Raw genomic sequence first — 72,089 nt, forward strand, 5'->3', positions numbered from 1 at the left:
CAATCCATAATTCCTTATAGCTCAATACCGCCACAAGAACCAATTTTGCATCACAAATTAATGAAAATACCTAACCCTAAGCCCTTTTATACAAGTAATTTTATGCCGCTTTATGGTTACAACATGTCGGCCATATGTTGGCCATATGTCAGCCACAACGTCAGCCATGGCCCAAAAAAACATTTAGAGTTTATGAATTATTTACAGTACTTTCCTGATCAGTCACCACAATCTAACAATCTCCCACTTGCAGACTAATCAGGCTCCACACTAAATAACAATCTCCCACTTGGAGCCTAATCCTGTAGCAATACCACTATTACATGGGGCTCCCATTGGATCAAACCACCCTAGACTCTATTGTTCTTTTATTCATGTTTAGTCTAGAAGACCAACCAAAGCTACAGAGGAGTTTAGCTTCTCCCTTGTTACTACCTTTGTCAACATATATGTTGGATTGTCATTTTTATTTATCTTCTCTAGCTTTAACTGTCCATCCTCCAAAACTGATCGAATGAAATGGTACCGCAACTGGATGTGTTTGGTCTTTGAATGTAGAGCCGAATTATTTGCAAGATGAATGGCACTCTGACTATTTGTGAACAAATAATTATATGTTTGAGGATGTCCCAATTCTTCTAAGAAGAATTGAAGCCATATCATCTCCTTGACTACCTCTGTAGTAGCTACATACTCTGTCTCTATAATGGATAAAGCATTAATCTTCTATAACCTAGAAACCCAGCTCACAGCTACCCCACCAATAGTAAAGACATAACCTGTAGTACTCTGCCTAGTATCAATATCCCCTGCCAAATCTAAGTCAACATAGCCTTGTAAATTAGTAGTAGAACCCCCAAAGTGTAAACACTTATTGGATGTTCCTCTCAAACAATTGAGAATCTATTTGACTGCATTCCAATGCTCAATTTTTGGATGACTCATATACATGTTAATGACTCTCAATGCATGTGCAATATTTAGCCTAGTACATACCATGACATACATCAAGCATCCTATAGCTGAAGCATAGGGTACCTTGGACATCTTATCCTCCTCTTCTTATGTCTTGAGACACATCTCCTTTGTCAACTTCAAATGACCAGGTAAAGGTGTGCTGACAGCTTTAGCATTCTCCATAAAGAAACGTTGCAACACCTTCTCCATATAATTAGTCTAAGATAGCATCAATGTTCTATTATTCCTATCTCTAAAAATCTTCATACTAAAGATTTGTTTTTTTGCCTCCAAATTTTTCATAGCAAATGCATGTGCTAATTGGCATTTCAGCCCCATAATGTGATCCATGTTAGACCCATCTACAAGCATATCATCAACATATAAACATAAAATAATGTAGCTATCATCATCCAACCTCTTAAAATAAACAAAATGATCTGAATGAAACCTATTGTAACCATGATCATGCATAAAACTATCAAATTTCAGATACCATTACCAAGGTGCTTGCTTCAAGCCATATAAACTTTTCTTCAATTTGCAGACTAAGTTCTCCTTACCTTTGACCTCAAATCCCCATGGTTGAGCCATATATATCTCTTCATCCAAATCACCATGAAGGAAGGTTGCTTTAACATCAAGCTACTCTAAATGCAAATCTTCAGTAACCACAAGACTTAAAATAGTATGGATAGAAGTCATCTTAACAACAGGAGAAAACATCTCATCAAAATCAATGTCCTTTTTATGTGCAAATACTTTTATGACTAACTTGGCTTTAAATATTTTCTTACCTCCTTCCTCTTCTTTCAACCTATAAACCCACTTATTTTGTAAAGCTCTTTTACTAGTACGTAACATGCATAAATCTCATGTCTTATTCTTCAGCAAAGAGTCCATTTTGTCTTCCATTGCAAACTCCCACTGAATCTTAGAATCCACCTGCACAAATTCATCATAACTTTTAGGTTCACCAGCATCAGTAAGTAAAATAGAATACAAAGAGGGAGAAAATATTTGTGGGGGTATAATTTGACTTATTGACCATCCAACATTCATCAGTGTGTGTGGTATTTGTTATTGCAGTTGTTGCACATCATGAGGAATGGGTAGAACATTAGCCTTTGGAGTATCATCCAGCACTACATAATCATCTTCTTTCTTCTCATCTTGCTACAAGCGATCTTTGTACAACACTTTCTCATTGAATATGACATCCCTACTTCTTACAATTTTCTAATTTTCAAAATCCCAAAGCCGATAACCAAATTCGTTAATGCCATATCCAATAAATACACATTTCTTTGACTTAGCTTCCAGCTTGGTTCTATTTTCAAAATCTATGTGAGCAAATGCTTCATAGCCGAAGGTTTTGAGTAAAGAATAACTCACCTTCTTACCAGTCCATGCTTCCTCTAGAATACCACAACCCAAAGGAGTAGCGGGACCTCTATTAATCAAATATATAGTAGTATTGATAGCCTCCACCCACATGTGTAAGGGAAACCCAGCATGCAACCTCATGCTCCATGTACATTCCATTATAGTCCTGTTCATGTGTTTAGCCACTTCATTTTCCTATGGAGTCCTTGGAATAGTTTTCTATCTACAAATACCATTAGTGGAGCAATAATCTTCAAATTCATGATTGTAATATTCACTACCATTATCAGATCTGAGACATTTTAATTTCTTACCAGTCTCATTTTCAACCAAGCATTTCCATTTCTTAAAAGTTTGAAATACATCATATTTATGTCTGAGGAAATAAACCCATACCTTTCTTGTTGCATCATCAATAAATGTAACATAATAATGAGAGCCTCCAAGGTCAACCCAGCATACCACAACCCAAAGGAGTAGTGGGACCTCTATTAATCAAATATACAGTAGTATTGATAGCCTCCACCCACATGTGTAAGGGCAACCCAGCATGCAACCTCATGCTCCATGCACATTCCATTATAGTCATGTTCATGTGTTTAGCCACTCCATTTTCCCATGGAGTCCTTGGAATAGTTTTCTATCTACAAATACCATTAGTGGAGCAATAATCTTCAAATTTATGATTGTAATACTCACCACCATTATCAAATCTGAGACATTTTAATTTCTTACCAGTCTCATTTTCAACCAAGAATTTTCATTTCTTAAAAGTTTGAAATACATCATATTTCTATCTTAGGAAATAAACCCATACCTTTCTTGTTGCATCATCAATAAATGTAACATAATAATGAGAGCCTCCAAGGGAAGATACCTGAGTTGGTCCCCATACATTGGTATGCACAAGCTGTAATTTCTCCTCTCTTTTTTTCTTCCCAATCTTTACAAAACTCACTCTCTTTTGTTTTCCATACACAACTTTCACAGAAATCCATATTAACACATTTTAAACCTAGTAAAACTTTCTTTCAATGAAGTATTTTCATACCTTTCTCACTCATGTGCCCAAGTATGTTATGCCATAGCGTTGTATCAAAATTTATAGTAGCTATTTGTTCTCCCTACTCAACTGCAACAATTGTTCTTGAACATTCATTTTTCTCTGAAACAATTAAAGTAGAAGGAACAATATGACCTATACAAATATATATGGTGCCTACTTTCACACATTTTCTACTACAAGGGAACCTTTTGAAACATTCCAATTTTTATCATTAAAAGTACACAACCCTCATCACTGAGTTGCCTTGCTGAAATTAAATTCCTACTCAACCTTGGAACATGTCTTACCTCATGTAGTAGCCAATGATTCCCACTCTACAACTTAATCTTAACTTTTCCCTTTCTAATAATCTGATAGGGTTCATTATCCCCGAAATAAACAAGTCCCAAATCCCCTTGGACATAATCAATGAAATAACCTTTATGAGGTGTAGCATGAAATGAAGCACCAGAATCTAAAACCCATGAGTCATCAACACTTTCTAAAGACAAAAGCAAAGCATCCTCTTTGGATTTGTCACTTACCACATTTTCCTCCTTGTCTCCATCTGGTTTATCTCCTTTATTTTTCTTTCAATTCCAACAATCTTTCTTTTTGTGCCCTGGTTTCCCACAGTACCAGTAGTCGTTCGGTCCTCTCAATTGAGACCTCCTCCCCTTTGACTTTCCTCTTGATTTCTCATGATTTCCAGAGTTACTTCCTCTCTCACTCGTTATGCCCCTGCTTTGTGCATTCAAATCACTTCCTCATGTAGATCCACCTGAGGTTTTCCTACGAGTTTCCTCACTCAAAACAACACTGATCACATCTTCACATTTTAGGGTACTAGATCTAGGAATAGAATTACTCACAGCCATTGCCAAGCCATTCCAGCTTTGAGGCAAAGAACACAAAATCAAGAGAGCCCTAATTTCTTCATCAAAATTGATACCCACAGAAGATAACTAACTAGTAATAGTATTAAACTCATTTAAATGATCTACAACAGATCCACCTTATGCCATATTCATATTAAATAAACACTTCAAGAGAAATACCTTGTTTGAAGTGGAGGGCTTTTCATATAGTTTTGCTAGGGTTTGCATTAATTCTTCTATCATCTTCGCTTTTGTAATATTAAATGCCACAAATTGTGCTAGGCATAACCGAATGTTTTCAAGTGCCTTTCTGTCTAAAAGATCCCATTCATCATTTGACATAGATCCCTAATTCTTGTATTTGCCTTCCAATGACTTCCATAAATCCTTCTGATAAAGATAGTCTTCCATTTACATTTTTCATAACTAGAAGTTCTGACTATTAAACCTATCAACCCTCAGCTTACCCTCATCTGCCATTGCTCCCACTCAACCATGAGATTTTCCTACAGAGGATAACTGAAAAACAACCTCACTCTGATACCACTTGTTAGGATTAAACCACAGACAGCAAATAATAATTACATGCAAATATAACAAATAACAGAAAATAATAGATCACACAGAAAAGAACATAAGACACCAAGATTTAATGTGGTTCACCCAATCTCTAGGCTATGTACACCAAATAGCAAGTTTGATATTATTACAATCCAGTGATTACAACCTGATTACAATATGTAATCCATTATAGCTCAATACCACCACAAGAACCAATTTTGCATCACAACTTAATGAAAATACCTAACCCTAAGCCCTTTTATACAAGTAATTTTATGCCACTTTAGGGTTACAACATTTTGTCCATATGTCAGCCATATGTCAGCCACAATATCGGCCATGGCCCAAAAAATTTATGATGTATAGTACTTTCCTAATCAATCACCACGATCTAACAATCTCCCACTTGGGGACTGATCAAGCTCCACACTAAACAACACCTATATGATATTTAGTCCTTGGAATACACCAAAAAAATAGGCACCCTCTAGTGAGGTGACAAGGCTATGTGAGGTGAACGTATACACATAAGTTGTGAGACAAAGGTTTTGTTGCCTCTACCATTTTTGGTTATAGGGATAAGAGAGTGTCTTTTTCGAGTCTAAAACTTGTCCAAACTATCTAAACAAAAAGGTCAAGACTCCCCCATCTCTTCAAGTTTCTTTTTCCTCGGTTGGATTATTTATGAGTACTGTTTGCATCCCTTGTATGAAAATCAATTTTCTACTTGGAATCCAAAATGGTGTCCAAATCTAAAAATGATGTGCATGTATGACTTAAAAATAAAAACATTGTCAGTACTCTATCCGAAAAAAAATTAGAACTTATCAAAATTTCTTCAAATTTAGTAAAAACTTATCAGTATTTCATGTACCCACCTACACGTTTGCAAAATTTTGCGCAAGTCAAGACCTATGCATTTGTCAACTTGTGTTTCCTCATCTAGTACTCTATACTTCCTTGTATAGGAGGTTAATCTTTCTTGCACAAGAATCTACCAAAATACTACTAATTGGTATAAGAACTATCAAAAAATTGTTCAAACTAACAATCTATCATTTCCTCGTGCAATTCAATACAAAACTTCACATGAGAAAATGCTTGGAAAAAAAAAAAATTTGTTTCCTCGCACATGTCTCTATACTTCTTGGTGTGGTTCTTCTAGAATCTCTATGCAAGCTTTGGGGAATGAAATGTCAAAATTTGTTCAAAATTGGTCCATCAAAGGTCTTTCCTCACTTGGTTCATAATATTTACTTGCAACAAAGTTATTTCCTCGCACAAATTTATGAGGAATTATCTAAAAATAGTGAAATATTTTGAGCTCCCTCATTAAAACTTGATCCAAATCTAGCCTTGGACTGAAAATATTAAGTCACTCCTCTATCTACAATAGTCTAAAACTCATACATCTTGCTTAGTTTATCACTTTTGATCTACACATGAACTAGTCTCATTACTTTTTTGTCCTATATGCTCTCTTGTGTTTGTTATATCTTGTGTCACAATAGTCAAAACTCTTGGCTATTCTAGCCATTTCTCTGAATACTCATATCTAGGTATAAAACATGCTTACTAAATCTTACTTACTTTGAGACAATGTTCTAAATGTTATCCTTGTTCAAACTTTTTCATAAGTCATTTTCTATGATTATTGCAACTAGGAGTAGAAATGTGTTTCCTCCCCACAGGCTGAGATAAGGTAGAGATAGAGGTAGAGATCGTGTTAGAGGTCATTCCTAGATTTACATATACTATGAGTATAGTGAAGGGTCCTCATGATCGCTTTCACCTAATAGTCCACCTAGTGCTCAAAGAGTCTTTTCCATAAACTTGCAACAAGTCTGGAATTTGTTATTCTAAGAACATCCAGACATTGACAAGACACCTACATCTCTAAACAAAACAACTAAAATTTTATTTGAAATACCTATACAACCTAAAAAATTTGAAAACTTCTACACCCCTAGAATGGAAAATCAAGATCAAGAAATAGGGGAAAATAGTTGGAGACAATATTGAGATGACTTCCAAATAAATGAAAGGATGAAGGATCCTTACACCTATACAAATGAGTATGGGTATATTGAAGAGACACCCCTAGAAGACATAGAGAAATTTCGTAATGATAAAACTTCCAAAAAAAATGGAAATCTTACTCTATGATGAGAAAGAGAAATATTTCCTCAAACTTGCTCAAGAAGAAGAAAAACTACCTCAACAATTCAATGTTAAAACAATTGACACACAAGAAGAGGAAAGTGAAACCTCCAAGTTACAAAAAATAACTTCAAATCATGCAAGAGAAATTGGCCCAAATTTTGAAAGACAAAGATAAATCAACTAAACAATACATGTTAGACAATATTGGGGAGTTTGGTGCTTTGTCTATGGAATTCATGCACAATCAAACATATCTTATGCATTTATTCCCACAAAGTCTAAGTGGTTAGGACATGGAATGGTTTTCAAGATTACCTATTGGAATTAAAATATTTGATGAGATTGATAATATATTTATTTAGCAGTGTTCACACAATATACAACATCCAGTCAACATACAAGATCTATGTAACCTTAAACAAAGAATTGGAGAACCTTTCCTAATGTTTGTCCAGAGATGGCGACAATTGTATACCAAATACTCACATAAAATCCCCAAAATTGAGAAACTTGATATCTTCATGGATAATATTTTACCTAATTTTAGGTACAAAATACAACTTCAAGGTCTACATACCTTCAAATACATGATTACACAAGATATCTAAATAGAAAAGTTCATGGTAAAGAAAGGCAAATTAACCCTTCAAAAAGACATCAAACAAGGGTCTACCTCTAGTAAAGATAAATCCAACTACGTTAATAAAAACTATGAGGTAGTACATGATGGAGTGGTGGATAATATCACTCCCAAACCTTCTAAGGTAGCTTTTAATCTCATTGAGAAAATCAATGCATCTAAAACCACTAAAAATCTACTTCAGATAACAAGACATTTGGAAACAAAGCAAAGAAATCATCATGAGTTACTCAACCCAAATGTGAATACACACCCTTGGGTGAACCTCTAGATGTTGTCTATAAAACTTTTCTTCAAAATTCAATTATTACTCCACTTGATAATTCTTTCCTTATGATCCACAACCACAACCTATATGGTGGAATGACAATGCATATTGTGAATATCATCAAAAAAATGGTCCCAAAACAAACAACTTAATTAATCTATGTCATAAGGTTTAAGACCTCATTGATGATGGTGAAATATTTGTGGGTAGACATAACAAGAATTCAATTCACGAAGCTTTTAAGGTACCATTTCCACATTATGACAAGGGAGAAAGCACTAAATAGAAAAAAAAAAAATTAATAACAAGGTCAACTATACATATACTAATGATGATAACATGATCAACATGGTTGAACTTTTGGAATTGAACATTGTGATGAACCTATAGACCTTGAACATTGTGATGTTATCACAATTAAAGGGGAAAATGACAATAGGAAACATAAATCCATTTGTCTTAAGAGGTGCTACATCTCTTGCATTTGATCATGAGCAATCATAATCTTGTGTCAATATTGTTACATGTTCTCGTTCCAAGATAGTACTCAAAGGCCCTATGCCTTCTACTCTCAAGGTATATCAACATAAAGACAATCCTATTGCTAGTCCGTCTGACAAATATACAAAAATTACAACATCCTCCACAACTGCAAACTATAGTATCCTTGAAAAATTGCAACAAATAAATGCTCAAATAACAATCTTTGAACTACTTAAAATCTTGCCTACTAATAGGAAGATTCTTGACAAAGCCCTAAATGAGGCAAGTGTACCTCAATATATTGATCTTGATCGGTTTCAATCTATGATAGTTCACCTAACCTCACTTCATTATTTGTCCTTTTTTGAAGAGGATGATAATTCATTGATTCATCCTCATAATCAACCATTTCATATTGAAGTCATGATACATCAAAAATGTGTTTTTTGTGTACTTATTGAAAATAGAGCTGGCCTTAATATCTTTTCTGGTACTTTTCTCAAATAACTAGGTTGTCTTGATGAGTCTACCAATCCTTGTCACAAAATAACTGTCAAAGCATATGATGAAGTAGAACATAAATCATTAGGTCTTATTGTGTTGCCTCTCTGATTTGGTCTTATAGCAAGAGATGTTACCTATCAGGTCCTTGATATTCCTTTAGCATAGAACATACTATTAGGAAGACCATGGATTCATAAAATGCAAGAAGTACCTTTGACATACCATCAATGCATCAAGTTTCCATTTCAAGGATCAAAAGTTACTATACCTACTAATACTAGTTACACATGTAACATGCTCAAGTCTACTAACTATTTTGTTCCTAATAATAAAGATTTTACAAAAAATCATGTCAACAAGCTCAAAGAAATGGAGAAGACTTTCAAGTTAATAGAATTTGGAATGGGTGAATATCACATTGAGCTAGCTTTGTCTTTGACATCTCTTCCTAAATCTCTTTGTCATTATGGGAGGCCATCTAAAGAAAAGAGACCTTTTGTGGTATCACCTAACACTAAATTCAATGGTTCCTTTGTAAAAGCCAATGTACCTCTAGAAGACAAAGATGAAAATAGAGTCATCACTGCATGATTATACAAAGAAGTCCTAGCTGATCTTATAGCCCAATCTCATGAGATAACTCCTAAAAAATATGGACTAGGTCTTGAATTGATAAAACACCTTGGCTATAAAGTAAATGGTCCTATCAAACATAATAAAAATAAATTGATTGATCCGAACAAGGCAACATCTAGAAGGCCTCATGATACAAAAATCTTAGGCTTCAATAAAGTCCCCTTTCATCTAGGAATTAATAAATTTGTGCCAGAATCTAATAGGTCATCTAAACATGAATCACAAACTGAGTCTGATAATCAAGTGGACAACTCTGATGATGAGGATACTTTTATTTATCCTATTTTGCTAGATCTTGCTATGTTCTTTGCAAAACCAGATGACTTTGTACCATGTGTTAGTACTACTATTACTGATAGTGATTCCTCTAAAAACACTATTGATACTCCCAAAATTCAATAGGAATAGGGTAAGTTTAGTCATACTATAGTTGTTGAATGACTTTTTAAAAATCAAGATAATATTGAAAGCAAAGAATGGGTCCCCATAACTGTTGGGGAACTATATAGTCTACCTTCATGTAGCACAAAATCTTGAGAATATGAATTTGATTCTCTATCAGAGGAAACTTTAGACAAGGGCGTAGATCAAGTTCATATATATGAAAATCAGCTCAAAATAGGATAGAAATCTAGGGTTTGGTCAAATGAGTCTCATCCTTCTAATGTCGATGGGTCTTCGATAAATGTTGTTGGAACTCAAAGGAATTCAAACATATCTTTGAGAAAAATCACTTTAGGTCTTGAATTACTTTTCCATACATTTGATGACTATACTATGAGTGTCATCAAACCCACCACTTCTCTTTCACTCAATTATCCTAGATTAATAGACTAGAACTCCAATACTACATCTAGTGAAGTCCCAATGTTCTAGAATGACTATGCTCTCAGTTTCTATCTACACATTGTTGAACTACTAATGTCTTCTACCAATGAACAAAGTGTTAAAATGATTGAATCGGACATTAGATATCTTATTCATACAATTAAGAAAAAAATAATGGATGTTTTGATGGTGAAAACCACATTGTGGTAGTATCAGAACCAAAAATATTAAAAACAAGACATATTCAAAGGTGAAAACCTCTCTAAGGCACCTGAGGATGAAATATTTTATGCACTTCAAAGTCACTTTCAGGAGATATCATCAGTGTTGATAGAACCAACACAACCAATCAATCTAGGAATTGAGGAACACCCTTATATAATAAGCCTTGCACAATCTTTATCTAAAGAGGAAAAGGAGAAATCTGTTACTTTTTTCCAAACGAAGAAAATCAATTTTGCATGGACTTACTTAGATATGCTAGGCTTAGATCATGATCTCATAATACATCATTTATCTATTGTTCCAGGGGTGAAACCTGTCAAACAAAACTAAGGAAAATGCATCCTTATATGGCACTACTAGTTAAAGTTGAACTATAAAAGTTGTTGAAAGTTGGTTTCATCTATGTTATTGATTATTTTGAATGGATCTCAAACATAGTCCCTATAGATGCTCAAAAATGGTTTGTGTCTACTTTTTAATCATGTTTTCGTACTAGCTCTTCCCATTTTCTCATTTCCCTAATTTTGATCCTTTGGCCAACTTGATTGTCATTTGATTAACTCCTCCATCAATCATAACCCTATTTTTGTATCATTTTTAGATCATCTTAGAATCTCATCCGCTCAACCCAAACCATTTCAACATCATCAAAACCATATCAAATCAACCCAAAATCACCCCAAATCTACCCAAAATCACTCAGAATCAATCCTAATCAACCTAGAACATGCCTACCATCCTAGATCTACCATCATCTATCCAATCCTAGGTATTATCACATCTCTTAGTACCTTGGAAATCTATCAATCTAACCTTAGTACTGTCATGGCACTTAGTGCTAGGTCAAATTATCATTCACATCATTCAATCTTCAACATTTTTGAGTCTCTCAATGTTAGATCGTGGCATTACCATATCATTTAATAACATTGACAATGTCTATCGATGTTATTATGATCAACCCTTTTAATCAATCTCGATCCTGTAGCATTTACAATATTACTTAAGTGTTACATGTCCTTAGTCCATGTCATGTGTCCTTGGCATGTTATCAATATTAATCAATCAATCAATTTTATCATAGCATTGATCTATCCACCATCATTCTAAGTCGATCTGCATAATTGTCACATTTCATCAAAGGATATTGTCGCATTTATCTAATCAAATTGGTCAATCACCTGTTAATTATCTGTTATAGGATTAAATAACCCATAATTTAATCATGTATCATTCTATTAATTATTCTTTCTAATTAACATAATTAATTAATTGATTCATCATTCACAAACTATGGAAATTCTCAATTTCCTAAGTCTCATTTTCCACCTCTAATTTCCAAAACACAAATCTCCATTTGTGTGGAATAATGAATTTTTAATTCAAATATTCCACATAATATTGACATAATCTTGACATCATTGTGATACATGGACATCTTACATCATGGATTTTATCCTTACACTTAGCTAAGAATTGTCATAATCCATATATTCTTATTCCCTTATGCATATCTATATTTAGGTGTCATTGTAATAGATTCTTGGCTTTAAGTGGCTTTAAGGTGTCACATGACGCATCATAGATCCTCCACCATTTTTAGCCATGTTGACTTCTATGCATCATACAATCCTACATTTGGCATCTTGTGTCATATTTGCATGGATTTCCAAAAGGAATCTCTTGCCAAGTTGCATATCCAAAGTGACAAGCCCAATGCTCTCCTCTTGCATGTTGCCTATAAATTGAGCATTTTTCCTCTCATTTCTAGTCCTAATGCCTAATTTCATAATCATCAAGCTTCAAATAACTTTTCTAGTATTCTCATAGCATTATCATATCATAGGAGTTTTCTTTTCAATTGTGTGCAGTATAAGCAATTGGAGATATATCATATGGAGAAGAAAGAAGGACATGGGAGCTACAAATGAAAGAGGGGGTTTTTACTTTATGTTGCTTTCTTTATTTATTTGGATTTCATGGTAGAGTAGATTTTTTTTAGTGTATGTTGATTGATTTTAGTGATTGCTCATAGTATGTTAGATATTAGCCCATTTTCTGGTCCTACAGTCCCACACTCAAAACATGGCAAGTCTATCAAAGTTTGTATTGATTTTCAAGATTTGAAAAAAGCATGTCCCAAGGATGACTTTCCACTACCTAACATTGATATGATTGTGGACATGGCAGTGGGATATGAAATGTAGTTACTCATGTATGTTTTTTCTAGTTATAATCAAATTAAAAGTGCACCAGAAGACCAAGAGAAAATTGCTTTGACTTGTACATGGGGTACTTTTTGCTAGAATATAATGCCATTCAATTTGAAGAATGTTGGTGCCACATGTCAATGAATAGTTACAACAATATTCCATAATTTCATGCATAAAATTATAGAGGACTATGTTAATGATACCTTGTTCAAAAATATATAGAAAAACACTCATCTTCAAGATTTAGAACCTATCCTAGATCGTATGGATAAATTTAGTCTCAGATTAAATCCCAAAAAAATGTGTTTTTGGTGTTACATTAGGAAAGAAACTTAGTTACATGGTATCTACAAAAGAAATTGAGGTGGACCCAAAAAAGGTTCAAGCTATAATGGAAATGTCTCCACCTCGTAACATTAGTCAAATGAGGGGCCTACAAGGAAGACTTCAATATATTCATAGATTCATCTCCCAATTAGAAGATAAGTCACAACCTTTTACTAAGACTTTGCAAAAAGGTGAAAAATATGACTAGAATAAGGATTGTGATCAGAGCTTAATGTAGATTGAACAATATCTTGCTAATTCACTAATCGTGATGCCTCCTATTTATGGGAAGCCTCTCATTTTGTATATCTCTATAATAGACTCATCTCTAGGCATCTTGCAAGTTGAAGAAGAAGACAATGACAAGAAATCAGCTATTTATTATCTCAGTCATACATTGATCTCCTATGAAATGAACTACAACATTATTGAGAAATCTTGCTTGGTAGTTATTTTTGCTTCTCAGAATTTGAGCTACTACATGCTCACTCATACTAAGCAACTGATTGCAAAAATTGATCCATTGAATTATTTTCTTAGCAAGGCTACTCTAACAGGAAGGCTAGCTAAATGGGTCATGGTCCGAAGTGAGTTCGAAAGTGACTATGTCAAAATAAAAACTATCAAAGGAAAGGTAATTATTGATCAACTAGTGCAAGCACCAATGCAAATTTTTCTATGACTATGTATTGAATTCCTTGATGAATCTATTTTATTGCTAACACATCAAACATGGGTGTTTTTCTTTGATGGTTCCTTCACACAATAGGGATCTGGTACTGGAATTTTATTTATAACACCACAAACATATTCTTTACCTAAAGAATCCAAGATTTCTTTTTCCTTGTACAAATAATATTGTAGAATATGAATCCTTAATCAATGGCATGAAAATTATAGTTGAATGGAGGGTAGATGAACTAAATATCTTTGGTGACTCATAGTTAGTAATCAGTCAAGTCAATGATGTTTATCATACAATGGATCAAAAGTTGACACCTTTAAAAACAATGGTTGATGATTTGATAAGGTACTTTACACATGTCACTTTTCAATAGATTCCTTACATAGATAACAAGGCGGCTGATGTAATGGTCACTCACTCTTCCATGCTACAAATGCCAAAAAATGACTTTTGACACGAGTTCCTAGTGGAGACTTTATCCTACCCTTCTTATGATTCACCCGATTCTCTAATGATTTGTTCTATTATAGGACATGATTCATTTCACTACCATCATATCTATTCTTACCTACATGACTAGATTGTTCTAGACAATCTAACCTAGAATGAAAAATGTCAACTAATCTGCAGCTCTTCATGGTGTTGGTGTTTGAAAACACTGGAGGGTTTTCAATTATCCCACGAAGAAAGTGACACATCTAGGGGCAGCTAACTCCCATTTTCAACATGCCATTTCTAACAATAGGCCAACTATAAGGCATGACCCTTCTTCTACTTTAGGCTCTGCTAAACCTAGGTGGGTAGACCTCAAATTCAAATGATACCGTACCAGTGCAAAAACATATCCCTGAATCTATTAAGCAGATAAAACCTTTATTTCTCCTAATAACTCATGAAATAACATCAATCTATAGTAGCTAAATGTAGATCTATGAATCTCAGAAGCTGAGTGAGGGTTAAACATTTAGGTTCTTCAACATGAAAGGTGATTAATAATGTTGATTTCAGCATACCCTCAGATATGCAGCAGTAAGAAATTAATGATCCTGTAGATGATCAGTGCCTAATCCATCAGGAAAATCCATGAATCAAATGCATACATATGGATATCTAATACTTATACATATATTCAGATATTTAATCTACCTATTTAATTTTTAAATAGACATCTGTGCTCAATCTAAACCTCATTCTTACCTGATATCCCCCTTAATAAACTTGCAACCCTGTTGATTTACTGAAGCATTTACACAACCCCTTGAGTTATAAGCAACAATAAAACATCATACAGCCTTAAGGGACTGCAACTATGACCTAGGCTCTTTGTTCAAAGATCGTAAAACATTGAAGCTTACTAAGAAAGGAGACAAGATTCAAGATGAAACTGATGAAATCCTATTGTTCTTTGTATTAATCTCTTTGAAACAATACAACCATATGCATGAAATGAAAACATAGAGAAACCTAGCATATTAGAACTTGTTGTATTAACCATCCTACTGTTGTTCATACAAGAGAAATTTGCTAAAGAATGTGGTCATAGTCATGGGAATTCATCAAGAACTAGATCCAAAACCTTGGTATCACAGTAATCTGCCAATTTTCTTCAAAGAACTGGAACCCTTACAATGAGAAGGAATGAGATTGATATAGGAAGAAGGAATTTTCAGATTTTCTCTGCATCCAACATTTGTCCACTTGAAATTCCCTCTCTTTGCCATCAAAAGACTCTCTCTTATCTCTCCTCCATGGTGAATATCTAATTTGGTTTCATCATTTCTATAACTAATTTATCCTTTTCTAAATGATGAAAACTTGTTGAGTCACCAAAATATCTAAAAACCCACTGAAAATAGTTGCGAAAAGGGAACCTGAGAGAAAACCTCATATAGCTCGAGTAGATGGATTCATGTGTAGAAACTAACTCAGAATCAAAAAATTCAGACTTTGCTGATTTCGACGATATATAATATCGCATACTTTGCCTACAAGAAACTCATTAAATCTTCATTTGAAAATGTCCCCCCAGGTAGGAAGTTCACTGAGTCTGCAACATCTTTGATTTTTAAATTTTTCAAAAATTTAAAACCTTCTAAAGTTAAAACTTTATATTTAAGCCCTTTTAAATTTAAAATGAATCTACACGTCCAATTTGAAAAAGAATAATAAAAAATTATTTTTATTTTTATTTTTCAAATTTCTCTTCACCCCTTTGAATTTGGGTCAAACTTGGTTTGACCAATGCCACGTGGCACTTCCTGATTGGCTACTCGATATGCACCATCTACCACATCACCATCTACTCTGGGACCACTTGCCACATGTCAACTTCCCACTTTCCTGCACTATTTAACTAGCTTACATCTTTGGAATGTGGGATTGCGTCGTTCGTCAGATCTGCCATGTGGCAGCATCTTGTGCATCACACCTGAACTCGCTCATGTGGTGCCACATCATCGAATGTAGGACCACTCGTCTCCATGTGTCAATTGCCCACTTTCCCGCATTTTTTTTATCTTTCACACAACTTGATAATGCAAGAATGCGCCTATTGTCTGATGTGCCATGTGGCACGATCTCTTTCAACCTCCATTTTGGGTGCCACATCATCATCCTTGCGCATCCATTCAAAATTATGCTCCCATCATGCTAACATCACATCTTTAGCTAAGCACAGGGTCACATAGCTTTTACAAAAGGCCTGTTTCATTAGACATTGTTTCATTTGTTTGAAGTTGTATTTAAATGTTTAAAATTGTTTACCCACGCAGCATGTGGGATAAAAGGTCCATTGGCTTTCCCCATCCTACGTGAGCGGCTCTCGTTCCCTTTTTAGCAAGGATCCTTCTTTTCATGTTGCAGCTTCTTATTGTGCTATGATCTTGCCATTAGAAATTCTCTTCAAATTCCCCATGATCAACTTCCATGCTTTGCATGGAGCTTTGTCTACTTTAAAACATCTTCCTTCCTTTTTTATTTGCAAAGTGGGAATCTTCTCACTTAAGCCACTGACTTCTTGTAACACGTGGGATGGACTTCTTTTTGTGCAGACTTTCTACTGGGCAGCTCCATTTGTCTGGATCTCCCTGCAAAAATGTGGGTGACCTCTACCTTTTCTCCCATCATGTGAGGCTCCAGCCCAAGTCGTGGCTTCCTCCTCTGCATCTTATTTGCTACTGCTGGGAGTGGATGGCATCTCATTAAAACATGGTCCATGACTTTAGAGTAAAATGCAATCCATGCTCTAATTTTTCGTGGATGCCCCCTGTCGTGCCTCTTCCTTGTTCTTTCAAAAATCATGGCCTCGTCCATCTTTCAAAACTATAATCTCCTCCCTTATGTTGTGCCCACATGGTTCTAATGCCATGGCTTATGTTCTATGTGGATGTCGCCTTTCAAGTTCAAATAGTGAGCTCTTCATCAGGTGATTTTAATGAAGCTTCCTACTACGGTCATTGCAAATGCATGGGCGGCCTGTTGCAATGATTAATCATGCTTCATAATTTTGTATACCTCATCTCCCTGTGGTGTAGACACATGTGGATCTACTCATTGGGCATTTTCCTTATTTATGTGTAGATGGGATTTTCCCTATTCTCCTTAATTTATTTTATAACACTGACTCTTTGTTTTTCATTCTTTCACCCTGTTAGATTTCATCTTATGATAAATTCCTAGTCAAAAGATATTTGTCATCAAAGTTGCCTTCTCAAAATTACCTACATGTAAACACATTAGAAAGTAGTAAACTGGGTTCAGATTTGGCTCGAAAAAATTGGGCAAATGAGCACATGGGGGAAACAAAAACTAGGACATTGGTTATCTATCATGAGGTGAATATAAATCCAATATTTGGGCTCATGAAAAATAATAGGATGCAAATGGTGATCAGTCAAAGTGAGCTACTTGGATTTTGCAGACTAGAAACACTAACAGAAAGTGGTTTTTTGCAAATGGAATTGACCTGGAAAAGTGCGCAGATGGATTCTTCATGACTTGAAAACTAACACACTTAAAGTATTTTCAAATTAAAACACATTAGTACCATCCATTAAATCTCACCTATCACGGATCTCAAGTTATGATGTCCCGAACAGGGGTACCAAACAATCTGCAAATGCTGACACCAGTAAAAAGATAGAAATTACATTTGGAATCGCGTTTGAAAACTGATCAAATAGATTCGTCAAGACTTAAAATTGAAACATAGGAAGTCTCTGACATCTATAATGCAACACAAAAGGAATTTCAACATTTTGGTCAACTGGTCAAAAGTTATTGCATGTCAAACAGGGTCTCCCAGAAAAATGTGCAAAGTGTAAATGCATGAAAACAATAACTGACCAACTTTGAGGGGTTTGAAACCTAATCAAACTGACTCAAAACAATTCAAAATATAAGACATAGGTTCTCAGGTATGGACACTAGATATTTCCAAAGTGGTAAGTCATGAAACATTTCTTGGTGCAAGATATTCAATAGCAAACATAGCCTCCTGTTGCTGTTTGACACTAAGGGTAAAATGCAGATTTGATAATTGCTCAAAACAGGACTTCACGGAATGACCCAAAATGATGATTTAACTTCATGGAATGCTTAGGCAGAGTGAATGAAAGGTGCTAGAAGCATTAAATAGCTCTTAGGCCTCAGACTGACAGTTGGGTACATATGCACTTAAAAGCATTTATAGGGCTCATTTTCTCAACAATGCTCAAAATTTGAGCTTACAATTTTGAGCGCCAACACATGGTATCTCATCATAGCTAAAAAATTATTTAGGAGAGGTCTTGATGGTGCACTCCTTAGGTATCTAGAACCCGATAAGTAGAACACATATTAATAGATGTACACGAAGGCATTTATGGATCCCACTCAAATGGCTTAACAATTGCCCGCAAACTTATTAGAGTTAGTTATTATTGGCCAGATATGGAGAAAGAGGCCATTAAATATGCCAAGTCCTGCATACAATGCCAACTCCATGGAAATTTGATTCATCCTCTAACCAATGATCTTATTCCTTTCATCATGCTTAGGCCATTTCAACAATGGGCCTTTGGTCTGGTGGGTCATATTCATCTATCTTCTTCAAATGGACATAAGTTCATTATTACAGCTATAAACTACTTCACAAAATGGATAGAAGCAGTCCCTCTTTCTAAGGCTAATAGAAAAATGATAGCTTTTTCATTCTCAACTACATCATCTGTAGGTATTGATGTAGGAGCATCCTGGGTTTCCTTGTAATCATGCACTTTTGTTCATTCTGCCAGTTGCTACCAAGTTTCTAGTTACTGCTAAGTACCAGTTTCCAATTACTATCAAGTGCTAGTTTCCAATTACTACCAAGTGCCAGTTTCTAGTTATTGTTGAGTGCCAGTTTCTAGTTATTGTTGAGTGCCAGTTTCTAGTTATTGTTGAGTGCCAGTTTCTAGTTATTGTCAAGTGCTAGCTTCTAGTGTGTGTTGAGTTCCAGTATGTGCTAAGTTGTCCAGTGTGTATCGAGTTATCCAGTATATGCTGAGTTTTCCAATGTGTTTCGAGTTATCCAGTATATGTTGAGTTGTCCAGTGTGTGCTGAGTTATCCAGTATATGTCGAGTTACCTAGTGTATGTCGAGTGCTAGTATTTGGACATGATTTTTTGTGAAGCTAACTTGTGGGATTTATTTTGATCGTGACATATTTTCTTAGGATGCATCCAGACCATTGTTGGGTCGGCCTTCCTCTTATGTAATGTTCTAGAATGCTCTATAAGTCATTTTGGCAAGTATAAATAGGGTGTTTAGGCTTTGAGTTAGGGAAATATTTAGAGGATTAAAAAAAGAAAAGAGATATGTGTTTGGAAATGTGAATTTAAAGTTGGATCATGGATCTGTAAGTTGCATTTTGTATCTAGCTATAACCCAAAGGGCCTTACAGCTCGGCATGTATGAAGATATTTTGATGAACCAATAAAAGTATTTCCCTCTTCTTCCTCCTTTGGTTGATGTTCTTTGTGTTTGCTTCCATTGTGTTGACTCTTGCAAGGTGGTTTGGATAGCTGGGTGAGCCTTTGGCCCCAGTTATTCATCCTTTGTCCATGTCAGTTGGTATCAGAGCTAGGTTTTTCCTTGTGGAGATTGGATCATGTAGAACTATGATTTGGATTTGGTTGTAGGGTGGTAGATCTGTGGATTTTACCTATAACTTGTAGAGGGTTACGATCTTGCAGGAACCTGATTTGTAAAGATGGTTCATGGTAGAAGAAATGTTGATGATGCTATATTGGATAAGTTGAGACAAATTGCAGCAAAATTAGATGCTACGGAGATAGCCCAAAGGAGAGGAGCACATGTTGATGATGTAAGTGATGATGAAGTAGTAGCACCAAACCATAATCTAGAACCTAAAGAAGATCAAGATGAGGAAAGATTGTTGCGAGTGTTGTCTAGGGAAAATTCAAAGCCTGTTGTAGAATTTTTTTCCTTATGATAGAAAATTGGATACCAATGTTGTGTTGGATTGCATCTCTGGTATGGAGAAGTTCTTTGAGTATGAAAACACTCCTGATAATTGAAAGGTGAAGATTGCAGTCACTAGGCTGAAAGGTCATGCATCACTATGGTGGGAGCACTTGCAAACTAATAAACAAAGGAGAGGAAAAGAGAAGATCAAAACTTGGCCAAAGATGGTGAACAAGGTAAAGAAAAAATTCCTCCCTATTGATTACCAAGTTATCTTGTTGAGAAAGATGCAAAATTTAAACAAAAGGACATGGCTATGAAAGAATATACTGAGGAACTCTATAGATTGGACATCACATCTGGACATGTGAATGATGATGTTGAGAAAATTGCAAGGTACATTAATTGATTGAGATCTGGAATTCAATATGAAATAAGTTTTGTGAAGTTGGAAAGTTTAGAAGAAGCATATCAATATGCCTTAAAGGCTAAGGAGATCTTGACAAAGAATCATGAACAAAGAGAAAGAGGAAGAGGTGGTAGATTCCAAAGAGGCAGAGGTAGATCTTATGGTGAAGGTGGCAGATCTGAAAGTTTTGTGTAGGATAAAGACAAATTTTAATGGAAGAATGATGAAAAAGGAAAGATCGAATGGAAAAGTTGTAATTCTTACCAAGGAGGCACTAGTTCTTACCAAGGAAGAGGTAATTTTTATTCTAGAGGTGGATTTCATGGTAATTGTTTTAGATGTGGTAAATAGGGACATAGACCTTTTGAATGTAGATCCTCTGAAAGTAGGCAAGGTAACAGAAATGTTGTGATTCAAGAAGATGATGAGGGTTCACCAAGTGGACCTAAGGCTAGAGAAAACCTGATGGTGAGAAGAACCTTATGTAATAAGGGAAGTGACGAGGAACCTATTTTAAGGAGAAGTCTTTTCAGGACAAGATGTAGGATGGCTGGAAAATGTAGCAAAGTGATCACTGATAGTGGAAGTTCTACAAATTTGGCATCAGAGCAGCTGGTTACAAAGTTGCAGTTGTAGAGGCTGAAACATCCCAAACCCTATCATGTTTCATGGATCAAATATGAGCATAAGATATTGGTAAGTGAGCAATGCCTTGTGAAGTTCAAAATTGGACATTACTTTGATGAAATTTTTTGTGATATTATGCCCATGGATTACTGTCATATTTTTTTGGGTAGACCTTGGAAATATGATAGATATGTTGTACATGATGGAAGATTGAATCAATATACTCTTTGGGTAAATGGGAAGAAACAAACATTGCTACCTTTGATTGAAAGTCCAGATGAGGTTAATTGTACTGCTATAAAAGTTTGTATGGTTAATGGGAAACAATTTGAAAAGGAAATGAAAAGGAACCAAGTTTTTTTTGCTATAAATCCTAGAGGACCAAGTTGTGTATCAACAAACAGTGTTAACCAAGTACCAGTCAGTGGTGACCAAGTGACAATAGAAACTAATGGAAGCCGAGTACCAGAGGAAATTGTAGAATTGTTGAATGAGTATAAAGAAATTATTGCTGATGATATTCCTGATGGTTTACCTCCAATAAGAAGTATAATTCATTGTATGGATATGATTGTTGGAGCTAGCTTGCCAAAAAAAGCACCATATAGATTGACACCTGTAGAGAATGAAGAACTTAACAAACAAGTGCATGAGTTGTTGCAGAAAGGTTTGATCAGAGAAAGCTTGAGTCCATGTGTTGTACCTATTGTATTAGCACCCAAAAAGAATGGAGAATGGACAATGTGTACTGATTCTAGAGCCATTAACAAGATAACAGTGAAGTATAGGTTTCCTATGCCGACAATGGATGACATAATGGATTGTTTGAGTGGAGCAAAGTATTTTACCAAGATTAATTTGAAGAGTGGCTATCATCAAATCAAAATCAAAGAAGGTGATGAAAGGAAGACTGCTTTCAAGACAAAAGATGGTTTGTATGAATGGTTGGTTATGCCTTTTGGTTTGACTAATGCACCTAGTACTTTCATGAGGTTATTGAATGAAGTTCTGAAAAGATTTTTGGGTAAGTTTGTGATTGTTTATTTGGATGATATTTTGATATTCAGCAAGACTAAGGAAGAACATCTTGAGCATATTAGACAAGTATTGCAGAGGTTGAAAGAGGAAAAGTTGCTGATTAATTTGAAAAAGTGTTATTTTATGTAAGAGGAGATTGTGTATTTAGGATTTGTAATTTCAGCTAATGGATTGAACATGGATCTTGAGAAGGTTAAAAAAAATTTGGAATGGCCTACACCTAAGAATGTGAGTGAGGTAAGATCATTTCATGGTTTGGCTAGTATTTACATAAAGTTTATAAAGAATTTTAGTGTTGTTTGTAATGCTATGACCAAGATAATGAGGGGAGATAAAAAGGAATTCAAGTGGACACATGGAGCCAATAAGAGTTTTGAGACTTTGAAACAAAAGGTTGTTGAGTTACCTATATTGGCTTTGCCTAATTTCAAAAAAGTATTTCAAGTTGAATGTGATGCAAGTGGTAATGCAATAGGAGTTGTATTAAGTCAAGAAGGTAAGCCTATTGCTTTCTCTAGTGAAAAGTTGAATGATGCTAAAAGGAAATATTTTGTGTATGATCAAAAGTTTTATGCTATTTTTCAAGCCTTGAAGAAGTGGAGACATTATTTGATTCCTAAAGAGTTTGTGTTGTATACTGATCAAAAAGCTTTACAATACTTGGGAAGTCAACATGAATTGAATCAAATACATATGAAGTGGGTTGACTACTTGCAGAGTTTTACATTTGTGATCAAGCATAAGAGTGGAGTTACTAATAGAGTTGTTGATGCATTAAGTAGAAGATGTTCTTTTTTGACTGAAATGAAGGTTGAAGTTCTTGGTTTTGATGAAATGAAAGAGTTGTATGATGTTGATCCTAATTTTTTTGAGACATGGAGAGAGTGTAGAGCACCAAATCTGATAGATCACATAAGTAAGAATGATGACTATTTCATTCAAGAAGCTATGTTGTTCAAAAGTTTTCAATTGTGTATTCCTAAAAGTTTTATGAGGTTGAATCTGATTAAGGAAAAGCATAGTGGTGGATTAGCTGGACATTTTAGAATTGATAAGACATTGAGTTTGCTCAAAGAGAAGTATTATTGGCCACAAATGTATAAGGATGTTTAGAAATTTGCAAAGAGTTGTGGAATTTGTCAAGTTGCAAAGGAAGTGAGTCAAAATACTAGTTTGTATACACCTATTACTACTCCTGAGAAACCTTGGATTGACATCAGTATGGATTTTGTTCTTGGATTGCCTAAGATAGTGAAGGGGTATGACTCTATATTTGTTGTAGTGGACAGGTTTTCTAAGATGGCTCATTTCATACCATGTAAGAAGACATGATATGTTGAGCATGTTGCTGAACTTTTCTTTAAAGAGATTGTGAGATTGCATGGATTACCAAAAAGCATTATTTTTGACAGAGACAGTAAGTTTGTTGGTTATTTTTGGAAGACTTTGTGGAAGAAGATGGGTACTGAGTTAAAGTTTAATTCTACATTCCATCCACAGACAGATGGACAGACAGAGGTAGTGAATAGAAGCTTGGGTAATTTGCTAAGATGTTTAGTTGGGAATAAGCCAAGTAATTGGGAGATGGTATTGGTACAAGCTGAATTTGCATATAATAATTTTTTGAATAGGAGTATAGGGAAGACACCTTTTGAGATTGTTACTGGAATGCATCCTAGAGGTATATCAAATTTGAGAGATGTTGTTGGTGAAGAGAAGTGAAGTGCTGCAGGAGAAGAATTTGTTGATTTTATGGAATCTTTTCATAAGGAAGTGAAGTTGAGGTTGGAACAAAGTAATTAGAAGTATAAGGAGAATGCTAATAAGTCTAAAAGACATCATGTTTTTTAAGTTGGCGATGAGTTAATGGTTCATCTGAAGAAAGGAAGATTCCCAGTTGGAACATATAGTAAGCTAAAGATGAAGAAATTTGGACCTTGTAAGAACTTGAAGAAGTTTGACAATGGTAATGCTTATGAAGTTGAGTTACCTAATGACATGGATATATCTCCTATATTCAATATTGTTGATTTGTATAAGTATCATGAGTCAGATGATGAAGTTGTTGTACCTGATGATTATCCTAAGAAGCAAATTGAAGAGGTTGAATAGATATTAGATCAGAGAGTTGGTAAGAGCACAAGAGGAAAAGATTACTATAAATATTTGGTGAAGTGGAAGAATAGACCAGTTGAAGATGCTACATGGATTTTTCAATCTGAGTTGGATTCAGCTTAGGTTGAGACACTTGCATGATAGAGGAGAATCATTTCTCCCAACCCTAGTTGTCTGATGTAGAAGCATCCTGGGTTTCCTTGTAATCTTGCACTTTTGTTCATTCTGCCAATTGCTGTCGAGTTTCCAGGAGTGCCAATTTCTAGTTACTGTCGAGTGCCAATTTCCAGTTACTGTCAAGTGCCAGTTTCCAATTATTGTCGAGTGCCAATTTCTAGTTATTATCGAGTGCCAACTTCCAATTTGTGTCAAGTTTTAGTATGTGCTAAGTTGTCTAGTGTATGCCGAGTTGTCTAGTGTGTGTTGAGTTATCCAGTGTATGCCAAGTTTTCCAGTGTGTGCTGAGTTATCTAGTATATGCCAAGTTACCTAGTGTATGCCGAGTGCCAATATTTGGACATGATTTTCTATGAAGCTATCTTACAGGATTTATTTTGATTGCAACATATTTTCTTGGGATGCGTCCAAACTATTGTTGTGTTGGCTTTACTCTTATGTAATGTTCTAGAATGTTTTGTAAGCCATTTTGGCAAGTATAAATAGGGTGTTTAGGCTTTGAGTTAGGGAAAAATTTAGAGGATTAAAAAAAGAAAAGAGATATGTATCTAGAAATGTGAATTTAAAGTTAGACTGGGGATCTGGAAGTTGCATTTTGTATCTGGTCATAACTTAAAAGGCCTTACAGGTAGGCATGTATGAAGATATTTTAATGAATCAATAAAAGTATTTCCCTATTCTTCCTCCTTTGGTTGTTGTTTTTTGTGTTTGCTTTCATTGTGTTAACTCTTGCAGGGTGGTTTGGATAGCTGGGTGAGCCTTTGGCCCTAGTTATTCATCCTTTTTCTGTGTCAAGTATGGTTTACCATCCTCCATCATTACTGGCAATGGGGGATAGTTTAAAAACAAGGATTTCAAGGAGCTATGTTCAAAATTTAAAATCATGTAACATTGGTCTTCCATCTATTATCCCTAGGGTAATGGAAAAGAAAAAGTTTCCAATAAGGCTATTCTTAAGATCTTACATCATACAATTAACAAATCTAGAAGGGACTAGCAACTTTAGATCAATCCAACTTTATGGGCTTACAGAAGAAGTATTACAACTCCTACAAGAACAACACCCTTTTCTTTGGTATATAGAGGGGATGTTGTGCTTCTTGTTGAGGTCAAGATTCCTACCTTATAAATCTCTCTGAAAGGCCTCATTACTAATTTTAATTATAGAATATCTTGGTTGTAAGAGCTAGAACTACTAGATGAGCATCAACAAGTGGCATTTGATCATCAAGCTTATCAAAAGAAAATGTCTAAAAGCTACAATAAGAAAGTCAAACCATGTCACTTCCAAGTAGATGACCTCATCCTAAGGAAAAATCCTAATAATTAGTAACAAAGGATATAGAAAGGGAAGTTTGAACCTAACTGGCATGGTCCATACATAGTCACTACAATGTTTAGATCCAGTGCTTATCAACTTTCAACAACTAAAGGAGAATCGCTTAAAGAGTTGATCAACACTCTTCATCTAAAATGGTTCTACAATTTTGAAGCTCTTTGTACATACTAAAATGTCCTAAAAAAATCTATTATCTTGGTGAAAACCTAGCAATAGGCACCTTCATAATACCAAAAAAAAATCCAAAAATCCACAAATCCAAAAAAAATCAAAAATACAAAAATACAAAAAAAAAATGGAAAAAAAAGTATCATTCATGAAAACCTAGCAAATAGGTAGCATGGTAGAAAAATAGAATCTCTGAAAAGAAGGTGAAAACTTGGTAAACACATTCCTCTTGTTTCAAATGCTACATCCCGTAGTGCATCTCTTAGCTCTTGTATAGCTGTTTTCCTTCTTTAAGTTTGTTAGTTTCACTCATCCATACACTATTAGTTACATTCAAGACCTTGCTCAAAAGTTATGTGGATTGAAATTGGTCATAGTCTTAGGGGAAACACCCTATGGTTTCTTAGAAAATCTCTTAAGCATCAATCACCAATTGTTCTAGTTGTGTCTATCTACTATTGCTTACTTTACTATTAAGATTCCTCTCAAAGAATATCTCTTACGCATCAACCACTAGTTTTTCTAGCTATGTCTATCTACTATCACTTACTTTACTATTGAGATTCCTCTCAAAGAATATCTCTTACATGCTAGTCACCAATTTGTCTAGCTATATCTATCTACTTTTTCTTAGTCTCCTACTAAGATTCTTCTCAATGAAGATTTATCTCTAACATCAATCACCAATTGTCCTAACTAAGTTTTTATATTGTCATCCTCCTACTAAAGAGATTTCTTACACATATGTTTTAAACATCGACACTTGACATCAATCCAATGAAACTAAAATCAAAATATAAATATTGACACTATTTGAGCTATGTTGAGCTTTTCTTTGTTTATTTTTCTTTTTCTTGGTCATTCCCCTTTGAGAAACTCGAGGATGTCTATTTTCACTAGAGAAGCAAGGACTAGGGGCATTATCTTTTCATTTTTTTATGCTTGATGGTTTAGTTCCAATGACCTGAAGCAAACATATAACAGGGGTGTCCACTATAATAGCTTCTATCTCATGTTGGATGGCCATGTGTACATCAACTTATTTTATATGATCACTTTAGTGAGGTTGGTTCTTCTCCTTGACTATTTGAGTGAATTCTCTATGCTATAGTAAACTATTGATACTCGTCCAGATAAGTGAATGTATTGGTCACTGTGAGTATACTTAGAACACTTCTATCTCAGGTTATGAACTTGCAAGGGTCATTACAGATAGAATCCTTATTGATTATTTATGATGAGAAGGATCTCTTGCATGTCTAGTATGTTTACATGCAAGAAACATTCTGGTCATCCTAGCATTTATGCTACGATGCTTATTTTCACTTGTTATATTAAAAGGGACAAATGTTCTGGTCATTGTAGCTTCTTGTACCTTAATGCTTACATCTAATCTTGCTAAAACTAAGACCCATGTCATATTCACATTCTCATAATTGCAATGTTAGTATGAATTGTATGACATTCATGTGTCTAACTAAATGCTCTATGATGATAACTATCTTACGAGTTTAGTAACTAGTCCTAGGGATTGCATCTAGCATAGGGTTGCATTTCATATTCAAATTGCATTAGAGCATAGCTTTGGTTACTTCTTTACTTGTATCTTTCTACTTGAGAGGTCTCTAATTTCTTCAATGTATCACATTTTATCTTGACTGCACAAGCATTTGATTCCTTGGTTGACCTTTCTGAATTTGACAAAGCACCTGTCATGAGAAACAAATGAGAATCTTGCATGAGATGTTAGTACATATACATTCTACATTACCATATCATTCATCTAAATATTATCATCTCATGTCATAAGCATACATCATATCTCATTCATCATATTTGCATAATAAACATCCATCTCATCTACACTACATATCCATATATCATATCAATTTGCATTAACCATAATCATATAACTACATATCTCATGTCTAAACAATCATAAGAGAAAAAGTGTGACACATGTAATGGTACTAAACAAGAGCTCATAATATATATATATATATATATATATATATATATATATATATATATATATATATATATATATATATATATATATATATATATATATATATATATATATATATATATATATATATATATATATATATATGTATGTATGTATGTATGTATGTATGTATGTATGTATGTATGTATGTATGTATGTATGTATGTATGTATGTATATATATGTAGATATATGTATATATATACATATATGTATGTATACATACATATATGTATGTATACATACATATATGTATGTATACATACATATATGTATATATATACATATATATATCCAATAGAGTTAGAATATACATCAATGCAAAAATGAGTGCTACTCAAGCACTGTCCATCTCAAAACTGATACAAAATGATGTTGATACATCATACAATACATGATAAGAAGTAAGATAGAAGAAGGTGGACTAACTACATCCTTCTCCTTCATCCCCAACTAGAGGAGGAGGAGGTGCATCTACTCTAGCTAGAGGGTGTGCACCCTTTGATGCCCTCACATACTCTAAAAAATGAGGCACCTACTATGTTTCCTCTAGGACTACTCCAACATAAGCCACATAATAATATGTTTCTTTCATTGTCTATACATGAGCCTCATCCTGCTACTGCTCTCTAAGCTTGCAAATCTCTTGATCCCGCTCTACTAGTCATGTGTCTCTAACAACTAGCTAGATCTACAACTCTCCCAACTACCATTGTGTTGTCCTCACTCAGTCCCTAGATCTCCTAAGGGCATCTTGGGTTTGTGCTAAGATATCTCTACCCTGTGGCTTAGGAGAAAGCTAATGTTGCATCTCCTCATCGCCCACACCTTGCTCAACCTTTTGTGGAGGCTAGCCCTCCATCCTTTTCCTCTAAGCATCACCTCTAATGGAACCCAAGGTTCCTATCTCTCCTCAAGATCTCCTTTACACAAACCCACTACCACTAGCACCTGGATCCACTCTCATCTATTGAGGTGGGATCAAAACTATTATAGTCCATTGTCTCGGACCTTGCTACTATGGTTGTTGTGGTACCTAAACTAGCTACACCAATACTATCATCCTTATTGGATCTATGAATTGAGGGAAGGGATGACTCACAAAATGATCTATACTCGGGAGTCTCCCCTCCATCTACTACTATTGGCATGTAGTCATAATAGATCAGTGTGATACTGCATACATTGATCATAGACCTACCTAGATCCAATCTCACTGACCACCCCTTCTTTATGTCCTTGATGAAGTGGGCATATGTATAGTACTCTTGTGAAATGACTTGTGGTTAGTCGTACTACCTCCACATGCATGTCAGTGGAAACTACTCAATCAGATGGATCAAGCAACTAATGAATGGCTAAGAGGTAAACATATAACTGAGTTGCACTTGGGTATCATCACATGCCTCTATCTCTCATTAGGGCCACCATGCCACTACTACCAAATCATCTAACTGATCTCTCCACTACTTAGTCTTACCCAACATAGTTTGGGTCATTTGCCCTCGATATCTACAAATGTAGGGCTCAAGAGATTATCTCTTGTCCTCACATATCGATCTTGTGATGCGTAGGTTCTCCCATGCCCATACCTACAAAATAAATACCCTTACAGCCATAATCTTTGTCTCTCCATACATGATCTTTTGCATCTCATGGAATATATGGGCCAGCATGCACTAACCCCACCCAAAATGTGATGGTTACTCTAGTATCCTCCATAGCATCCATCCCCATCCACACTCTAGACCATGTTGACCTCTGTCAGGCATCAAGTAACATCAGGGGAAAGCTCCAAGCACCACTGCCAATCTATGGTTCAAACTGCATACCTAGACTAGCTCCTCCCATGAGATAGCTTTGCCCATGATGATATCATCCTGAAATATGGCCCTCAATGGCAATGTCCCTGTTTATGGTTGTGTATTATAGTCTATTCATGTCCCATGGAATGGTATCTAAAGTATCATGTATATGTCCTCCAGTGTAATGGTCATTTCTCCAAATGGAAAATGGAAAGTGTTCATCTTTGAATGGAAACACTCTACCAAAGCAATCAATAAACCATGATTCACTCACAAATCAGGGATATTACAAAGATGGGAGAGACCAAGTGTATCAATGTGTATCAACTTGGTAGCATGTAGCTATATGATCCATGTCCTAATGGTTGGATAGTACAATCTGAACCCAACATCTAGAAAGTCAACCTGTGAATAAGAAAAAAACATAACCACGATCAGTAATAGACTTGAGTATAAACATTATTTTCCTATACTACTACAACACACACACACACACATCATAGAATCATTCTTTAATTAACGATGATGCGAAAGGATGACAAACAACTAATTTTCAATGCAAATGACTCACTCATACTTAGAATTTTGTGCTTAGACTTCACATTCTTGCACGCACGACTCTCATTCTCACATGAGGAAACTCTACAACTTTGTGCAATAAAACATTCTTGCACAAGGAAAGTCTACAAAGAACATGGTAAAACACTCGTGCATGAGACAAAAATACATTAAATGCACAAAATTCCATTATTTCTATGGTTCCTCATGTGAGAGATGACTATCTCCCATGTGAGGAAATCCCACCTACCATGTGAGAAATTACCCTAGTGGCACTTCTTCATGTGAGAACTCAAGTCCTCGCACAAGGACCCTAACGACATAAACTTCAAACAATCATCAAATCAATAAAAATTGACAAAAATGCATGATATTTCAAATGATTGTGGGGTTTAATGACTACCCACTAGAGGTCCATAGTTTGTTGGTCGGTTGTGTAACCTAGATCGCTTGAATTGTTGTGACTGCACAGGGAGCACCATTTTGGCCTCAGAGCTCCTTCTCCATAAAAGAAAAATACACAAATGATTTGAAAATGACCCTTTGGGCCCTTATATAAGTTTTGACCTAATTTTTTAAAGTGTTCCTATGGACATGAAAATCACTCCACTAACTAATTGGACTACTCTGAACTCATTTTCAGGATCAAAATTGAAAGTTGCTACACTTAAACAACAAAAAATCACACTTTACAAATTTGGGACCGACGTGATTGAACACTTGTGCAGTCTATTTTTCTAATACTTTATGAATCTTGGAATATCATCAATTCAACATTTCTCCAAAAAAATTAAAATTGTCATAAAAAGTCAACTATGGTCAACTCTAGTCAAACTTGGTCAATTAGACCTTGAAATTACTCATAATTAACTTCAAATTTTCTCCATGCTCTTTTGATCAATTCTACATTCCTCTAAATCTCTAATCAATTTAGTATCTTTCAATCTCCTACTCTGCATTACTAATCTAGTGTGTCATCTTTTGATTTTGCTCCTAAGGGGGCAGGATGATTACATCATTGAATCTTTCAAAACTGACTTCAACTTAATCTAAATATAATGTCCTAATCACTAGGGTCATCTCATCACTCGGGTTATCTTTGTTCCCTCTATCTAGCATTATATGCTATCTAAACTTACTTATTTATCAAAAGATCCAACTCATAACAATGCTAGTCATAGCTCGATGGACAGGTATTGAGGCATTCTAACCCTAACTCCTACAGATTAAGCCTCATTCTAGGGATAATCCTATGACTCGTGATTAGGTCATATTATCTTTTATGGACTAGTATTCAGGTGTTATTTCTAGACTCTAGAGGATTAAGCTTCATTCTAAAAATAATTCTAAGCTCTCTTTCAATCATTGTATAATGGACAACTATCGGGGCATGCTAATCTTGACTCCTGATGATTAAGCCTCATTCTAAGGATGATTCTATGAATCATTATTAATCTTGTCCTCTTTTAATAGACAAGTATCAGGGCATTCTAACCCTAATTCCTGAGGATTGAGTCTTTTTCTAGGAACAATCTTGTGAATTTTGACAATCTTTGTTCTATAAGACCGATATCTAGGTGTTCTATCTAGACTCTAGAGGGTTAAGCTTCATTCTAGAGATAACCTTTAAAATCTCATCAATTGGTCTCTGTGTCATCAATCTCAAAATCAATCTCACTTCTTGATCTATACTTCAGACTTTTGATTTCTTTGAATCAACATGTTGCTCTCACATTTATTCAAAGAGGGGCAAATGTACTACCTCTAAATTAGCGCATTAGTATTCTGAACCAATTTTAGTGCATCAATCATAGAATATCTATTTGTGATTAAATCAAGTCCTATTGTACTAGGCATTTCTCATTCTGATCATCTTTACATGACCTAAGTGTTAAATGCAAAAAATCACTGATCTGTATTAATCACATACTTTATTTAATTCCTAAATATGATTGAAATTAGCTAAATTAATCTTCTAATTGAATTTATTTAATTATAAGTCCTAATTACTTTAATTAAATTAAATCTACCCTCTTTAGCTAGTACAGATGAAAAGGGAATTAAAATACATTGATTTAATTAAATATACATATCATAAGTGTTGAAACTAATTATTTAATTAATTAGAATATTCTATTCTGATGTCATGTTTGAATGGATCAATATTCTTTCCTAATTCATCTCATATGAAAAAGGAATTAAATATATTGATTAAATCATTTATGCTCATCATAATTGTTGAAACTATTTATTTAATTAATTAGAAAAATAATTATGAACACATATTTGAATGAATCAATGTTATCTCCTATTTCATCTCATTCAACTCCATCAATAATGGAGGACTCAATCTCACATTCAATCTGAACCATACACTCAGTTTAATCTTGACCATTGATTGGGTCCAAGATTCTATAAAAAGAGATGCTTGACCTCTCATTTGGAAGGATGCACATGAAGAGTATTAAATCATTGTTGGCTTGATCACTCAAGTGCTTTAAATTCAAATCTCATTTGCTTTACATGCTCATCATTTAGACTAAAAACATTCACTTAGCTTAACTTACTCTTCATTGTTCTTAGATTAATTTGAATTCATTTAGGTTAATTCATAATCTTTGTATTCAAAAACATAAAAAAACATAGATTAGATTACATTTGCATTCATAAATACTTTGTACTAGTTTGGCCTAGTTACTGAACTCTCAATTATGAGAGTGAATAGTAAAACCCCATCTAGTTAGAAGGTAACGGATCACCTATGCAGGCATACTGAATGAATAATCTTGTATTCATTTTGGGATGTTACTAACGAATAATGACCATGTTGAAGTGTGTGTGGAATTAGAGGCCCATATCTCACATAAAGGACTACCATGAATTCTACCACTCCCATTCCAAATCCCATCATCTTCAATTCCACCTCTGAACTTACCTCCACCTATCATTCCACCTAATCCTCCACCAATGGCCTTCTTTAAAAATGTAGTAGATTATCCAATCAACTTGCAAGGTGCACTTAATGACCTTCTCAAGAATCCAATGAAATTATCCCCAAGGTTTATCTACAGAGAGACACGAATAGTTGAGGATCGTATCAAAGTCTTCAAAGAAATATGAAATCAAAAACAAATTCAAGAAGAGAATGTGGTTCTCCATTTATTCCCATATACATTGGGAGAAGTTACCTTCAACTAGTATGTGAATTTTCCACCAGGATGTATCCAAAATTAGGCAACCTTTGAAAAATTGTTCCTAGATCAATTTTAAACATTCATCAACCTAGCAGCAATATATCATCAATTCATATCAATTAAGAGGGACCCAAAGGAGACCATTTCATGTTTCAATCATCACTTTTACATGGCATACCACAAGTTGGAAACACCCTACACCATATTAGTTGAAGCTACAATCCATATTTATCTTAATGTTATGGACCACCTTACTACTATCTTCCTAGGAAGATTTCCTATTGCAGACATCAACACATTGGACAAATTCTTCAAAGAAGCAATTACATTTACTAAACAAGCCAATCCTAATGGAGGAGGATTGATGGTTCTAGCTCAAGATAGAAAAATAGTACTATCATATCCTATTGGAGCATAAGTAATGCCTAGTCAATTCATTCCAATGACTCCAATTCCACTACAAAAGGCACCACTCATATCAGTTACATCCATAACCTGTCCAGGATATGAACCTCCAAAAGTTTCTTTCTTTAAGAAAAAGGTAGCAATATCCATCGAAGCAGAAAATAATGTTACAACTGAGATTCACCTAATGAAGAATACCATGTCTTAGATTACCAATGAGCTAACCCATTTGAGGTTGTCGGAAGGGTAGAACAACAACTTTCAAGAACAAATATAGGCCCTTACAACAACTATGGTCAAGATTACAAAAAGAATTTCAGCAAAAATAACAATGTAGGGAATAGTTTCAATCCTCCAGATTGCAACAATGGTTTCCAAAGATAGAATCAACAATGGAACACCTATCCAAACAATTGAAGTATCCCTACATACAATAATAATAATTCTCAATTTTTAGACATCAATCAACTTTACACCAGTCAAAAAATACCTAATGATAGAAGCTCATAGTTCAATAGAAATCAAGAAGTGAACCAAAATTCACAAGGAACTTACAATGACCCCCCTATGTAGTTCTATACTATGCTATTAGAGTCTTATGATTCTCCATAGAATTTGGGAATGGAAGAGAAAGTCAATAAAGAGGTTACCTTTCCATTTAGTCAATAATCAAATCCTTAACTAGAAGAGATGTTTTCTTGTCAGAATGACAATAGAAATACTTACAATTTGTGAAATCAAAAGTAGCTCATGACTGATGGAATTCCTCCCGTGTTGTAACCAATGCCTCTAGATCTAAGGTCTTGTAATAATCTAGTTCCTTCCAGAGCACCCTATGTTGGGAAACAAAATCAAAATCATGGAAATATACCTACTATACTAAAGAATCTTGCTTGGTCAACTAAAGAATATAGTGTAGTAGAAGATTTAAAAAGAGCAAAGGCCAATATATCCTTGTTTGATATTCTACAAAGGTTTCCCTAATTAGAGGGAAGCATTTTTGAACACTCTTAATCATACCAAGGAAACACCTGCTACAAGCCATCAAAAGATGATATCACAAGTTACCACTTTTGAGGTGATGCCCACCATGTATAAAGATAAGGCCGAAGTGCCTACTTTCTTGATTAGTATTACAATTTTTGGGAAACATCTCCATAATTTTCTTATAAATTTAGGAGCTTCATGTAAATGTCATGCCACTTTTGATAGCTCAAAGGTTGGGAGTCAACTCAACATACAAATTGGATATTGATTCAGCTTGATAAAATAGAAGTAGAATTTTTGGGGGTATTGAAAGATGTTTGAATATAGTTAGCTAGAAACTGCAAAATTTAAGACATTACAAATATACACATGGTGAAAATTCTATAAATATATGGTTTGTTACTGAGTAGAGAATGGACCTGATGTCTAAGAGGATGGTTCTTGGCTGATTTTACTCAACTATGGCTACCTTGGAAAGGGCTGAATAATCAGATCAAGATAGATGATGATCCAAAGCTAAAGACAATGATCACAGAGTACAATGGCCCAAATGAAGTACCATTTCTTCAATCAAACTTAGGTTCCTACAAGGTGATTTCTCTTGACATAGATCCAATTAAAAGAAAATTCAATTTGAATAGAGAATTCATCAACCCTATCCCAAGAGAAGAGGTTGTGACTCAGTTCATAGATAACATGGTTTCAAATTTGTAATTCTTAGGCAAAGAAGCAAACCCAAGTGTTTTAGTCCTTCCAAGATTATTTTGGTTACACAAGGTAAGTCATTCAAAATTTGAGAGTCAGATAATGCACTTGAAAAATGGTCAAACTCCAAGTGAGATACAAAAGGAAAATTCAAGGTCTATGTACATATCTCAAGTTGTGGAGAATGATGAAGAGGGAAAGGAAGATCTTAATATGTCATATAGTGACACCTCTTCAGATGGTGGGGGTTTGTCTTCTCCTCCAGCAAAGATGATTGAAGTCCTGAGTAGAAGACATTTTGTAAAAGGTCAAGGTTGGACCTCGATAGTTGTTCATCCTAGGCCAAAAATTGGTAAAATCATAGAATTTAGTAGGGAGATTCAAGATCAACAAGAGAAATGGGCAATCCCCATATCAAAGGTTAAAAATTGTATCTCACTAAGTCCACCATGTGAAAGATTACAATGGATCTTGAAGAAATATTCCTTCAAAGTTCAAGTGAAAGAAAAGCTTCAAACAAATAAACACAAGTCAAGAAAGCTGAAAGATCAACCAATTTGGACACTCGAGTTTGACAACTCTAAATGTGAAGTAGGAGTTGGTGCAAGTATAAAACTAATTAATCCCAAAGGTGGGTCTTTTATGATGCATATCATTTACAATTTAAATGTACTAATAATGTTGCAAAATATGAAGCCTTGATTCACGAACTCCTCTTTGCATTAGAGAAGGACGTCAAATCTCTCATAATTGAAGGAGACTCTCAATTGGTGATTAGATAGGTGAAATTAATCTACTCTTGTGCAATAATAGAAGACTACTTGCTTACCAAAAAAGATTTTGGGATTTAATGGAAGATTTTGAGGCCCTAAACATAAGGTTTATTCCAAGGAGAAATATGGGTGTTGACGCCCTTACAATTACATCTAGTGCATTACAGCCCATTGAAAGAACAAAACTCAAAAGGTTTTCAATTGAATTGATGGCTATCCCATCTATTCCAAGTAACATTACTAACTTCCAAGTCTTCTAAGATGACCAACATATTATCAAGTTCATTATGTGCAACGATCTTTCCAAAGGAAATGAGATTGATGATAAAGTTGAGAATGATGAACTACAATGTGAAGATGGGATTATAAATTTGAAAACCAATATTTTTCCTAAGGGGATGGTAGAGATGGAATTTATCTTTGACCGAGATGAATCAGTACATAGTAAAAGAATTATTAGAGAAAAAGGGATTGAAGAATGTGACTCATATAATCTGGGTACGGAAGAAGATCCTAAGATGGTGAGAATTAGAAAGGCATGCAATTCCCACAAATGAGAAAGTATTCTTTAGTTACTTATAGAATACAAAGCTGTCATAGCATGAAGCTATGAAGAACTCAGGATGTATGATCTTAAAATCATTACTCACAACATTCCATTAAAGCCTGATGCTAAACCTTTTTGTCAAAGACAAAGACCAATTAGCCTCATTATTGAACCGTTAATAATCAAAGAGGTCCAGAAGTTGTTTAATTCTAAAATTATCTTTCCTATCCAATATTCTACATGGGATTCTAACTTGGTTCCAGTAAGAAAAAAAACTAGAGAAATTTTCCTTTGTGTGAATTTCTACAACTAAAACAAGCATCCTAGAAAGATAACTACCCTTTTCCCTCACTTGATGAAGTATTGCAAATTTTGAATGGATCCAAAATGATGTCTTTTCTAGATGGATATTTGGGATACAACTAGGTGATGGTAGATGAGGAAGATAGGTTAAATATCACATTTACAACAAAATGGGGAACCTTTGCATACAGAAGAATGCCCTTTGGATTAATCAATGTAGGAGCTACATTCCAAAAAGTGATAGACGAGGAATTTAAGGGACTGATAAAAAAATGTATAGTTATCTATATGGATGACCTAGATCAAAGTACTCATATTTCTAATTTGAGATAAGTTTTCAACTAATGTCGAAGATATGGCATATCTCTTAATCCTAAGAAGTTTTCATTTTGGGTGACCAAAGGAAAGCTTTTGGGTCACATTATTTCTGAAGTTGGGATATTCATTGATCCTGAACGAGTAGAAGCTATTCTAAAGTTGTCACTACCCATAGTCACAAAGAGCTTAAATATTTCTTCGAGAAGATTAACTTTGTGAGAAAGTTCACCAATGAGTTCATTGAAATAGTTCATTCCCTCAATGACTTGATGAAGAAAGGAGAAAAGATAGAATGGGTTCCTAAGATAAAGAGGTCTTTCCAAGTTATCAACATAGTTATCTCCATAGCTTCAATACTTGTAAGTCTTCATTATGAGTTTCCTTTCGAAATCTATTCATTTACTTTAGAAAATTCATGTTCCATGATTCTCACACAAAAGAAACTTAAAGAAGATGAGAGACCTATCTCATTCATGAGTTGTCCTTTAAAGAATATTGAATTGAACTATTCCAATCTTGACAAACAATCTTTCACCCTAATAAAGGTAGTAAAAAAAAATTGTAATTACATACTCATGAGTAAGGTATATGTTATTGTGTTGGATCCTACAATCAAATCATTACTAATGTAGAATGAATTAGGTGAAAGAAGAGGAAAATGGATGTTCATATTACAAGAGCTTGATGTGGAAATTCAACCAATGAAGATGGTGAGAGGACAAGGGATGACCAAGATGATAGTTGACAATGAGATCAATACTAACAATAAGATCATATTTGATGATGAAACCAAGACTGACAATGAACAAAGGATCATAGTGTCTGAAGTGGACATTGATGAAGGAATAATCATAGATTTTGGTATCAAGATATTGTGTACTACCTCTTACATAATCAATACCCTAACTGGATGAATAGTTCCCAACATAGAGGACTCAAGATGAAATGTGAATCCTATATGCTTCAAAATAGGAAACTTTATAGAAGAAACTATGAGGAAATTTATTTGAAGTGTTTGGGACATGAGGAAATGAAACACATATTGGAATAGTATCACAATAAGTATGGCATGGGACACGGATCAACAGAGGATATGACCCATATAATTTTGAGATTAGGTTACTTTTGGCCTACAATTTTCAAGGATACATTTGAACATGTATGCTCTTGCCACACTTGTCAAACACATGCCAATAGAGAAATACATCCAACGCTACCACTACAACAAGTGTTTGAGGTACACCCTTTTTCCAAGTGGGGTTGGACTTTATTAGATTAGTAATCCCACCATCATCAATAGAACATATGTTCATCCTCACAGCTACATACTATTGCACACACTGGATAGAAATTGAAACTTTCTAAAACTTCACAGCAAAAGTGGTTATTAATTTCTTAGAAGAGCACATTGTCACTAGGTTTGGAACATCATTCTTCCTTGTATGCGATAATGGGTCATCTTTTTCTTTGATTGTCCTTACTCAATGAACATTAGAAAATCAGGTTATAATCAAGTTCTCATCTAATTACTATCCCCAAGGGAATGGTGTGGCTAAGTCCACCAATAAGAACTTGATCATAGTGATAAAGTACTTACTAAAGGAGAACCCAAAATATTGGCACAATCAACTGAAATATGCATTATGAACAGACAAAGTGAGGATGAAGAATACTTTGAGAATGTCCCCATATCTACTTGTCTACAAAAAGGAGCTAGTATTCCCACTCAATCTCAAGATTCCAGTATTGAAATTCATGAGAGGATATTTTGAGGATGCTAAAAGAGTTTGGATCATATTAATGAATCTTTTGGAATTGTATGAGAAAAGGACAACAACTTTAGAGTACATGTCAAAACAATAGGTTGTCATAAAATGTTGCTTTGACAAGTGAGCCACAATCAAATCTTTCATAATCTTATACCTTATTCTCCTATGGGACAAGGAAAAAGAAAAACTAGGCAGTCACACCAAGTTTCAATGCTTGTGGATTGCCCCCTATTAGATTGTAGATATTTTGGGAGAAAATACTTTTAGGCTAAGTTCCTTACAAGGGGAATTGCTTCCACTGCCAATCAATGGCCAGTTCCTGAAACATTATTTTGAAACCTAAAATGGAAAACATTACATAAAAAATTAAAAAAATTAAAAATTAAAAATTACTTTGTACATGTGTGTTTACTTGTTGCATTTGTGTTTACTTTCTGCATGCGAGTTTAAATTTAGTCATGTTTTTACTTTTAGTCGTCTATTTGCTTTAAAATTGTGTCAGCCTTTTCTTGTCAATTTGGGGGTTAGGTGTAATCAAGACTTTCTCTTGATGCATTCAATAGATGACTCCATTTGGTTTTAACTTTAGGGAAGAGATCTTTCTTTGTCAAAGCATTCAGATGATTTTGTTTCTTGTACCAATTGAAAATAGGTGTTATTTGTAGTTCTAGAGGACTTCTAGTCTTTAATCATAATCGTAGATTGATAGTTCTCAACACTTTACACATTTAAGGATTGATTATCTTGGTGATTTTTGAATCTAGATTGATAGTAGCAAGGGATAATTCAAAACTTGTTGGTTCAAACAAAGGATCTCTTTAAAGAATTATTAAGATCATCATTTGGCATGAGAGTTTCCCAAAAGTTCATTAAAAGAGGAATGCAAGAGTTATCAAATGGAAGAACAGATCTAAAAAATAGCACTATAGCCTTGACCACATAGTCTAAGTGTGGTCAAGATAGAAAAAAAGAAAATAAAAATCACAAGAGGTGTTAAATCTAAAGATTCTAGACAATTCTAAAGGGTAATTAGATAAAGGGATATGCTCTCCAAAATGGCTATCCTATTCTATACAAAATGCTTCAAAGAAGAATCAAATAGAAACATGCAAGCTCCATGAAGAAAATCAAAAGGGATTACCAAATATTAAAAAGAAAAAAAGTGATAACTCACCAAGAACCCTTAGAATGGATTCTCTCATTTGGTCAAATAGTGCTTGACAAATAGGTTTTACAAGGATTCTTGATGAACACACCGGTGGAGAAAAAGATTTTCTCTAAGTTTCTAGATACTTAGGATAGACTACACCTCAAGATGTCAAAGGAAGTTTATAAATGAAGCACACATTGAGCTTGAAGATTTGAGATTCTAAAGTTTTGATTCCCAAGGGACTTGAAATATGCTTGAAATATTTGAAATTTAGTGGTCACTTGACACACATCAGAAGAATGCTTGTTGATGAAGAAACTTCTTTGTCATTTCTTCCCTTTTTGTTGGGGCTATTTGTTGAGGTTTCACAATGCATGCTCCATTTTCATGTGGAAAATGGGGACCCCCTAGTTTTAAATTCCCCTCTGAGGCTTCTAGTCCACAAATCCACTCATTTTTTACTCTCCCTTGGGTTTAGGTCAGATCCTAGTCTCAAACTGGAAAGGGTTGGAAAGTCAAAGAGAAGAAAAAATCAAGTTTTGGGACTCAATAGTGCTTTAAGTGTGCATATGCACATTTTCATACATGTGCATGTGCACATGCACACTTTACCCCCATTCTGAGGGAGCACACATGCACATGTGTGTACCCTTAGAGATGTGCACCTTCAAAGTTGCACACATGGTTTACCCCAAGGCCTATATAAGGACCCTACCCCCCCTCCTTTCTTCACTTTTCTTTTTCTCTCTGTCAACATTGCATCTCCATAGCTTCACACTCCCTAGCTCCCCACATCTTCACCACTCTAGTCTATTGCAAAGCCAAAAACAAAAGGTAGAACCTCATGAGATGTGTACATGTGCACCCCCAAGAGGTGTGCATATGTGCACCTCTACACATAGACACTAAAATACTAAGGTAGTCCCCCCTCTTTTTGTACAAGCCACTATGCATGTGCGCATGTGCGCAACTTACTAAGGTGTGCATGTACGTTGGTGCACAACTGCACACCAAGCCATTTCTAGGGCTAATGAAGTGCAATAGTGCACCTGTAAGGGTGCGCTAGGTGTGTTGAAATTCACAAAAGGCTATTTTTGGGGGGAACTACATTTATTTCCCTTCTAAATGATTTTAACTTATTTTGGAGCCAATCTAGGTTCTTTTTAGGTCTCATTTTTTCCTTTTGATATCCATAAGACTAATGTTTGCCCCTTTTGTATAGATCAAATGGTGTCATCATCATCCTCCATGGCTAAGAAAATGGCACCAAGACCTATTGCATTCAAATTCCAATGAGCACCAAAGAAGTCAAGATTCCAAGATGGACATGCAAAGATCAAAGATATTGAGTTGGGCCACATTGACTGGAATGCCTTTCCAACCATTTCCAACAAACAAAGGGAGAGGTCAATAATGATATTTACACTAATATGGTCTAGGCTAGTGAACACAACATCACATCCCACATCAATTCAATCTTCTAAATTGATTATGACTTTGGCAAAACATTATGTGACTAAAGAGAAGGTAGTGAAGAGCATCATAGGAGAGATAATCCTGGACCTCCGACCCTAAAACATAGAGAAAGTGTTTCATCATCCAAGGGAGGACTAGTACCTATAGATATCATATGATGGATCAGAGTGGTGGTATAGAGAGAATGAGAAAGAGGCTAAAGAGTTAGTGCAGACCTAAATTCTGATCGAAAAGACACCTTTAGGTCAAAGAGTAGGCAAGGTAGATATGACTAGAGGGTATATAAAGGATGACATCGGATACTTGATCATCCTCCTTAGCAAAGTAATTGTCCCTCCTATAGTTGGTCACCTTAAAACATGGATGGTTCATTTCATTGAAACCATAAGAGCTTCCAAGATGCCCATTAATTAGGCCACCATCCTAAGTGATAACTTAGATGAGTAGCTAGTCACCGTTAAAATGTATCCTCATTTCTACATGACATGATACATGGTGTACTTGCTAGCAGCTAAAACCACTGACTATCTACAACTGTATAGAAAAGGAAGCATGCAAGATGAAAATGATTAGCCCTATGTGGTATACCCACAATTGTTGAAAAAGAGGCTCCCACTACAGAGTGTGGAATATAGAGTGGTCAATGATGGATTCACCTTTTCCATCATTAGATTCACTAAAGGAGATTATGCGAGGAGAATGTCAGTAGAGGCAACAACTAGAATCAAAGAGATAGGAGCCAACTATATTCAATCCAAGACTTTTACATATCTTCAGGTAGCTAGTACTCTTCTATGCCCCAAAAACCTTTTGAGATACCCTTTATAAAGGCTCAATACCTAGACATAGCCTACTAACTCACTTTTGCTTATGATAGAGTGAGGAAACAACACAAGAAGACATAGGTCTAGCCAATTACAATTGGTGCATTCAAGGTGGAGCAAAAACAAGAGATTTCTACCATTGACTCTAAATAGGATTAGTATCCCTAGCAATAATACAACTCCCCTTGCCCATTCCCTGACAATATTGGGATGGTTCAACATCTGGTAGAGAAAGAGTGTGTACATGTTGATGCCCTAGGAGATAATTAGATGAATGCAATACATGACTATGTTGTCTACATAAGGGATATTGTAGGATGAGTCTATATCTACTAGAAAATGTGTTGAAAATGAAGATTCCTCTAAAGGTCGTAGAAAAGAATGCCCCATAAGTTATTCATTTGTACAATAGAGACAAAATCTACGGCATACATATCATGAATGTAGAGATATGGTGAGAGGAAAATGATGACATAGATCATCAGGCCAGACATGTGATTGAACTGACAAGAGAATGGATTTGGACGCCATTTTGGGTGGATGTTCCCCAGGCCATACCTCTACAAGCCACAGCTAGGCCTATCAAATGTAAAGTTGCACTGGTCATTATACCAATGTACCCCACTCAATCCCCAATAAGGTGAGAAATGGTACATCAACATGAGTAGGAGGTTGAGTACTATGATGCAAATAAGGGCAAGAAGAGGAAAGAGTAGCCCCTATAGCAAAGAGACAATCAGCTTAGGCCCAAGCACCTCTAGAATAGGCACAACTTGAGCAAGGGAAAGATAAGACTCAAGCAAAGCCAAAAAATTAACCTCTAGAGTAGGCACAACCAAAACAATAGGAGGAGGAACAAACAAAGGAATAGAGGGTTCCATTGCCAACAACTACAAAGGAAGAAGCCTCCCCCTCATCTCTAAAGAGATTGAGAATAGAAACAACTGTGGTGGGTACTCAAAGGAGGAGATTGAAGAATAAAAATACTCCATCCCCATAGGTTCCAAACACAATCCCAGAAGCCAAGGATGAGGAAGGAGAGGAATAAATAGAGTTTTATCCCTTAATCAGAGAAGCTACTCAACCAAATTTACAGAGGAAGATAGAAGAAGAAGCTCTACACTAACACCTCCATCTACTCCAAGAGAGCCTATATAAGTATCAACTTTAGAAGATGAACAATAGAAGTGGATAGACGAGATGGAAAGTAAAGGAACTGATGTCATCAACCTCTCAAACTTTGATTTTATGTAAGTGGGAACTGAGATGGTGGGTGAGAAAATTAGAGATACTCTAATGAGTGAGCCTTTAGGAGAGGATTGGAGTCAATTTCCTCTTCTTCCTTAAGGACCTCTGGGAATTCCATCACCACCACTATAGCATACAGCTACCATTTTGGATAAAGTGTCAGTAGCTCTACCTCCTCTAGTGGAAGAAGCTCAACTAGAAGGTAAAGAAATTGAGGAAGGTGAATACCAATATATTCATGCCAATGAAGTATCTAAAGAGGGGAAAATATAAGAAACTCAGCAAACTCCCCCAGATATAGAGGCTAGGTACTATCCCAAAAGAGTATAGAGACTCCTTCTAAAGATCTTCCTTGACATGAGAAGACTCTAGAGAGAAGTCATAAGGGAAAGAAGCTTGTTGTACAACCAACCTCTTCAGCTAAGTATGTGTCACCTATGGGGACCACATAGTCATGGCTAAGGGAGGTTATGTTTCAACAAAAAAGCCAGCTAGAGCTAATAGAAGAGGGGGGAATGAAGGAACTAATTAAAATGATAAAGAAGCTTGAGCCACCTAAGGGTGATGCTAGAACATTGGCCTTCATAATAAAGATCCAAGACTAGGGCCTCCTCCTCACACCGACACCAAAGAACTAGCTCTAAAAGATTACCAAATCAAGGAGGTTATGTTGGGAAAGCCCATGGTGGACATGGCCAAAGTAATGACCACCACGGGCATGAAGAAGGTGTTCTATCACATGGATCAAGATGAATTAGAATTGATAACACTATACAAGAAAAATGAGCTACTCAAAGGATACTTGAATAAAGTAGTGGAACCTATCAACCTAGAGAATCTAGAGGTTGCTCTTAGAGTGGCACTAGGAAGAAAAGGGGTAGGAACATAGTTGGGTTCATTTTCGGAGGCATGTTAGCAATAGCAAGACATTTTTTTAGAGAGAAGAGTGCAAATAATACAAGGAAATTTGAATTTGTTGCACAACCTCTAATCAAATTTTGACAAGTTGGTTTCCATAGTGAGCCAATATTTTGGGTTGATGGATGAAGTACGTTCCTGGGCCAAGGACTTACAATCATTAAGATTAATAAAGGGTATGAGGTACCAGATACTTAAGGAGGAGGTAAACACTATAGAGGAGCTTGATGAGATCGATGATTAGATAGAAAAGATATTGGTAGGAAATAAAGTAATGGAGGAATTGCATGAGGAGATCCAATGGATTAAAGATAAAGATCAAGACCAATTTTTGAAAGTAGAGAGGTACTAAAATGTCAATTTCCTTGAGATTTTTAAAGATGAGACTAAGACCAAGCTTTTTGCGGTGCAATCAGTGGTCCAATAGTTTAGAGGAGCATTGGAAGATACTTCGCCAAATGATGACATAATAAAGGAATTCAAAACTAAAGAGGTATTGTTTGAGCTAGACACCAATCTTGAAGATTTTATAGAGACAAGAATAGAAGTTAGCAATTACTGGCAAGTAGTGAAGAATAAGTATGAGGCTTTGGATTTACTAGAAGCTAGACAAGTAGCATAGATGATAGAGAAATTTAAGAATAAACATCCAGACATCATTTGGTATCAAGGGAAAGAAAACCCAAATGTTGGAAATTCAATTTTGGCACTTAGAAGTTTTCTCAATTTTTGGAAACCATCATGCAAGTGCATAGGTGCACTTTTCATAGAGATGCACTGACAATTTTGAAGTAGTGTGCCAATAGTTAACTGCCAATTCTTAATTTAGAGCATTCCTTGTACCAAAAATGCATTTTGACGATAATTGAACTTTCAGAAATGCCTAGAGAAGGTTGAGATCCCATTTTTAGAGCTTCCAAAGACTTCCATCTATCATCTCACACCTTCCTTCTTCTTATATTCTTATTCTTTCATTGTTTTAAGTCATGTAAAGGCTCATGTACCCATTAATAGATATAAACAAGAGTTGAGGCCTACTTAGCACCATTTAGAGAATCAGTTTGTATATAATTAGATTAGATTTATTACTTTTTAGCATGAGTTTGCATTTTAAGAGCTCACTCCTAACACAAAGGGAGGAGATGATTTCTTATAAATACATGGATGTAATATGTACTTCAAGACGTTATTTTGATGCAATAATATATGTTGTCAGTGCTCTCATTCTGAGTGCAGTAAATCTTGTCAGAGTGCGTAATTTCTTTGAATGCATGTTCATGAATAATAATGGAGCTGATGGTTTAATTTTTTTGTTAGGGTTATGTGACCTTTTAGTTCTGGTGTTTGCCTTGTGTTAAATAATTCTATTATTTTGACGAATTGGAGAAAGGATCATCTCTATTCTTGCATAGTATCTTGTCTTGTGTGAGTATACTCTATGTGACCTCGTGATTTGATGAAACATGAAACATCTTTCAATTTATATTGAGTTCCCATTGATGATTGCATCAGTGGAATTGAGGAAGTACTGCTCCTAATTTCATTGCTTTCCTACCCAATCCTTTTGATAATTTAATTTGTAAACATGTTGTTACTATTGGCTTCTGCCCATTAGGAATTTCCCTTTCAAGTTATTGTATTGAATATCTCATTACTCTATCTTTGTTATTTTCTTTTAAAACATTTTCTTAAATAGGAATTCATGTAGTTGCATTGATAAATTGCATTCATCATAAAATAGAAAATACAAAAATATATCTCTTTTTTGGTTACATTTCAAATAGCAACAAATTTCCCAAGATTGGTTCGAACTAGCAAAGGCCTCGTCATGAACATACACATTTATCTTTAATTGAGTGAACCTAGTAGGTTAAAAAATCCACCTAGAACCTTGGATTTGGTCCTTGATTAGATTTCCAAGAGAGGGATTCGAAAGAATCCCTTTTGTTTAACATCATGCAAAATGACAACTCAACATGGAGGAAGTTCTCCTTAAAGATTTTCTTCTTGGTTCTTTTTAATAAAAACCTATGTGTTCTTTATTTTATCCATGGTTTTCAAAGTAAAATGGCACTAATTCTTTAACCTCTAAGTCTTGTTAGGATTAAATCATGAATAGAAAATAACAATTGCATGTAAATATAAATAATATCATAAAATAATAGATCACACAAAAAAGAACACAAGACACCAAGATTTAATGTGGTTCACCCAAACCCTGGGCTACATCCACCAAACATCAAGTCCAAAATTTTACAATCCAATGATTACAATCTGTAATCCCTTACAGCTCAATACTATCATAAACCAATTTTTGCATCACCTTATGAAACAATCCCTAACCCTAAGCCCTTTTTATACAAGTATTAAAACACTTTAGGGTTATAATTAATAATTACATGTCGGCCCAAAATCTTGATAAAATAGGGCCCAATTTTTTTTTTTTGGGGTGATGCCTTGAGCCCTAAATAATTTATGAAGTATGTATAGTACTTCCCTAATCTTTCACCACAAACTAACAATCTCTCACTTGGGGACTGATCAAACTCCACACTAGAAAAAAATATCCCACTTGGAGATTGATCCTGTAGCAATATTGCTACCACATGGGGCTCCCACTGGATCAAACCACCTTGGACTGTGTTATTCATTGATTGTTATTCAATCTAGAAGACCAACCGAAGCTAAAGAGGAATTCAACTTCTCCCTTGTCACTATCTTTGTAAATATATCAACTAGATTTTCATCTATATGTATCTTGTCTAGCTTTAACTGTCCATCATCCAAAATAGATCAAATGAAATGGTACCACAATTGTATGTGTTTTGTCTTTGAATGCAAAGCTAAATTCTTTGTAAGATGAATGGCACTCTGACTATCTATAAACAAATAATTATCCCTTTGAGGATGTCCCAATTCTTCCAAGAAGAACTAAATCCATATCATCTCCTTGGATACCTCTATAGCAACAACATACTCTACCTCTATAGTGGATAAAGTGTTTACCTTCTATAACCTAGAAACCCAGTTCACGGTTGCCCCACCAATAGTAAATATATAACCTGTAGTACTCCACCTAGTATGAATATACCCTGCCAAATATAAGTCAACATAGCCCTATAAAGCAATAGTAGAGTCCCCAAAGTGTAAACACTTATTAGATGTTCCTCTCAAATATTTGAGAATCCATTTAACTGCATTCCAATCCTTAATTCTTGGATGACTCATATACTTGCTAACGACTCCCACTGCATGTGTAATATTTGGCCTAGTACATACCATAGCATACATCAAGCTTCCTACAATTGAAGCATAGGGTACCTTAGACATCTTATCCTCCTCTTCTTGTGTCTTGGGACACATCTCCTTAGTCAACTTCAAATGACCAGGTAAAGGTGTGCTAACAACTTTAGCATTCTCAATAGAGAAATGCTACAACACCCTCTCAACATAATCAGCCTGAGATAGCGTCAATTTTTTGTTCTTCCTATCTCTACAAATCTTCATACCAAGGATTTGTTTTGCTACCCCCAAATCCTTCATAGAAAATGCATGTGCTAATTGGAGTTTCAGCCCCTTATTCTAATCCATGTTAGACCCAACTACAAGCATATCATCAATATATAAACATAAAATAATGTAGCTATCATCATCCAACCTCTTAAAGTAAATACAATGATCTGAATGACACCTATTGTATCTATGCTTATGCATAAACCTGTCAAATTTTACATGCCATTATTGAGGTGCTTGCTTCAAGCCATATAAACTCTTCTTCAATCTGCACACTAAGTTCTCCATACCCTTGACCTCAAATCCCTGTGGTTGAGCCATATATATCTCTTCATCCAAATCACCATGAAGGAAGGTTGTTTTAACATTAATCTACTCCAAATGAAAATCTTCAATTGCCACAATAATTAAAATAGTACAGATAGAAATCATTTTAACAATAGGAGAAAATATCTCATCAAAATTGATTCCTTTTTTCTATGCAAAACCTTTTACGACTAACCTAGCTTTACCTCTTTTCCTATCTCCTTCCTCTTCTTTCAACTTGTAAATCCACTTATTCTATAAAGCCCTTTTACCTATATGCAACTTGCATAAATCTCATGTCTTATTTTTTAGTAAAGAGTCCATTTCTTCTTTCATTTCAGACTCCCACTGAATCTTAGTATCCACTTGCACAACTTCATCATAACATTCAAGTTCACCAACATCAGTAAGTAAAATAGAATACAAAGAGGGAGAAAATCTCTCTAAAGGTCTACTCATACTTTTTGATCATCTAACATTCATTAGTGTGTGTGTTATTTGTTGTTGTGGTTGTTGCACATCATGAGGAATTACTAAAACATCATCTTTTGGAGTATCATCCAGCACTACATAATCATCTTCTTTCTTCTCATGTTGCTGCAACATATCTTTGTACAACACTTTCTCATTGAATATGACATCCTTGCTTCTTACAATTTTATTATTTTTAAAATCCCAAAGCCTATAACCAAATTCATTAATGCCATATCTAAAAAATACACATTTCTTTGACTTAGCTTCTAGCTTGGTTCTATTTTTAGAATCTATATGAGAAAATGCTTCACAACCGAAGGTTTTGAGAAAAGAATAACTCATCTTCTTACCAGTCCATGCTTCCTCCAGAATATCACAACCCAAAGGAGTAGAGGGACCTCTATTAATGAATATATAGCAGCATTGATAGCCTCTACCCACATGTGTAAGGGCAACCCAGCGTGCAACCTCATGCTCCTTGCACGCTCCATTATAGTCCTGTTCATGCATTCAACCACTCCATTTTCTTGTGGAGTCCTTAGAACAGTTTTCTATCCACGAATACCTTTATTGGAGCAATAATCTTCAAATTCATGACTACAATACTCACCACCATTATCAAATTTGAGACATTTTAATTTCTTACTGGTCTCATTTTCAACCAAGCATTTCCATTTCTTAAAAGTTTGAAATACATCAAATTTCTATCTTAGGAAATAAACCCATACTTTTCTAGTTGCATCATAAATGAATGTAACGTAATAATGAGAGCCACCAAGGGAAGATACCTGAGCTTGTCCTCGTACATTGGTATGCACAAGCTCTAATTTCTCCTTTTTATTTTCCTTCCTAGTCTTCACAAAACTCACTCTCTTTTGTTTTTCATACACACAACTTTCACAGAAATCCATATAAACACATTTCAGACTAGTAAATCTTTCTTTAACTGAGGCACTTTTATACCTTTTTCACTCATGTGCCCAAGTCTATTGTGCCATAGTGTTGTATTAGAATCTACAACAGTTATTTCTTCTCCCTGTTCAACTGCAGCAATTGTTCCTGAACATTCATTTTTCTCTAAAACAATTAAAGTAGATGGAACAATATGACCCATACAAAGATATAAGGTGCCTACTTTCACACCTTTTGCTACTATAAGGGAACCTTTTGAAACCTTCCAATTTTTATCAATAAAAGTAACTACACAACTTTCATCACCGAGTTGCCCTACTAAAATTAAAGTCCTTCTCGGCCTTGGAACATGTCTTACCTCATGTAGTATCCAATAATTATCATTCCACAACTTAATCTTAACTTTTCCCTTTCCAAAAATTTTACAGGGTTCATTATCCTCCAAATAAACAAGTCCCAAATCCCCTTGGACATAATCAATGAAATAACCTCTATGAGGTGTAGCATGAAATGAAACACCAGAATCTAAAACCCAAGAATCATTTATACTCTCTAAAGACAGAAGGAAAGCATCCTCTTCAAATTTTTTATTACCACATTTGCCTCCTTATGTCCATTTGGTTTATCTCCTTCATTTTTCTTGGAGTCCAACAATCTTTCTTTTTATGCCCTGGTTTCCCACAGTACTAGTAGTCATCCGGTCCTCTTGATTGAGACCTTCTCCCCTTTGACTTTCCTCTTGATTTCCCATGATTTCTAAAATTACTTACTCTCTCAGCCATTCTGCCTCATCTACCATTGCTCCCACTCAACCGTGAGACTTTCCTACAATATATAATTAAAAAAAGCCTCTCTCTGATACTACTTGTTAGGATTAAACCATAGACAGAAAATAACAATTGCATGCAAATATAAACAATATCAAAAAATAATAAATCACATAGAAAAGAACACGAGACACCAAGATTTAACGTGGTTCACCCAAACCTTGGGCTATGTTCACCAAATAGCAAGTCCAATATTTTATAATCCAGTGATTACAATCTGTAATCCCTTACAACTCAATACCACCGCAAGCCGATTTTTCCATCACCTTATGAAACAATCCCTAACCCTAAGCCCTTTTATACAAGTATTAAACCGCTTTATGGTTATAATTAATAATTACATGTCGGCCCAAAATGTCGATAAAATAGAGCCCAAAAATATATTTTTTGGGCAATGCTCAGAGCCCCAAAGAATTTATGAAGTATGTGCAGTACTTCCCTGATCAGTCACCACAAACTAACAGAGTTGTCACCCACTACTTATGGGAAATGTGATTTGGAATAAAAAGACCTTGGAAGTTATATTGAATCACTCACTACTAAAAAATAGGTATGACTTTCACTAGGCAGTACTTGTGGAACAATTTTTGATAGAAAATAATCCTACTCTACCCCAATAGGAAAAGGACCTAACATGTAGTATAGTATTTTCATTATACCTCTATAGTAATCCCCAATAGACTCATCATTTTTGTTGGTTTTTTATTTAATAGATTTTCAATTATACCAAGGAAATAATGAATAGCATATTACCTAGGGTTTATCTACTTCCCATGATTGATATATCCTATTCGGTCCTGGATCAACTTAAAAAAACACTTATGCTTCCTACACTTTAGGTTTTGCTAAACCAAGGCGAGTCAACCTAAGGATTTGACATCTTTTATGAGTAGTTCTCTATACTATAAACCCTTCATAATAGATTGTATCCTTGAAACTTCTTGAAATTACAAAATAAATGACAAGTCAACAATACTTAATGGTGAACTTGACATATTCATGCAACAACTAATTACCAACTTTACACTCCATTATGATGATAATTATTTAATAATTTTGATTTATAAAAATGTGTTCATGCTAATTCAAGATTGATATTGCTTGATTTCTTGAACCTAAAGATCAGTGCCTTAATTCATTGTCAAAATAGAATCATACCAATTACCATTTAGATCTATTTAATTGACTTGCAATTAAATGTATCAACTGCTCATCTCCAAATCATATACTTATCATATCCCTTTCATACCCTAAATGATCATATCATTCTATGGAAGCATTTACTTAATTCTTTGAATTAAAGGAAACTCTAAAATGATATACAACTCATTAAAGTGTATTTGAATAAAATGAAACATGTTTATTCATTCTCAAAATTACAAAAGCATGACATTGGAGACATAATTATGAGACATAGATAACCTACAACACTTTCTTATATTAACTTCTTTGAAAACAATACATAAATCTGATATGATACTTATGACAAAGATATAAGATTGAACCAAACCTCCATTAGTCTCCAAACTTCTATACAGAACAAGCTAAATACATCAAATACTTAACACAAAACCTAGAACCCACTCAAATTGATATGTATAATTACAAAATAAGAATTTAGATCATTTTCCAAGCCTTGGGAATTCTTTTATAGTAGAAGGATTGCAACAAGCTTCATGTTGGAAAGGGCTTACACATGTCAAGTTACAACTTGTGACAATGTTGTTTCGTAAAAGATACAACATTAGTAAGAGAAAAATCTGGAGATAGCCAAAACTTGGACAACTGTCATTATAGATTTTTTAGGATCAACTCTTTGTTTTCAATGTGATAATAACCATAGCAGGTGAACCACAAAGATAAGGTATCTCATTGAATTAGTTGTCCTTCCTCTATTTTCTAATGTATCTTCTTTCAGCTCGTTCAATTGCTATCTCTAGATGGAAATGCCTTAATATCAACTATAACTTCCCATATGGTAATGTCAATTTCAATGTCTAGCCAGGTGGCTCCTCTAGTATTGTTTAGCTCATTCATAAATATGTTCCATTTTGAATCTACTATATCTTTAACATCTACAACTATTTTGTTCATGTCCATTTCAATTTTGTATAGGCTATCAATCATATCATAAATTGTTGCCACATTAGTTCCATCATTATAATAAGAAACAAGCCTCTCATGCTTCAAAATATCCTCAAAAGATGTGGACCACTCGTGCCATGATTTCAAGTTACCTTCACCATGAATGATTTTTTACACAAAGCCATGTTTACCTTTAGACATGGTTTTCATCTTATTTTGGATTATATGCATCTTTCTCAAGAGAAAACCATGCATCTCCTTGACCTTATTAATTTTTTTTCTAGTTGGAATAATAATTTCTTTTGGAAATTCTTTCTCTAAGTTAACACTAGAACAAGTTTATCAAAGAATTGCATGTATGGAACCTATTTAGTGAACAAGGGGCAAAGCAATGACAATTCCATAGAACATTAGTATTCAACACCTTGTAGTGAAATGTAATTGTTATGGATATTCTATGAAATTTTTTTCAGGATGCCTATCTTGTGGGAAAGCATGTTTTCCATTGTCCTTATTTCCACTTTCTTATTTATTTCTTCTTCATCCACATCCATATGCATTGGTTGATTTTCTACTCCACCCATGTCTAATAAATCTCCTTCTATTTGTGTCTCTTTATCATTTATCTAGTCTATAATGTGTCTGGTAACATCCTTCAGGGTTTTTATTTCATTTTTCAAAGTAGCATTTCTCTGTTCCAATACATATGTCTTCTTCATTTCCTCCTCATACTATTTTATGGCTTCTATATTTTTTCCATAGGCTTGATATAGTTGCTCTTCCAGTAAATCCATTTTACTTTTTCCCATAAGTGACACTATATATAGATCCCTTTAACTCTCCAATTAGATTGACATCTTTAAAATATATAGATCTTTCTTATCTTCTGATCTAGTCAGGCATGAAAGATGAACTCAATTCCTAGCTAGGGAATAATATCATTCCACTTCTGGCAACTAATTCTCTGGCTTCTTCCACAGTGAGAGTTTCACTATTAGGATCATATTCTTGTAATTTTCCCACTAGCTTAGCCACCTTTTCTTCTGAATCCCCTCGCTATAATTACAAAGTCAATTCATTTTTCTTTAATTTAAAAAGAAAACTTTTGAATTGTTCAGTTGTGATTAAATCATCATCACGTATACATTCCTAAGCTTGTATGATTCCTTCATTAATCATCTTAGCCTCAAGCTTAGTCTTGTTACATATCCTCTCACTTTTAGTGGCTTGTCTCATCAAAAATCTATGCCTTAAATCATAAAAGTATTTACTTCTTCTTGGCATGATTTGGAGAGCCTTTTCCTTAACCTTATATGGTATCTCAATCTATTTATATTTATTTTTGCCTCCTTTGACCCATGTTGAGATTTCTAGTTGCTCCTCTTCCTCATCAACCTCTGGCATAATGTCCTACTTAGGAGACTTAGGCTCCAATCTATCTCTCATTTCTAGAGGCACTTGGGCTATTGTTTCTTGAAACTTCTAAAGGCATTTATTATACCTATCCAAATATTTTTCTTCATGATAAAAACCCTTGAATTAAGGGTCAATCATTTTCATCTCTTCTTCAATTGCCATTATTTATCTCCATTTCATACTTCTATTTCCAAACAAGTAGTAATGACATCCTCTTCCCATATTTATTAAGGGAAACTTGTATCCCCTCATCTATCTCAAGGTTGTCTTGACAACGATCATATGTCCTTGCAAGCCTATATGGCAACTTAAACTCTCTAATGAATGAATCAAATTCTTTTACTATATCTTTTCCTATATTAAAATCTCCCACTTTGATATTTCTAAAAGCAAAAATCCCCTTTCGGATAGTGGGCCCTAAGAATTCCCTATTCATCAAAATTAGTTGCCAGAAAAACTCAATAATTTCCAATCTTTCAATGACATATTTGAGGAGAAGATGAGATGGTTGCGAGCATCCATGAACCCTTATTATATAAAAATTTTTAAATAGAGAAATTCTTTCACAATCATGTCCCTATTTTCTATCCTCATCATAACATCTAGATGGTTTAAGCAATATCCTCACAACTCTTGGGACCCTCTCGGTTACATCATCTAGAATATTCAAAATAGGATACACAAAATCATTGTAAGAATCAAGAGAACTTGCATAAGGATTAAAAAAATCCATTCCATTTTCCAACATTGTATACGTAAATTTTCTCACATTTCCTTTGTTTCTTCAATTCAACTTGGGTTTACATACCCCACATTCTTTTACAGGATTATATGCATCAACAATGAATATTGGTGAAACTTGAAATTCTTTAGTTCTCCCTTCTTTGCAACAATAATATCATTATGGATAACATTGATTATATGAGTGACAAAATCATATCCAACACTTGAATGTTGATCCTATATATCCAATGTCATTGTATACAAAGAACTAGGAGCACTCATGGTCCCATTGAATCTCATTACTTTGTTTAGATCAAAGATAGTGTATTGGAGATATTTTCTAAGGTACTCAAGGGGCATGAAATCCCCTACCTTCTTTGGAATCTCACCTTTCTCCTTCTTGGACATGGAGATATGTTTTCTCGTGACTTTCCCTGTAAGAAAATTTTTCTATGTTTTGAAAGTTTCTTCAAGTTTCCCCAAATCAATAATATAACTCATGGCTCCTCCTAAATCAAAAACCTCTATGAATGTCTCCATGTCCGATGTACACAATATACTTCTATCATTTTTCCAAAATGCATGGCTAACTAGATTATATGCTTTCATTAAAGCTTTTAATAGGTCTACATCAACAAAAACCTCTGGTACAATTAGATTACCAAAATTCCTATTTCAACAATTTGAAATTGGAGGTTTACGCACCCTATTGTTGTAGAAGAAATAGAATAATTTATTTCCATGTGTTTCAAGCATTATTGCATCTCAATAAAAACTGTATGGATCCTTCAAGACATGGGAATTTGTAGACTATGCATTTGAGGAACCCAAAAAGAAACACCCATTCTTCTACAAATGGATTAGGGCTTTTCATGTTTCCTTGCATGACATGGAAGGAAACCTCATTGACTTCTACTTGAGTAATTAATTTTCCTTCTTCTTGTGTTATTTTTTGCAATTCAAATATTCTCAAGCTTTCTACACAATTACCTTCTCTTCAAAATCAACTTCACTGAGACTAAGGACAAAACATCATTACATCAACCCTTTAATGGTTTTTTTGAGTTAAGAGTGGCATTAATCACATTTAAGGTGACCTACATGAAATCTTTCCAATTTCTAGAAAATATTTATATTTACACTTTATGACATTCGTACTACCAGTCATTATTTAGCCAGTGCTCAAGGAATTACTCTTTCCATAATGTACCTATGCTTTTTAATAGCAATATTGTAGTGGCGGTCACTTATCTTACCCATCTCTACTTCTTAGGAGTCATCACTAGATTAACAACCTAAGCCGCAATAGTACAAAAACTTAGCAACCATAGCCTCTCACAACATCATGAGTCTTTTATGACAACATATCTTGCTTGTAGAGATGTTGTGTGTTAACTCTATCTCCACCTTGCAACTCATATTTTCCATCAAACCTTTGGCTCTACAAAATAGTGAAAGTCATGTCATTCTTTCATCATCACATTGCAATATTTATAAAAGATGGAAATCACTAAAAGTGGAGATCTAGTGCCAATGTCCATCTTTATAATTTATTTCCACATTGCAACTCTCTTTCTTTATTGCCTTTATAACACTTGGCAAAGTGGCAAACAAATGTTACATTACCTTTTTTGTTGCTTCACAACCCTTTGTTAACCTTATACTCTTAAGTCGCGAGACCCAGCATGAAAAAAAGCCTTTGCATTATATAACCTTCTCACTACATCATGACTGTCAACTCACACTGTGCTCTTAACCGCAAAAAAATATAAACATGGTTAACCTCTACATCTCCACTTAAGATCAATACTAAGAACTTAATCCCATAAAGGAGCATTGTATTTTATCTTTGCATTGATAACTAGTTCTTCGCCTTAAAATCAGTTATGCCATAGCACTTTTCCTAGATCATTCCACATGGCATGGTTATGAACCTTCATAGCCCTCGAGATCTCACATCAAGATGATCTTTTGTAGCATCGTTGGATTTTCTCAACCATCACTACTAGTCATGGAAATTTTTTGAATACCCTCCAATAAACTATGTCACACTATCATGACCTCAAAATAGTTAAGAATCATTAGACTGGAGACATGGTGCCTAGGAAGGAATTATGACATTATGACTTAAAAGTAACACCAACCCACTTCAAAGACAAAAATACACATATAAAGGATTGACCTAAGGGTTTAAACCATGGAAAGGAAAATAATAAAAGGAAAAGGCATACAAGGACAAAATTAGGGTTTTTAGAACCCTTCCCTAAAACAATTTTCAAGCTTAAAAAGCATGCCTTAAAATTTTAACTATCTTATTCCAACAAGAGGCTAGCAGTGGCTCTATTTGGGGATGATGGATAGCCTACATCCATGCAAGGATCTAGAATCTCTAATTATAGAAAACTACATTTTGACAAGATGACAACTACTTAGAGAGCAATGCTTGATCAAATTAGGGGAAGAAAACAACATATAGATATAGAAATATATAGTATTTATAGATGTACAAGAACCCTAAACTAATGTTCATGGAATAGAAAGTACCTTCAACAGACGTATTTCTTCAAGAATTGTCCATGAACTAGCAATTCCAGAATATCTCTTGATAGCCCTTTAATGAAATATGAGTCTCGTTCCCATTTTCCATGAATCATATATGGACCAAGCCAAATGGGATCAAATTTTGCATATTTTCCTTTATCTTCCATTCTAGCATTCTAGAGTAGTACTAATTCTTCTGATTCAAAATTCCTTTTTGATGTCTTTTTATCATACAAATGTTTTACTTGTAGTTGTAATTTTGAACTTCTTGCATAAGCTTCCCTTATGGTTTCATCCAATTGCATAATGTTATCCATTCTTTGTTGCATTTCATCGATTACATTGTCATCATATTGCTGAATAAATTTATACATCCCATTTAGGTTATTGTTATGATCCTCGTGGGTGGCCTTCACTAGCACCTTAGGGTTTCAATGCAATGCTTCATACCATGTAGTATCAGAGCCTCCACCTAGGTTTGATTCTTAAAGCGAGTGGCAATGCCAGCATTGCAGTGTTCATTTGGGGCTCATACGACTAAGAGAGGGCCCATCATATGGGTGCACATCTAGCCCAGAGTTTGGATTGTAGAGCATGGTGGGATGTTATGATCCTCGTGGGTGGCCTTCACTAGCACCTCAGAGTTTTGGTGCAATGGTTCATACCAGTTATTTTATGCTAACCTAACTTGTATTCCATAAACAAGGTCATAAGGTGCACAACCTATTGCTTTCTTCATTGTTACTCTGCTAGCCCATATTGGTCAAGGTAACTTGGAGTTCTAGGCCTTTTTGTTTTTATCCAAAAACCTTTAAATGATTTTCAGTAGGCTTTTGTTAATAGATTTTGCCTTCACATTCCCTTGAGGATGAAATGGGGATGATGTAAATCTTGTAATGCTATATTTCTCACAAAGAAGTTTACATTCTTCTTATTTGAAGCACATACCATTATATGCAATTATCTTTTATAGACAACCAAATATGATGATAATGTTATTAAGAATAAAATCCATCACTACTTTGCTAGTTTCTCTTTTGGTGGGGATTTCTTCAACCCACTTTGTAAAATAATCTATTGTAGCTGAGATTCATGAATGCCCACCACTGGATTTGTTCATGACTTCTCCTATGAAATCAATTCCCTAATGTTGGAATGGTGTTTGCACCTCTACTTGTGGTGGGACTTGATCAATTTGGTTGTTTCTCTTCTTCTATATTAATTCTTCTTTCTTCTATTTCCTTCTATTTTGTAAATCTTCTAAATTATAGAATAGAAAGAAAATGTTGTAAATGTGTAAAATATCAAAAGTCATGGTTCATAATAAGTAGAAAATAATTTTTGAAGTATCATAGCTCTTATTTCTTAATATTAAATTTCATTGTTGACTTATACCATATGACCCTCTCTAATTTAAAGTGTAAAATTTCTTTAAGCTGAAATAATACGAAACTAATCATAGTTTACAAAAATATTTGTTGCCATGTTTTCCATTTATTATTAACTTTTTTTCCACAAGAAGTACAATTGCTTTAATATATAAAACGAGGATTTTATGTCTTAAAATGGATTATTAAAAATGGTAATGTAATGTGCATATAATAATTGCACTTTTTTTTTTACTAGGTGATAACATTCTTTGAAGACGCATTTAAGATGTTATAGTGAGGAATACTCTCCATTGGACTTTGTTGCTCTTTTTTTGGCACTAGTTGATCTTACAGATGTTGATTCAATTTGGTCACATAAAATCAAAAGAAAATCCCCTTGAATTTTATGTTGAGTAATGGTAGGTGTATATGTTATCTAATACAAATTGTGTCATTCTGAAAGAAAACTAGGGTGACTAGAGATAATACAAAAGTGGTAGATTGAGAAAAATTTGAAAAAAATCAAAAATTCAATTTTTTAGTATTTTTCTACTTTTCAAAAAAGTGCATTTTTCAAGGCCTTCAAAGAAGAGTTTGGGGCCAAAACTGGCATCTACCCCTTGACATGGTGTATTGAAGGCACAGTGATGAGAGACTACAATTACATCTCCTAGAGACCTTTCTAATGATGTATTTCATTATGATTTTTTAGTAGTGACCTAAAAGTTTTGACCCTCCAAGATTAGGGTAATTAATACCAACATTGTGTATGGTTTATTCCAAGATTTTGGTTTATTTTCCTTCACATACTTTATCTTCTAAAGAATTCTTATTATAAAGAATGCCATGGGCTAGCATTGCATAACTTTTGAGAGAAGAAAAGAAGAATTCTTGCCAAACTTTTGACTAGAGTGTCATGTGTTAATCAAGAACTGACCAAAAACTATATTTTTTGATAAACCTAGACATTACTTAAGTAAGAGATATGGATGTTTCATGATCACTTAAAGAATTTCAATTTTATTTTAAAGGAAAAGTCCCCACTTGAGTGTCATGTGTCCATTCTTTTTTCTAACCCAAATACTTTTGATGGTGGGTCCTGATACTTTTCAAGGGTGTACACATCTTGTAGGATTTTTCTGAGTTTCAATTTTTGTTCAAGGGGGAGTTTGTGCCAGTGCACCATGTGTTTTTTCCATCATAACTGAATACTTCCATGCATCTAGTGTCTACAAGATAATTTTTTATTTTAGTTTTGGTACAATTTTCAATAAAACTACCACCATGACTATAAAAGAGGTGATAGTTGAGCATAATGATGGAGAAACCAATGTCATTAATAAATCAAGGGATTGTGGTATTACTATCAATATTTAATTGTGTATTTTTTTGGGTCAAACTCATTGACCCCATATTCCATGAGTAGTGGTTCATAGAGTCCATCCCTCATGAGAATGAATAGAGCACTTAATAAGCATTGCATCTAGGTGATGTTCACAGAGGTGAGGCACTAAGACTTCCTTGGAGGTTACCCATTCCACTACAACTCCAACTTGAGCACACTTAACTACAAAGTTTTCTCCATGGTTAAACCCACTCTTCTTGCAACCTCATTTGCAAAACCTTCACTAGTGTTGTGTCTTATGAACCATTCAATAGAAATTTCCTTGAGCTCATCAATTGATAAGTAGGAGATATTTTATACAAGTCAAGTTTTGATATTACTAACTCAATTTAGTTATGTAGTTTTTTGGGTCAAACTCATTGACCCCATGTTTCATGAGTAGTGGTCCACATAACCCATCTTTCATGAGAATGAATGGAACACATAACACACATTAGATCTAGGTGATACACATAGAGGTGAAGCATTAGGAGGTCACACATCCCAGTGCTACTCTAGCTTGAGCATGCTTAACTACATAGTTCCATCCATGGTTATACATGCTCTTCTGGCAACCCCATTCAAAAAACCTTCACCAAGTGTTGTTCCTTCTAAACCACTACTCATAACATGGTGTTAATGAGTTTGACCCAAAAAACTACATAGTTAAACCTTGATAGCAATATCGCAATTTACCATGCTATGAAAAATATCTCCTACTTATCAATTAATGAGCTTAAGAGGATTTTCAATGAATGGTTCATAAGGCACAACACTTGGTGAAGGTTTTGCAAAAGGGGCTTCAAGAAGAGTGGGTTTAACCATGGAGCAAATTTTTTAGTTAAATGCACTCAAGATGGAGTAGTACTAGGACGAGTGACCTCCTGGGAAGTCTTGGTGCTTCACCTTTGTGTCAAAGATAACTTTAAGAAACTACCTCCCCAGAAAATTTATAAAATGTTTGCAAATCCATCATTTTTTTTTAAGGAAAAAAATATTTTCCCTTGGCAATTTTTTTTTCAACATGCAAAAACTTTAATTTTATTTACTATTTTTTCCCAATGTAGAACAACTTCATAAAATTATGGCGATTGATTCATTTTGCTTTGGTGAAATAAATAATTTAGGAAGTGATTTTTTTCCTCTCGAATGGAAAGGATATATAAATTATGAGGTGATGTTTTCCCATTTGATGGAAAAAATACATAATTTATGAGGTGATTTTTCCCCTTAGCTAGAAAGGGTACTTAATTAATGAGGCAATTTGGTTGCTTTTAATGCAAACAAATGTAAGACATCAGTGAATGTTGTACAACTTATTTTTAAAGCATGTGAAACATCATAATTAATTTCCTTTTGGCATTAAATGCATGCTTTATAAAACCAAGTTACCGGCAAAAATAAGAATGTGTACTCAGAATGCAAGATTTTCTCTAGATTAACAAGTGTATTTGGGAAAATTGATGAGCATGAGACTCCCTATTTAGGAGCATCTAGCAAGATAGGCACCAAACCCTGTAGTGAACCCAGGATAGGTTGGGTCTAAAGAAGATCAATATGATATTATTAGTAGAATGATGAATGTTGTGTGGGGTCTCTAGATAAATTGTCCCAGGTATATCAGTGATCAACATGAACTGGAGTAGGAGGTAGAAAGGGAGGAGTTGGACCAGGCAATTCATGATTTGTGATGACAAAAGAGGCTCAATATACATGCTACAAACATAGAACATATTGACAATTTACTGGCAATATTTCCAACTATGCGGCATGCACTTCAATAATTTTCTTGTTTTCCAAGTCATTTCATAAAAAATTTGGGAAAATTCTACAAATTTATTAGTAACCAAAGAGTCTGAAGCTTGTATGCACCCCTTCATTTTCTATAAGAAGGGGTACCAAGACTCTTTGGAAGGTATTTAAGGATATGCAACATATAATAGGTATACTTATAAGTTATTATACTCTGTTGAATGTTCATAAAATATAATTTTGTATAGGCTCTTATTAGGTTATGCAACTATTTCAATTTTCTAGCTCGATTGTACTCATATTTTCAAATTTAATATAAATCCAGACTATTTTATGCCTTATTGGATGATTGTTGATCAACATATTTTTTTCCTACCATACTTTGTCTCAAAAGGCCCTCATTGTTTGGAAAAAGTATATATTAAAACATGTTACATAACAATTGTCAAATGGTAATTAGTAATAAATACACCACAATGGAGTTTTACCGAACAATAGTGTATTGCTCGATGATTATATGTCAATGGTGGAAGTTTTATTTCGGGTTGAATGCCTGGAATGAAACCTCAATCTAATTTTAATTGCTGTAATGGTGAAAAGTGTCTGTTGTTCTCATTGTCACCTCCACTTGGCACTTACAGTGTGATTTGACATTAATTAGATGTTCCATCAATGTCAGTTACATTTCCTCTACCATCCACTTCACATGCTTCACTTTTTCTTTGGTACTAAAGAAAATTATAAACTATAATCCTGCATATGTGGGAAAGATTTCCTAAGATTTTCTACTAATAAAATTTAACTTGGACTAAGGGATACAAAAGGTAGAATGAATGCCATGTTAGTTGACCATATTAAGTTATAAGTAGGTTATTTTCTTTGTCATTTATCAAAAAAAATTGAATTAACTATGGTAGTGTTTGGTAGTGCTAATTTTTGTCTAGTTTAGGAAAAGTTTGTTTGGTTTAGGTGAATTCTCCCTGCCTCTGGTGTTGTTGGTACAAATTGTTCGGTTTTGGTAAATTGTCTGAAATGGACACTCCAATAAGATTAAGGTACAAATTGGAAGAACCAAAAAGGGCATTTTTAAGCCCTTTTCCTGATGAAAACCTAAATGAAATTTGCAATGATGTTGGTCCTTTTGTCTTTGAGGCTGTGAAAATGGTACTTGACTATGAGTTTCTAGAGAATGAAAATAGGTACTGTATCAACACAGACATTACTTCCTAATTTCTAGCATCTCCCCTCAATCTCAGAGGAGAAAAGGTGGACATGCATATATTGTTGAGGAAAATGTTCAAAGAAGTGTATTTAGCTAATGACATTGATTTCATCATGCATACCGAATTAGGGGTGGGCATCCCTTGGGCTCATCAATTGTGCAAGCTTTCACAACCTGGCCAGAATGTGGCAATGCAATCTTTCCATTGGACCTCATTATCAAATAGTTGAGGTGTCATAGGAAATGGGCACAGTGTGGAAGATAATTTTTAAGAAAATGGTTTTATCTAGATGTTGAGATTGTGGATGGCCATCCAAAAAACACATATCTTAATGAATTTATATATTCGATTCTTACGCAAAAATTCTATACTGACGATGGGCACCACCACTAGGGTTTCCCAGGGTTGATGATCCATAATTGTCATATTTTAGGTTTTTTTTTGTTTTAACAAATTAAAAGAAAATATGCATCATTCCTCATGAAAATTTTAATTACCATTTGAATATTAATGAAAATATGTAGTTTCATTTCAAATTTTGTTTAATGGATTATGGACTTGCGAACTCCTTAAAAGATTTGGAAATGTGTTTTTAAAGTTAAATTTGATTAAGCTTTCATCTTTAAATGTTTTCATCCATAATGAAGTTAATCCCTTTAGAAATTTGATGTTGTCCTCTACAAGGAAGACATGTGTCCAATTTACTCAAACAAAAAATTACATTATTATTATTAATACTAATATAAATATCAATTAATGTTTTCTCTAATGATGTTTACTACCATAAATAGTGAACATTCATTGTCATCCATTTTATTTTAAAAAAATAAAAGGCTCAAATCATATTTTAGACAAAATTTTGGAGTCAAGATTCATTTTTTCAATTGTCCCCCACAAGGAAGACATGTGTCCATGTTTTTTCAAGATAGTTTGACATCATATGTCTCTTCTTAAGGTGTCTTTTCTTTTTGATGGCTTACATTTACTCTTCCTTCTCACATCTCTCACTAGATGGTGCCTTTAGCAAGAATATCATTGTATAATATATTCCTTCTTTATTTTATTCGTGTTAAGGGTAGTACTTCTTAAAATATTCTCTCAATGATTACATTATATGCCTTTATGACATTTATAGTGATAGGTTGGCAATCTTCCCTTCACCTATTTATCTCAAGGGTTGGATTTCTAGGTTCCACTCTTCTTCAATGCATACTTTGATCAAGCTTTATTGCTCCTCTCTACTCATGGCTTTTGGCATACCAGTCAAAAGAGTGCATTATGTAAATTGTCAAAGTTAAAAACATGGTCACTTGGCGGGTTTTCCTACGATGCTTAGGGACCCAATTTGTTAACATTCCTAATAGATTCTAGTCCAACCTAGATATTGTATCCATGTTCATTTCAATTTCTCACTATTTTTATGTGGACCATGATCTTATAGCCACATTATGCAAGGAATTGTTTGAAGATGTTTTGCTTGCTGACTTGGACACTGTCCTCCAAAATATTAGGGATGACCTTACCATCCCATTAGTAGAAAATTATAACATGCTTTATATTTGTGGGCAACTCATTGTCACCTACCTAATTATCTTCATAGAGAACTCGACTCACTTCTAGGTACAAAGTGATTCCTACAAGAGGAACCTGTGTTTACTCATCTATTTCTGCTTAATCATTGATCCCTTAAAAGAAGATTGGTTGGAGTGGTACTTCATGGAGGAGGATATCCTGTAGAATAGAATACTTAGGTCTTCTATTAAGGCCCTTTGAGAGGCCTTTAGAGTGGACTAGTGACCATCTTGTGCTTTTTGTTTTAACTTAATCTATAGAGCTTGTTAAAACTCAAGCTCTAAAACTCTTGTTACATTCTATTTTATTTTACTTTACTCCTACTGCACAAAAATTTTAAATAACTATGTTGACTATGGAATCATGGATGATTTTATTGGAAATTTTTTTGAGTCATTTCCAAGTATAATGACGAATAATGCTCTTTGTTATAATTTTCTAAGAACATTTGGTTATTTAAGGGCTTTTATATTAGTCAAATTTAGGTGAAATTCCTTAATGATATTTACTCCTATGAAAATTATAACTATTGTTCAAGTTTATTATACTCTAACCCTATTCAATGTTATTTTGGCATGGTAGTTACTCTTTTCTATGACAAGTGGATTAAAGGCAAATAGAGGGTTACCATCAAAGTGTCACTTTAGCATTGCATAGGTTCTCTTTTAATGAATCATTCTCATTCTCATGTAATTCACTATAATAGGGGTTATGCCCCCAATATATCTTGTAACAAAGGGGATGCCCTCTTCAATTCCCATTTAGGGAAAACATATATATACAAGACTTCAGTCTCGAGCTATATCGAGGGTTTTCTTTATCCCATCCTTTTTTCCCTAGTGCTTGCACTTTGAATGGGTTGTATGGAAATATTTTGATTTTTAAAAAATGGGCATTTCTAGGTAATATCATGAGGACTAAATGGTTTACGAATCATTTTATTGTAATTGTATATAGTTTAGGGTTTAATTTTTTATCATGCATGTAACTCTATAAGCCTAAATCATTAGTAGTGAGTAGTTACTGCTTAAATTCTAGAATTCTAGTTAATTTTCAAAGTAAATTATAGAACTACTTAATTTTCTTTAAATTTGTAAAGGCCAAACTATCAATATCTACGAAACAAATATCAAACTATCACCACTAACCCAATAATATAAATTAATTTTTATAGTGGCTCACTTTCGTATCAAGTAGTTTTTAGGGTGAGTTGTATTTTAGCCTTACATCGGCCATTAGATCATAATAGATCAACAAGGTAAGGTGTATTTTGAACAAGAAGGGGAAACAGGGCCAAAATGTTACCAAGGGATCCCTCAATGATGACATGTGAACTATTAGATGTGTCACCACAAGGCAATAGGGTTTAACATCATCGTGGTCTTACATCAATCATTAGATCACAATAGATCAATGGGTGAGGTGTATTTTGGGTGGGAAGGGAAAACAAGGCCAAAACTTTACCAGAGGCTCCCACAATGATGACATGTGGACTATTAGACATGTCACCACAAGGCAATAGGGATTAACATCATCGTGTCCTTACATCAACTTTTATTGTTAGATCACAAAAGATCAATGGCATGAGGTGTATTTTGATCCTCAAGGAAAATGAACATCACATTTTACAAAAATGTCCCCATAATGATGACATGTATCCTCTCTCTCTCTCTCTCTCTCTCTCTCTCTCTCTCTCTCTCTCTCTCTCTCTCTCTCTCTCTCTCTCTCTCTCTCTCTCTCTCTCTCTCTCTCTCTCTCTCTCTCTCTCTCTCTCTCTATATATATATATATATATATATGTGTGTGTGTGTGTGTGTGTGTGTGTGTGTGTGTGTGTGTGTGTGTGTGTGTGTGTGTGTGTGTGTGTGTGTGTGTGTGCGCGCGCGCAGCGCGCGCGTGCGTGTGTGTGTGTGTGTGTGTGTGTGTGTGTGGCCATGCCCATGGATAAATAGGTTTAAGAAAGCACTATGAATAGTATGATAAATTACATGTTAAACCCTATAATAATACATACAGAATCACATTTATACTTCTTATCTATTTGTCACTTTCTCATCTACAAAAAGAAGCATTTATAGTCCTAAGTTCTCTTGTTCTAGGTTTCATTCCATTACAAACTCATGTTTTTCCTAGGAAAAATCCCTTTCTTAAGATAATTGGTCAGCCTCCTCAAATTATTGTATAGGCATCATTTCCCTATCCTGTTGCACATATGAGGAGGTAAACTCAGACCATCCCTTGGGAGGTTTGTTACAATTATCCATTCTTCTTCACTAGGGGTGGTATGAACAAATTTTAAGGATTCAAATGATAACAAAGCTACAAGCCTCATGAAAAAAAATAGAAGAACAAGTTGTAGAACTGACCAAAGAAAAATAATCATTATGCCAAGATCTAAACAAGGATCCCTCAAACCGTAAAATAAAGCAATGGGAACAAAGAGTGGAGAAATACTTTGAGAAAGAAGCTCAATTAAAGGAGGGCTCAATGATGAGATAAGATTATATAGAAATAATTAATGTAACTACAATGGACAAAATCCAAAAAAGAACACAAAGATAGAAAAAGAGGAATCACAAGGTTAAACTAAGACATGAAAAAAGGAAGGAGAAGAAGAACAAGAAATATATTATGTCCCTGCAGAAGAATTCACACCTAAGGAACAATAGATACCTGAGAAGGACATCCCTATAGAAACCATGGAGCATTCACATAGGGATGAAGAATAGGTAAGAAAAGAGACCCCATTAGTGGAGCAATAGACAAGACAAGAAGAAATATTGTCATCGAAGAAAGAGATGACACCAACAAAGTCAAGGCCATCGGGTAGTATGTCCAAAGGACAAGGAAGTGTGAAGAAGCCTGAGAAAAGAAAAAGAAAATTTGAATCAGAAGAGGAGTCGAACAACAAAAAAAAAAACAAAGGAAGACACAAGTCATCTGACCCAACCTCATCGTCCACATCTAAGGATGAGGGAGAACTATTTGAAGAAGATAATAAAGATAAAAAAGAGAAAGCACTATTAAAAATAATAATAGAAATAAAAAAGTATCCTAACAAGATGGATGGTAAGGAACTAAAAATATATATAAAGCTCATGAAAAAATACAAAAGATTGAATCTATTTAGCAAGAGATGTGAAAGAGAAAGTGAATTGGTAAGGGCCAATGATCTCATTAGAGAGTTGGTATCCAAAATATACTATAGCCATGACATTTATCTAATTAGCCAAATCAAAGAAATTCTTGACCCTCTTTATGAGAAGGCTAGAGACACCACAAAGTTTGTTGAATAGAATGTTTAATTTCCAACTCTAGAGAAATAGGCTAATCTTGTTCAAGATAAGAAAGAGGAACTAAAACAACTCAAGGATGATATTTTAGAAGCATTGAAAAAGTTCACCCTAGTATTTTGGAAGGTTTGCATGTCACACACCTTAACTAATCATCTTGAACAAAGAAGAGAGAAATCTCAAAAGAAGCTCAATGAATTTATCCAAACATATGATCCATTATCTTGATCATCCATAGAGCATGCCATAAAGATACAAAAAACTATGTATTTGGTTAATCAACTATGGGTAGAAGAGGATTGGAGGGAAGTTTAATTACTTGAACTGTGATTTTTATTGTCATTCCTAGAAAGAATTGTTAGAGATCATAACCAAGATGCAGAAGACTAGATTGCATAGGCACTGAAAAATTCAATGGACATCATTGACAAGCAACTAATAGAATTAAGGAGTGATATTCTAGCTCTCACCCACATGAAGGAGACTAAAATCAACACAATATTACATCATTTTAAAGACACATTTGAAATGCTATGAGAATTACCCCTTTGTCTTTAGATAAAAAAAAGGGGGAGAAAATTAAGAAATGGGGAGAATAAGAATAAATATGATAAGAATAATGGGGAAGAATTAAAGGTTAAGGTGAGGAAAGAGGAAAAGAAGGAGAAATTTCATAATAAAGTACATAGAAGAGAAAAATGAGAAAAAATACGAATGCACCCTGAGAGGGGAAGTGCACCATGAAAGTGAGCTCATGGAGTAATTGAAGTTTTTTTGCTAAGAGGTTTTTCCATTAATGTAAAATGGGAATATTGTTGGACTTATAGAGTTAGATTGGTACTTAGACAAGAAAAAGGTGATGACTATTACTCAGCATCACAAAGACTTGAAGTGTTGTCATTGATTGGAAACCAATTGATGAAGGATGGAGAGTTGCAAGCCAGTACAACTAGTGGTAGGTTGGGGTATCAGTTAAGACATTAAGAATGTGTTAGAAAGTAAAGTCCACCAAGATAATTTGGGGTGGGGGGGTGTGTGTGTAAATCAATTATCCAACTATTAAAACATTCATCAAACTTATTAATCCTTAACCATGTGAATAATATAACCAGCAACCATAAGAAGATACACATACATAATAACACCAAATATGTTAACTAGGGAAACCCTTGATTAAAGGGAAAACCCCGATGGGGATGGTACCCAGAAAATGATGTACTAATATAAAAGTTCCTTGTAAGAGGATGGACTCTATTAGGAGCCAATAAAATAAATTGAGTACATATTAGTCCCTACTAGGAGACTCTGAATCCCTATTAAGAGTTGTTGAAGGTAGATGGACCCACTGTTCAAATAGATTTAAGGAAAGACCACCAAACATGTTGTCCAATAAATATTTGTATTATTCCTTGTAGAATAATATAAATGAAATAACTCGGTCTCCTCTATCCTCTTGACTAGACCAAACCTCTTATCATCTCAATATCGTATCACCAACTTCGCATCTAATAATCCCTTGGATTACTTACACACATTTACCAACTTCTCATATCACTTGCTCACATACAATAGAATTCACATCACTTGTACAATTTACCACAAGGAAATAACCTACCTTTATACCATATCCTAAAGATAATCCATTGAGTCATCCTTGAGGCTTTCCTAATTAATTATAATAGGGCCTCATTAAGATATTACAATTCATTACATCTTTTTGCAATTACAAAACACTATCAGCTCACAATAAATACAACTTCTCATATACGTGACCTTGAACCTTGTGCACTCATTGATGTCATGATTAGGGTGTCCATTATCATTTTCCAACTTCTCTCATCACAATTCTATCCCTATTAAGATATATAATCCAAACATTAGAAACCACTTATCAGGTACTATGAATGTACACTTTCCTTTGTAAATCTTGAATAACTCTTGCATGTCTTCAACTTTCTATACATGCACTCGTCCACTTCATTGAGACACAATATAGAACATATCCTTAACTGTGCTTGATCTTATCATCACGACACAGTCTCTATGACCTCATTCTTTATCTACTACTCTATCAGGCTTTACAAAAAAAATACTATGTTGACATAAATGAAAAACACAATCATGAATGCAACGTGTCAATCATGCTAATAAACTCTCCAATTCTTAGGATACTCCCCCAAAGGAATATCATTAGCATTCATGCTAATATAATGGTGTAGTCAAGGCTGGAAGTAGCAAATAAGCACAAAAGATAATGTATTATCAATCATGTGTCAAGAGTCACCAACAATATGATATGAGGAAAGGACAACTAGAGAATGATGTGATAGTAATGCAGGTTGAAGCAATAGAAGGATGCAAGGATGAGAGTCTAGATGTAGACTTGTAGGAAGATAGACATGCCTATGAATAGGTAGTAATGGTTATTTCATGATACACTCATCTACAGAATTAAAAAATTGAATTCAATATTTGAGTGGAATAATTCTATAGTTTTGGTGCCTAGATGATGAGCGTGTATATATTGTACATTCTTTATTTTTAAGATTGGTTTTTGTTTATGATTCAAGAGAGTAAGAGAGGAGTAAATAATAGAGAGACAAATGAGATAGCAATAAAGTAGGCTAGTACAAAAGTACATAGGGAAATAAAGTGAATAAGGATAGTCCACAAGGGCTAGCCAAAATAGAAGGAGAGGATCAGAGAATATTTGAGGTAAACATAGAGGATCTACAAGGAAAAGTGTTCCATACTTTAGATATAAAACTTAAGTTTTCTTTCTTATAAGTGTAACTGTGTGTCAAGAATATAGTACCTACAAATATGCACTTCAATAAGACATTACAATGTTAGGGGGTTAGAACATGAAAGATATAAAAATAAAGCACATAAACCCTAAAAAATTGTCCTATCACTCTCTAATTAGGAAGAATGTGATCAAGTGCTCAATTGTCCCCAGAATTGAGTCCCTAATCAGTAATAGTGAATTCCTAATATGAGAGATTCAATGTAAATCATAAAATTAGTGCAAAGCCAAACTTAGTTCACCAAATTGAAAGCATATGTGAGCTAATTGATAAGAAATAATTTTTTTCACAATGCAAATCTAGAATGAATTACTATGAGCATGAAAGAAAATGCACAAAATGAGTTAACAATTCACTATAGTATCAATGAAACTAAGAATAAAGGCCTTATTGGTAGTATAAAAATGCATCTAAAATGAGAGAGGGGGCCTTATTGGCATCATGAAAATGTATCTAAATGAGAGAGGGGGCCTTGTTGGCATCATGATAATGCATCTAAATGAGAGGGGGGGCTTATTGGCATCATGGCAATGCATCTAAATGAGAAAGGGTTTAATTAGCATCATGGCAATGCATCTAAATGAAAGAGGTCCATTTGAGCTTCAAATCCATCTTATTTGTAGGAATTGAGGTCAAATGAGTGGTTAAGATTCATAGTTGCAGGAGAGTTAGGATTCGAAGTGGAGTGGTCCATGTGATGCACTCTCATTGGTCCATGTCACCACTTCTTGTCCATTTGTACCCTTTAAGATTAAATGTCTTTTAGTGGGATTTAATAATTCATTTT

Source organism: Cupressus sempervirens, chromosome 10, assembly GCF_028749045.1.
Source record: "Cupressus sempervirens isolate cs-2001-9-10 chromosome 10, ASM2874904v1, whole genome shotgun sequence".
Taxonomy (NCBI): Eukaryota; Viridiplantae; Streptophyta; class Pinopsida; order Cupressales; family Cupressaceae; genus Cupressus; species Cupressus sempervirens.